The sequence below is a fragment of the Panthera uncia genome, chromosome F2, assembly GCF_023721935.1.
Source record: "Panthera uncia isolate 11264 chromosome F2, Puncia_PCG_1.0, whole genome shotgun sequence".
In the NCBI taxonomy this organism is placed as follows: domain Eukaryota; kingdom Metazoa; phylum Chordata; class Mammalia; order Carnivora; family Felidae; genus Panthera; species Panthera uncia.
In genome coordinates this window covers 72,830,170-72,902,258 of record NC_064812.1, presented here as the reverse complement: position 1 = coordinate 72,902,258, position 72,089 = coordinate 72,830,170, and positions in this window count along the sequence as shown.

The following is a 72,089-nucleotide window of genomic DNA, read 5'->3' as shown; positions in this document are numbered from 1 at the left end:
TCATCCATCTTACATCTCTTCACACTCTGAAAATTCCAGTTCTTAATGTCAAAAAGCAAATTAGCTCATGTGTTGTAAAGAACTTGGAATAATTACTCTCTGGGTGGTTATGCTCTCAACCTGATATACAGTTAAGTTGATTTGTTTCACTTTATTCCTGACTTCTAAGGGTTGCTTTTTAAAAGTTAATTTTCTCTTCTAATTATATGAAAGGTCTGCATTGTTTTAAAATGATAAAATCAAATATACAAAATAAGACATATTCCAAAAAACTTGGAATTTTTCCGTCCGTGTCCCCTCCACTCCATTTTCTCCCTCCTACTTTGGGTAACTTTTAAAATGTCCATTTATGATTTATTCCTATATTCTTAGTATAGGAATAAATATAAGAATTTAATATAAAGATACATGTGCATGTGAATATATGTGTGAATATATATTCTCTTCTTAGATTGTAATACATTATACACACATTTCTCCATCTTGCTTCTTCTCATAAAAATATACTTTACAAATTGACCTAAAGTAATATAGAAAGATATCTCTCTTTCTGTTTAAAAAAATACTTAGTATTCCATCACTTGAATATGCCATAGTTTATTCAATCAGACCCCTCTTAGGTCCAAATGAAATAGGAAAATGTTCGTGTAATTTTGCCCAACATCACCAAATTCTCTTCCATAGATATTGTACAATTTTGCAATCCTAACAGCACAGTATAAGACTGCCTGTCTCTGCACAATCTCCCAACAGATTATTTTAATCTTTGGGAGTTTTGCAATCTGATGCGTGAGAAAATGTATCCCATAGCTGTTTTAATTTGCATTTTTCCCATTATAAACAATGCTTTTCATATGGCTGAGAACCATTTGAATCTCGTTTTCTCCGACGGAGTGTCCGTCTCTGTAGCCCATTTCCTTCGTGACAGTTGTTGGCCTCCTTTCCCCTCTCTATTTTGAGAACCTTTTACGTGTTAGGAATGCTAACATTTTGTGAATATGTTGCAAATATTTTTGCAGTGTGTTATTTTTCTTTTTTACTCCACTTATGTTTTTATTGCTGTTTGGTTTTGTTTTGACGAGGGAGTGATTGACACGCAACGGGGATCTTTTAATGCGATCAAATTCATCAATCTTTTTCCTTGTTGTTTCTGAGTTTTGAGTCATACTTAAAGTTTTCCTTACTGCCCAGTTACAGAGAAATTCACCTACAATTTTGTCTGTACCTGCTTGATGGCATATTTTTATATGTAAATCTCATATATTTACAATGATACAAGGAATAAATCTTTTTTATGCCATGTTTCTTTTTCCTATTTCCCTTGTGCTACTTCAAAGTCCATCTATTACGCATTTATTTAAAATACTGCATCTGTGCTATAGCGAAATGCCATTACGCAATTAAATCTGTTACTAGATTTTCCATTTTGTTCTACTGCTCAATCTGCCTAAACCAAAATCAAACTTTGATTACAGAAGCTTTATATGGTCTTTCAATATTTAGTAGAAAACAGCCCAATCTGTTGCTCTTCGGTTTCTCCAGGGTTTTCCAACTATTCTTGCTTATTTTCCTTCAAATGAAAGCTACCTCCGAAAACTATCTGATGGCATTTTTATACAGAGTATATTAAACACATAAATCGTTTTTAGGAATAACTGGCTTCTTCAGGATATTGAATCTTGTTACTCATAAACATGGTACTCCCTTCCATTTATTCAACTCAAATGTGGTGTCTTTCAAGGTGTTTATGGTTTTCCTCATAGAGAATTATGAAATGATTTAGTAAGTTAATGCCATGGTATTTTGTCTGTTTTTCTCTCATAACCATAGTCTGTTATGCTGGCTTGCATTTGAATATGTGAATCTATGAAGCTTTTTGGTAACCTGCTACTTTACAAGTTGTTGTTTTCCTTTTTACAAAATAATCTTAGTATTAAAAGTAACTTTCCTTTTACTCCTTGTGATTTTTCAAATATAGATAATGATATCATTGAGAAGTACAGACAGTTTTACCTTTTTCTTTCTAGTTCTTAGGCTTCTAATTCCTCTATTTTTACCTAATTGCATTGAGTAATTCTCCTAACACAATGTTAAATATAAGCCCTTTTTTCCTTCACTTTAACAAGAAAGGCTGTGGGGTTTCTCCAGTAAGTAAGATGATGGTTTTGGGGATGAAATGCACACACACACACACACACACACACACACACACACACCATGCATAGTATAAATTAAAGAAGCATCCATTAATGTCTACTTACTTTATTCTTTTTCACATGGATGGGTGTTGAATTATGCCCAATGCATTTTCTGTTCTATGGAGACAATCATATTATTCTTCTCCCAAACTCTATTAATATGATGGACAATAAAAATGGATTGTCTGATATTGATCTACCCTTGCATTTCTGGAATAAAACCTACTTGGTCAGAGTTTCTTAATTGTAATGCACTGTTGGATAATACTTGCTGATAATTTATTCAAGATCTTTACATCAATACTAATAAGTGAAATTGATCTGTAATTTCCTTTTTGTTGCAATCTTCATTGAGTTTAGGGAGAAATGTTATATGCACTGTATGTAAAGGATTCGAGGGGCACCTGGATGGCTCAGTCAGTTCAGCGTCCAACTCTTGATTTGGGCTCAGGTCACGATCTCACAGTTGGTGGGATCGAGCCCGTGTCGGGCTCTGCACTGACAGTGTGGAGCCTGCTTGAGATCTTCTCTCTCTCTCTCTCTCTCTGCCCCTCCCTTGCTCACATCCTTACTCTCTTTCTGTCTCAAAATAAATAAACCTAAAACTTGAAAAGAATTTGAAAATGTCCCGTTTTTGTATATATCTTGTTTTCAATAGAATTGGGATTCTTTTCTCTTTAACAGTTTGATAGATATACCCTGAGAAGCCATAGGGGCCATTTCAGTTGGAGGAGCTCTTTAATTTCTTTGTTCTATTATAATTAGTCTGTTTAGAATCTCTCTCTAGTGAGGTCGGTTTTGGTGAGTTGTATTTTTCTTCGAAAATAATGATCAATTCCATTTATTCTTCATTCCTTTATTTCATTTGCCACTACACCTGTTTGGGGCAGTGGAGCTTTGAGTACGTGCTGCAGGCTGGGGCTTGAGAAGCACTTGTACGTTGCAGCTCACTGTCTTGCAGCAGTTGAAGTGTTGGAACCACCCTGTAGGTGAGCCTGAGCTGGCCCACGTGAGGAAGAAAGGCCATGCAGAAAGGATCCAAGAGGCCACAACCATCAGCCTACTAACAGTTGGACGTGGGAGTGAGGCCATCCTCGATCATCCAGACTCCAGAGCTCACAGAACTCAAGGGAGAGGAAGGCATCCAGTCAAACCACAGGGAGAGAAAAAAACAGTGATGATTTTAAGCTGCTTACTCTGAGGTTGTTACTCCGAGGTTGTCTGGGGCTGTTTGTTACGTAGCACGAGCTTACAGATACAGAAATCAGCCACAAAAAGAATTATAGAATCCTTCCAGTGGTCTATTCAGATAGACAGTCTCTGAAGAGGTGACCTTGCTGTGGAGATGTCAAAGGTGGGAAGAGCCAGATTTTTGAATGTGGTGAAGTTGGGGATGAGGGAGAGGGTGGAGAAGGAAGCGCGAGGCATGAGTGACATAGAGCTGAAAGACTGTGCAGAGGATTAGAAAATAACAGGCAGAGTTTGAACTACAGGGGCAATAAGAGGCCATTAAAAAAGCTCTAAGGAGGAATGTGAGGTGATCAGATTTTCAGGGTCTTTTTTTAAAGCTTACAGATGATTCTAATCTAGACGGGGGCTGAGAATCAGCCATTTCAAAATGGTAGGAAAGGCCATCAAGCAGCTCTCTGAAATAAACCACTAGTTGGTTCAAACTGCTGTTTCATTTATTTCTTCAGCCATTTGCTTAGCTTCTACCGTGCCCCAGGCCTAGTGCTTAGTGGCCTAGTGATACAAAGAGGGATGATAGATGGGCCCAGCTCAGAGGGGGAGAAAAATAAAAATAAATGGAATTGATACTAGTGAAAATTCAGTTGGACTTCCGACTGAAGCCAATGCCATGGTTTGCATGCTGAAATTATCTCACACGTTTATAATTTAAGTGGTTCGCTTGACCCGTGAATACTGACCAAGAGGAGAAAAAGGCGGAGAGAAAAGGCGCCATGGAAAAATAGACAAGAACGAAGACTCTGGGCTTAGGCATTATTGTAAAATATGCAGGCTCAACATGCCATGGGGAAGGGAAGAAAGGAAAAGAAATATGGCACCAGCATCCAGGGATCAACTCTAAAGCCAACATGTGAGTATCTAGTGGTACAGGAAAGAGTAAGCCTGGCTTGGTTCAGACAGGCCAGGCTTCAGCCTCCAAGAAAGACTGATTTTGCTGGAAGCAGCTCAAGCTTCCTAAGGCTGGGACATCCCTGGAGGTATTAGGAAAGCAGCACTCTGGGGTCTGCGCATGGTGGACTGCGTCCAGCAACATCAACTCTGGCACTGCCCTCACTGGGCTTGGCGTTTCCATCTCCAACTTACAATCTGCTCTGAGCAGGGTTGGCTTGGGAATTAGGTGGGAATCATAAACCAGGTTGTAGTCCGAAGGTATGTACTCTGCAGGGGGCGATGAACCAAATTCCAATCATGCAGTAGTCAGGCAAGTGCAGTAGGAAAATAAAGCAGGAGAGATTTTCAAGCATGGAGCATTCTAGGGGCACCTGGGTGGCTCATTTGGCTACGTGTCTGGCTATTGATTTTGGCTCTGTTCGTGGGATTGAGCCCCACGTCAGGCTCCGTGCTAACAGTGTGGAGCCTGGTTGGGATTCTCTGTCTCCCTCTCTCTCTGTCCTTCCCCTGCTCGTGCTCTCTCTCTCTCTCTCTCTCTCTCTCTCAAAAATAAATAAATGTTAAAAAAAGGAATATTTTTTTTCTCTATCTTCTTCTTCTGGGTTTCTTTAGCAAGTTGTTTCTTTCTGGCTTCTAATTCCTTCTGGTCCCCTAGTCAAATGAGCTTACTGTCCAGTGCGTCCCCATTCTAGAATTTATTGCTCCAAGACTCGTCCGATGAACTATTTTCCCAACCTCAAAATACGTCTTACGACAAATAAGCACATAAAAAGATTGCGACACCATTAGCATGCAGGGAAATGCAGATTAAAATAACAATGAGACACGACTCCCCACTCATGAGTATGGCTGTAGTAAGGAATGCTGACAATGGCTAATGTGGGCCCAGGATGCCAAAAACCGAACCACTCACATAGTTTTGGTGGGAATGTAAAACGGTACCATCACTCTGGAACACAATTTGATGGTTTCTTATAAGACTAAACACGTAATTCCTAGGCAACCTAGTGGTTTCACTTGCGGGCATTCATCCCAGAGAAATGAACGCTTACGTTCAGACCAAAACCTGCACACAAAGTTTCGTGACAGCGTTATTCGCAATATCCAAAAACTAGAAACAACTCAGATGTCCTTCGTGACATGAATAGTTAAACTAAAGCGTGCACAAACTATTGATAAGGATGAACTACTGAGCTTATGATTCGGTTTTTCTTATTAAGAGCTTTAATCCGTCTAGATTTCTTCTTTGGAAATGGCGTAACAAAGAGGTGGGGCTTTGTTTGTCCTAGTGAGTCACTGTTCCCAACACCAGCTAATGAAAAATGTGCTACTTCCCCAAGGTTTTGATGTGCCGACTTTGTTGTATGTCAAATTCCTGGAGACATATTCCCAAGCTTTCTGTTGTGTTCCCTTGGTCCATTTGCACGGTCTTCAACCTGAGCCTGTGGGTTTTTATTATCACTTGTAGTGTATATTGACAGTTGACCTGGTGAGTTTCTCCCCTTTGTTCTCCGTTTTCATCGCTATCTTGCCATTTATGGATATCGAATGTCTCCTGCACATTTTAAAATAGGCCTGTCAAGTTCTGCAACAAATCCTGCCAGAAGTCTTACTGAGATTGCATGTGTATATTTACACAAACGCTCCTGGGCTGTCTCACCCAAGAACAAACTCTATGCTTTAATTTAATCATATGTTTGCATCTTTTAATAATGTTTTAAATTTTTCCTGTAAACCTCTTATGCATCACTTGTTAGCTAAAGTCTTAGGTACTTTATTATTCTCGCTTGGTTTTGTAAATAATATCTTATTTTCCATTATACTTTTCAATATCTTGTTTTCCATTATACATTCTATTAGTCTTTGCAGCATAGCAGAATACTGCTTACTTGATACATTTCCCTCGAATATGCAAACTTGTACTTTTATTAGCTTTTTATCATTTTTCTATTAATTCCGTTGTTTTTTTGTGTGTAGATAACCATATCATCTGTCGATTATGGCACTTCATCAAATTTATCATACTACGACAGTTCCAAATCTTTCTTCGTACATGGTTTTCTTGTCATACAACATTAGCATCACTTCCCACCATGTTCATCGGTAACAGTAACACCGAGCTTCATTGTCACGTCCTAATCTTAACGGAACTGCCTCTCTAGCTTCGCCACAAAGTATGGTGCTGCTTTGGCTTGGGACATAGCCTTTGTGCCAGGTAGGAACTCATGTGCCCTCAAGTCCACTCTTGCCCCTCCCCTGTTCAGTAAGCCCTTTATTACAGACAGATGAACCCTTATGGTGGCACATCCCAGGGCCATGTCAGATCATTCCCAACTGGGTCCAGCCAAAAGCACTGGCAAGAGATTGGAGCATGGGGGAAAGAGAACCAGGGTAGCTCTCTACTTTCTCCTTGCTTCTCTCTTTGGTTCCCATCCAACAGTCCTCCTGAGATTCCCATTCTGCAGGGTGACCTCAGCCCCTGGGCTCTAGAGGCACCATCCCTGGGACCCCCCCCCCCAGTGTCAGGTTACTAATGCCATCTTCTCCCTATGACCCCCTCCCAGATTTGGGGTGCTAATGGCTTCCTGCTTGCTAGTTGGCTTTCTGTCGCACGTTCAGCATCCCACCCGTTATCCGTGAAACAAATTCCCTACATTAAATCTCCTTTGATATAAATCTGTGATGTAAATATTTGGTGTAAATATTAAAGTGGTTTGTTTTTTCTGGCTGACCTTTGGAGGGTTGGATGCAAGTTGGAGTCTTATCAGGGTGATACATCTCCATCTATGGCTAGTTTCTGAAAGTGTTATTCAAATAATAAACAAGTGCTTTGCTTCATCAAATATTTCTTCTGCACCGTTTGAAAGAATCATATATTTTTCCTCTTTTTATTTATTAATGTGAATATTATGCTGATAGTTCTTCTGCTATGGAATCATCGAACCACTTGGTGACCCACTGTTTTATTTAAAATGATTGAAATTCTCCTGCTACCATTGATGACCTAAGTTATGTGTAAGCTTGTTACGCTTCTTCACAAGCTTCCCTGGACTGTTTAGCAGCCCTTCATTATTTACCTCTACAGTCAGATCCAGCCTGGCAACAGCTTCTCCCCACATCCTTAACCTTCCTGTGTCCTACCATCGACCCCATCAATTAACAGAAATATACCCGGAAAAAACTTCCTTTTTTGTTTTGCCACCATCACGGGCTCTCCTAATGTTCATATGCATTTAGTCCTTGTAAATCATCATGGAATGATTTGTGTCCCCTCAAAATTTATATGTTGAAGTCCTAACCTCCAGTGTGTCAGAATGTGACTATGCAAGGGGTGCCTGGGTGGCTCAGTCGGTGAAGCGTCCGACTTCGGCTCCGGTCATGATCCCACAGTCCTTGGGTTCGAGCCCTGCATCGGGCTCTGCGCTAACAGCTCGGAGCCTGGCGCCTGCTTCGGATTCTGTGTCTCCCTCTCTCTCTGCCCCTCCCCTGCTGGTGCTCTCTCTCTGTCTCAAAAATAAATAAAAACATTAAAAAAAATTTAAAAAAAGAATGTGACTTTTCGAGGTAGGGTCTTTAAAGAAGTAATTAAGTTAAAATGAGGTCATGAGGATGGGTCCTAATCCAATTTGACTTGTGTCCTTATAAGAGGAGGGAATTAGGACCCAGACGTTCACAGAGAGAAGACTGTGTGAGGACGCAAGGAGAAGATGGCCAGCCATAAGCCAAGGAGAGAGGCTTCAGAAGAAACTAACCTTGACCTTGACTTTTAGCCTCCAGAAATGTGAGAAATAAATATCTCCCACCTAGTTTAAGCCACCCAGCCTGTGACCCCTTGTAACTGCAGTCCTGGCAGACCAACACAGAGGTGTGGAACATGCTCAGTACCCCTGCAGGTTAATTTATGCATTCACTTCCTTTTTCCACACATGTACAGGAAAAGTGTTTATTGAAGAAAAGGCCCTCCATATAAAAATCATTTTCGATAAGTAAAGGATCACGGGTATACACTTCTTTGGGAAACTGACATGAAGGAAATAGAAGTAATGTTACGAAGCAACAGGAATTATATTTCAAAGTATTAATAATAATAGAAACCGGTTATTAAGCATCCTGTTAGTCAAACACTGCACTGTAAGATTTGCAAACATTGTTTTATTTTTAGTCCTCAGAACCCAGTGAAATGATTCTCATGAGCCCCATTTAACAGATGGGGAGACGGAGGCTCACGGAGCAAATAACATATCTAGGCTAACTCAGTAAATGGCCAAAGCCGATATTAACCGAAGGTCTAACACCGAACTGTATTCTCTTTCCAATGCAGCCTATATGGTTTTAAAAATTATTCGCTCTTCAGTCCATTTTTATCGGGAATAAGATACGCAAACATCATTTTATTCAACACCACTGAAAAAGTTGGAAATAATTTCAAAGCTTGCTCTGAAAAGAAGGTAAACCTATAATCAGCACAAGATAAATTATCTTTATCTTTCATGGAAATAGCTATAATCAAAGCTGCTCTCATATCGCACGATGCTGACCTCCTTTTTAACGGCTTGTGCTTCAAACTTGAGCACAGGCACAAAGAGAAGGCAAAATGGAATATGAACTTATCTGCATTAGCCAGAAGAATTTTCACATGACCTCGTCTTAAGAATTTTATACTCCAAAAATATAATATTTTGCCTACATTAAAAAGCATAAGAGGGGCGCCTGGGTGGCGCAGTCGGTTAAGCGTCTGACTTCAGCCAGGTCACGATCTCGCGGTCCGTGAGTTCGAGCCCCGCGTCAGGCTCTGGGCTGATGGCTCGGAGCCTGGAGCCTGTTTCCGATTCTGTGTCTCCCTCTCTCTCTGCCCCTCCCCCGTTCATGCTCTGTCTCTCTCTGTCCCAAAAATAAATTTAAAAAAAGAAAAAAAAAAAGCATAAGAAATGTTTTAATTCAGAAATTTAAAAATATTATGCAGCTTGGGGCATCTGGGTGGCTTAGTCCGTTAAACGTCGGACTCTCGATTTTGGCTCAGGTCATGATTTCTCGGTTGTGAGATCAAGCTCTGTGTTGGGCTGAGCTGTCAGCATGGAGTCTGCTTGGGATTCTCTCTCTCCCTCTCTCTGTGTCCTTCCCCCGCTCTTGTGCATGTGCCCCCTCTCTCTCTCTCTCTCTCAAAATAAATAAACACTGAAAACAATATTGTGCAGCTTTAAGTGGGTGTAGGAACTTTAAATCTCCATAGAACTTAACATGGAAATATTTATAAATATATTCTAGTCAGAAAAAATGAAGTGTAATTTAAACACACTATTGGCATGTTTTTTCCTTGAGTTATTTTCATGCATTCTTTACTTAATTTAAGAGGATTTACTCACTTTAAAAGGATAATAAGAACCATCTTCTATTAATTTTATCTGAACAGTGTCTTGCTTTTAACCTTTTATATTTTATCCAAATTTGCCTAATGTAAGAGATCTGTGTCTCACTCTGCTGTCGTTAAGAATTGTGACTGCAATCCTTATTAAAATACCCCCACACACACACCACACACACACACACGTTTACTGTTTTCTGTGTGAGTAAAGCATTCAGCTGTAGGGAAAGTTGCATAAAGTTTACTGTAACTTAATGGACATGCATCAGAAGACAGATGGAATTAAGCATTGGGGGGGAACGATGTTGGTATCTTTTAACTACATCAGTAAAGATTTTATATTTGAACCAAGATGTGTTAATGTTTTATTAGTGAGGCCTGGTCTGGATGTCTTATCTTCCCCCTACCCCCCACCCCTCCTGCGCCTCCAAGATCACTGTTGCCTGAGATTTTATTTGGGCTGTTTGTTTGTTTTCCAGATAAATGTTAAGAGTTTAGAATCTGAAATGAAGAAGTAATTACATCATAACAGTTTTAAGGAACTCTGGACAGATTTAAAATTAAGCAAACTTTCTTCTGTTTTCTTCCAAATGCAACTTATTTGAAGGACTTTCTGGTGAATGGCTGTTTTGGATAATGCTGTCAGTCTTTCTCCGGGGGGGGGGGGGTCCACATAGAAAATATCATGGTGTGGATAAGTGTGTTCTTATTCCCACTGTGCAGGGGAGGAAGATGAAGCCCAAGTTTCTGCCTAAATCTTCTGATTTAGTGGAAGGGGGTATTAGTTAGCTACTGTTAAATAACAAACTAAACCCTAAGCTTTAGAGCAACAAAAACACATGATCTCACATTTTCTGAGAGTCAGGAATTCTAGAGCCAAGGGAATGTGACCAGAGGTCTATTATGAGGTTTCAGTCACGATAGTAGCTAGGACTATGGTCACCTATAGGCTTGACTCGGACTGAGGGAATCACTTCCAAGATGGCTCACACCTGTTGGCGAGAGGTCTCCATTTCTCTCTGGCCCAATTCTTTGCCATCCGGGCCTCTCTGTAGGGCTGACTATGGGTCCTCACAACACGGGAGCTAGCACCCCACAGACGGAGTGATCCAAGAGATTGACCAAGGAGACAACCCCAGAGTTCTTTATAGCCGGGTCTCAGAAGGGACACACCTTCATTTCTGCTGCATTCTATTTATTAGAAACAAGTCTCTAAGTACTCAAGGGGCAGGAAATTGAGATCTACCTTTTGAAAGGAGGGAACACATTAAATGTTTTGTGGACATATTTGAGACCACTGCCCAGAAAATCTGTCTTAACCTATTATTGCTGTTTTGAGTACCCATCATTTCAGGAAAGTGCACATATCTTAGGTCCACGCACAAATGGGTGAAGGGCATCAGAAATATCAAAAATATAAGCTTCCAGTTATAAAACAAGTTAGTCTTGGAGATGGAATGTACCGCATGGTGACTGTACTTAACAATACTGTATTGTATATTTGAAAGTCGCTAAGAGAGTGGATCGTAAATGTTCTCATCACAAGAGAAACATTTGTAACTGTGTGTGGTGATAGGCATCAACTACACTGATCGCAGTGATCGTTTCACAGGAGATACAAATATGGAATCATTAGATTACACACCTAAAAGTAATATGTTATATGTCAGTTGTAGTTCAATGTAAAAATAAAACAAAATAAAACCACTCTTGTAGATAAACAATGGCCTCCCAATGAGGTCTATGTCCTTACCCTCAGAACTTTGAATATGCTACCTTACAGGGTAAAAGGGACTTTATTGATGTGATTAAGTTAGGATCCAAGATGGAATGATTATCCTACATTATCTACATGAACCCAATGGAATCATAGGAATCGTTATAATAAGTAGAGAGGAAGACCAGATGAATAGAGGTGTGGCGATAGTAACAAGAAGTTGGAATGACACAACGAAGGAGTCGTAAGCCAGCCCACGTACTGAAAAAAGCAAGGAGCAGATTATCCCCTCAGAGACTCTAGAAGGAACCAGCTGCTAACATCTTGGCGTCAGCCCAGTGAGACTAATTCTGGACTTCTCCAGAACTGCAAGATAATAAATGCGATGCTTTAAGCCACTGTGTTTGTGATCATTGGTTACAACGGCCACAGGAAACGAATCCAATCATAGTGGGGTATTGTCACATACCAACCCCATTGGCAGAAACTAGTCTGATGGTACTTGTGTGGCCAAGAAGATACAGCAGTAGGAATTCTCACACACAGTGAGAGTGATCAAAGTGTGTGGGGCACCGGGGTGGCTCAGTTGGTTAAGCACCAGACTCTTGATCTCAGCTCAGGTCTCGATCACAGGATAGATAGTGAGTTCCAAGCTCCGCCTCAAGCCCCACTTTGGGCTCTGCACTGGGCGTGAAGCCTACTTTTAAAAAAAATGCAAAAGGGTACAACAGCGTTGGAAAACAATTTGCCGCCAGCCAGTAAAGTGAAAGTAGCTGTATACTCCCCAGCCCGACAGTTTTCTTTTACAGGCATGTATGGCGGAGGAAATCTGGCATAAGTATGCCAGGAACACATGGGCAACGAGCTTTGCGGCAGCACTGTTGCTAATACTCAAATTACGGAACACACTCCAAATAGCCACCGACAGTTGATTGGAAAGGAACAGTGGTGTGGGTTCATAGAGTGGGAAGCCATACAGCGAGAAAGTGGATGAATTAGGGCGATGTGTGTCACTCTAGACGCATGTGCAAAACAGTTGGCTGTGGAAGGACACAAGCGATAAGATTCCACTTAGATAAGGTTCAGAACAGACCAAGCTAAATAAATGGCGAGAGAAAAACTACGTGTTAGAGAGGAAAGGAGAGGAAAGGGGTGGGTAGGTAACACAAGCTTCGGGACCGTGGGTCTGGAACAAGCAGGGCAAGGGGGACTTCAAAGAGACAGACTGTTAGTGTTCCACTTGCTAAGCTGGGCGGCAGGTGTTCCCTGCTTTAAGTTGTTTTTCTATTTACATTTTAGTTATAAACACTCCGTTGCATAGATGACATATTTCAGAATACAAAAGACCTATTCTCTGACACCTCTCAAATAGTTTTGATAATGTTCTCAACTAGGTTCTTACACATTTTTGTCAGGTTGCTTTCCCAGGTACCTTTCTTTTTTTCTTTTTTTTTTTGTGGGGGGGGAAGGGTTCTATTGTAAATGGTAGCTTTTTAAAATCTTTGCTTTAATTTAATTGTTTTTATTTGAGTATAGTTGACACACAACATTACATTAGTTTCAGGTATATGATGTAGTGATTCAACATCTCTGTATGTTATGCTATTTATAAACTGGTTTTTAAAATTTTTTTTAATGTTTATTTATTTTTGAGACAGAGAGAGACAGAGCATGAATGGGGGGAGGGTCAGAGAGAGAGGGAGACACAGAATCTGAAGCAGGCTCCAGGCTCTGAGCTGTCAGCACAGAGCCCGAAGCAGGGCTTAAACTCACGGACCATGAGATCATGACCTGAGCCGAAGTCGGACAACCAACTGAGCCACCCAGGCGCCCCTATAAACTGTGTTTATTGCTGCCTTGTTAAAATGCAACTGACCTTTGTATGTTGCTCTTTTATCTGGGGACATTGTTAAACTCTCATACTAATGATTTGTCTGTAGATTATTTTGGGTGTTCCTGTAGGTAACGTGTCACCTGCAAACAATGACAATTTGTTTCTTTCCTTTCATCTTTACAGCTTTGTTATTTTTGTGTGTGTCTTATTACAATGAATAAAAGTTTCAGAGCAGTGTTTAAGGGACACAGTAATGGTAGCTGTCCTTGGCTTGTTCCTGATTTTAAAATCTCATTACCGAGTAAGATGTTGCTGTTGGTTTCTATAGACATTCTTCCTCAGGTTTTAGAAGTTCTCTTCCACTCTTCATTTGCAAAAAGTTGGTTAACTAAATGACTGATGAATGACAACGAAGCTTTTTCTGAACCTACTGAGTTGACCATATATTTTTTTTTGCTCCTAATAACTTGATATAGTAAATTACATTCCTAAATTAATCCCATTTGTAATAATCTCTATGGTGTCCCCAGTTATATCCCATTTTCATACCAAATAATGGTGTTATAGGCACAGACATATAGAGACCTACATAATGTATCTATGTAGGTCTCTGTATGTCTTTCTCTACAAAACAGAGCTAAAATCAGTCTGTAAGAGACAAATTTTTTTTTTAAGTTTTTTTTAACGTTTATTTCTTTTTGAGACAGAGAGCGACAGAGCATGAACAGGGGAGGGTCAGAGAGAGGGAGACACAGAATCCGAAACAGGCTCCAGGCTCTGAGCTGTCAGCACAGAGCCCGACGCGGGGCTTTAACTCATGGACTGCGAGGCCATGACCTGAGCTGAAGTCAGACGCTTAGACTGACTGAGCCACCCAGGCGCCCCTGTAAGAGACAACATTTTTAAACGAGAAGATTCATCCTCGCAGACTTATCTTGTGTCCTTCACAAAGATACAGAATCTGAGACCCTGTAAAATGTCATCAACCTCTTTCCTAGAAAACCATCGCGATGGTTATAGCAATAGTACACTACATTTGAGAACACTCTGGTATCATTAGCAATGCCAGCTAAGGGTTCAGTCCTCATCCCGAACCTATATCAAGGTCCTTCCAGGATTGCACGGAGTGCCTCTCAAGTTTGGAGGTTAAGATTGTGTATGAGGTGTTTTGACAAGCCAGGAGAAAGAACTGTGCCCTTTTTTTCTCTTGCTTTTACTCGCTGTGTCACAGGAATGAGGTTCGCACTGACCCACCTGCTAGCCGCACCTACCACCGACACTCCTACCAGCTGGCCGTATGTTCGATTCTTTCCCAAGCGCATCACAAGGAAGAGTGGTTTATGATTCCTTCCCCTGAATTTGTACTATGGGGGCATTAGAAACTGAGAAAGAAGAAAAGAAATAGATGTAGGAAAGGGAAAACCTCTCACGGTTTCGTGTGAGAAAACTCCGTTGCCAAAGCGATGGGAGGAGTTACTCGTATGTGTTGAAAGCAGGTGGGAGCAGACCCAGAGCTCAAGTCAAAGCTGGGGCTCTCGGTCCAGGGCTCTGCCGTGGACACAACTGACGATTTAATGGGAAGGTCACGGATAGGCTGCTCCTATGGTATAACCTTCATCCCTCCTGGCAGGTCAGATGTCAAATATCATTAGCCATTCAGTTGAAATCAAAATGGAGTGTATTGAAAGGGACTGCTATTTGCCAAGCTTTGCCCTAACAAAGTGTCGCCAGGGTAGGATGGACTAAAAGGCTTTTATTAAAGTGTAAATAAAAAGTGGACAGATGGCATTGAAGGTTTCCTGAGAGGTTTCAAAGTACCCTATTCTTTAAAGAACTAGGACTTCCCTTGGAGCAAGGCAATAGGATAGTAGGCTCTAGAGAGAAAAAAATAAAATGGTCTGATGTTCATTTTTCATTCTCAGTAAAATATTGATGGAGCACCACTGTCAAAATCTATTTGGCAAACGGCATAGAGTGCCTGAAATTATAACCCTTTATGTTTCCAGACACAAAGAACATCATCTTTCAAAATGTTCTGAAATAATAAGTACGGGGGAAAAAAATCATTGAATTCTGGTTTCTATGTTTAATGATAAAACCATCAATATTGTGTCTAGAGAAATATGTATATGTTCCAAAACCCAGCAAAGGTCAGTGAACTTTCCGACTGTGCTTACATACATGTACCGAAAATTTATTTTTTCTTTCCGTTTAATTTCAAAAGGATCATCTGTGTCGCCAGTTGTACAAACCATTATTAAGTGTTTTAAACATTTTATTTCTAGCATCGGTGAGCATGTGCTGTGCCAGTTTAAATCCCACGGTAATAGAAGAATAACTCAAATGTAACATGCATTTATTTACCAAATCTATAAGGAATATTCTTCTGGGCTTATAGTTGATAAAATGTTTTTTATATGCAGGGACAACATTTTTTACATCAGTCGTATAAAAACACTGGAGAAAGCATTTTGTCTTTTCATAATGTACGCTGCTTTCTTTAGCTTAGTTTCATCCAACCTTTAGTTCAATTCTTACTACTTGCAGAGAGAAAAGGCAGTCAGACAGAGCTTTCAGTAGGTAATTAAGGGTTCTCTTCTCTTTCAACTTCTTGTACTTTACCAACTACGCTAGAACAAAGCACATGAAAACAGGAAGAATACCCATCTAAGTTTAATACAACATTTGAATTACTTTTACAAGCTTTAATTAGATTTATTTTTCTATACCATTTTTATTTTTGATCATTTTTAGATTTGCAAAAAAGTTGCACTGATATTAGAGTTCCCATATACCCCACACCCAGTTTTCCCGATTATTAACAGATTAGTCTGGTACATTTGTTACAATTAATAAACCACTATTGATAAACTATTATTAACTTAAAATTCATACTTTATTCAGATTTTCTTAGTTTTTTTTGCCTAAGGTCATTTTTCTACTCCACTACCCCCTCTAGGACACCTCGTTATATTTAGCAGTTGTGTCTCAGTTTCCTTTGGGCTTTGATAATTTCTCTTACTTTGCCTGTTTTTGATGACCTTGGCAGTTTTGAGGTGTACTGGTCGGGTATTTTGTGGAATGTCCCTTAGTTTGGATTGGCCTGATGTTTTTCTCATGATTAGACTGGAGTCATATATTTTGGAGAGGAAGATCACGCAGATAAATGTCATTTTTAAAAAAAAGTCCCATTGTATAAATTATACACATGATCAACATGATTTATCACCTGATATTGAACTTGGTCATGTGGCTAAGGTAGTGTTTGTCCGGTTTATCACTGTAAAGTTACCCTAGCTTCTCCCATTTCCATAGTGTACTCTTTAGGAAAAAAAAAGTCACCAAGCACAGCCCACATGTCAAGAGTATGGGGCTATGTTCTCCTTCCTTGAGGACAAATTATCTGCATAAATTATTTTGAATTCTGCTTCATAGGAGATTTGTTTATTCTCCCCCATCTATTTATTTATTCTTTTGTTTATTCCAATATAAACTCATGGATATTTATTTTATACTTTGGGTTATAATCCAATATTAGTTCATTTCTTTTGTGGTTCAAATTGTTCTGGCTTTGACCAGCTGGAAGTCTCTCAGTTGGCTCATGTCTCTCTGATATATGTACATCATTATGTATGGTTGGAATTTTTTTGTTTTATTTTGCCTTTTTCAGCGCTCACTTTCTGACACTGTTAGCTACTCTGGGCTCATCTTGTTTATTTCCTGGCTCTGTCCTCGAATCAGCCATTTCTCCACAGGGACCAATTCCTTTCATTAGAGAATGGTAGTAGAAACCAAGTCCTGGGGACGAGGTCTGCTCATCGCTACTGGAGTATCATTTCTTTTAGTCATTCTCAGCTAACAGAACAAGGAAATATACATGTGTTTACTAATCTATGTACGTGCACATGTGTTAAATATTTCTTTTATGTAACCATCTATGTGCCCATCCCTACCAATATCAGGCTAAACATGAGTTCATACCAATGTCTCCAAGCCCTACCCATTGTACAATAGATCATTCTAGCCTTGCCTTCTTACACGGAGGAAACTCCCACTCCAATGGTGGGAGAAGCATCCATCCTCCACCTACTCAATGGCTCAGTTTACGTACACATGTGTAGAGGTATTGTCAACCCACATCTTCTTGGGAAACCGTTATCAACTAGAGTCCAGTGCTTATGGACCATTTCTGTTGCCTGAACTTTACAAACTCCACTCATTTCTGAGGTTACTTAGGTCAGCGCCTGTCTCCTCTTCAACCCTGCCTGGCTGTATTTTTCGAAGAGAAGGGAAGGAGGCGATAATCAGCCGGTGAACTTTGACACTTTGGTGTTTCCATTGACAAATTAGAAAATGGCAGGAGAAATGGAAGAATTCGCCACGCAGATCACAGTTGTAATATTTTATGTAAAGAAGAATCCTTTGGAACAAGACTTAGACAAGCAAGCTCTGGAAGGAAACTTTTTTTTTCCCCGAAGAAATTGAGAACACAGTAGTTCAGAATATTGATTTTGTTTAAGCTTAAATACCCAACTGTCACTTTGTGTCCATGGGCCAGCTGCATAAACAAAAGCAAAGCATAGGAAAAGAGATAAGAAAGTATCCTTATGCTGGAAGCATTTTGCAAGACTCCTAGACTCCCCAAGATAGACCCCAACTGCAGAACTGACCTTTTAAATTCCATATAGTCTCATATTCAAATACAGTAAAACCTTGGATTGTAACTTCTGCAAGAGTTCTGCAAGATGAGCAAACACTTCTAATAAATTTTAATTTGATAAATGAGCGATGTCTTGCAATGAGAGTAATACGTGACCCCAACCATCACGTGATCACCACTGAACCACTGGTTCTTCTCCCTCTCTTTCTCTCTCTCTCTCTCTCTCTCTCTCTCTCTTTCTCCCTCACTGCAGGATTGTGGGTGATAGTCTCCCATGCTCAGATGGTCAGTCCCAGGCTGCGGTGTTTGGCAGAAATCAGTTATTTTTCAGAACATTGGAAACTGCCCACAGCTGGCACTAGTGTATTTTTTGTCACTTCAAAGCACCTTACAGACAGTCCTTTGCTTTTCCATATAAGAATAAGCTTAGGAACGCTTTGCGTCATTCTAGCTCATTGGATGGGTTCCTTGTTAAAGTTTCACGGAAGGAAAATGATCCCATTGAGGGATCCCAATAGATAGCAGTGATTCTGTTAGTCGTAGTGAAGGTCGTCCTACACAATAACCCTGCTCTCTCTTGTCTCCCTCACACCAGCCATGAAGATTTTCAAAGTTATGAGTAGATTAATTTGTTTACTTTTCTTTTTCTTTTGCATTTTCTTTAGTATTTTATATATATTTTTTTCGGTTTGCTAATTTATTTTTTATTTTTTTTAATATGAAATTTATTGTCAAATTGGTTTCCATACAACACCCAGTGCTCATCCCAACAGGTGCCCTCCTCAATGCCCATCACCCATTTTCCCCTCTTCCCCACCCCCATCAACCCTCAGACAACCCTGGTGTATTTAAGAGTCTCTTATGGTTTGGCTCCCTCCCTCTCTAACTTTTTTTTTCCTTCCCCTCCCTCATGGTCTTCTGTTAAGTTTCTCAGGATCCACATAAGAGTGAAGACATATGGTATCTGTCTTTCTCTGTATGACTTGTTTCACTTAGCATAACACTCTCCAGTTCCATCCACGTTGCTACAAAAGGCCAGATTTCATTCTTTCTCATTGCCAAGTAGTATTCCATTGTGTATGTAAACCATAATTTCTTTATCCATTCATCAGTTGATGGACATTTAGGCTCTTTCCATAATTTGGCTATTGTTGAGAGTGCTACTATAAACATTGGGGTACAAGTTCCCCCATACATCGGCACTCCTGTATCCCTTGGGTAAATTCCTAGCAGTGCTATTGCTGGGTCAGAGGGTAGATCTATTTTTAATTTTTTGAGGAACCTCCACACTGTTTTCCAGAGAAGCTACACCAGTTTGCCTTCCCACCAACAGTGCAAGAGGGTTCCCATTTCTTCACATCCTCTCCAGCATCTGTAGTCCCCTGATTTGCTCATTTTGGCCACTCTGACTGGCACGAGGTGATATCTGAGTGTGGTTTTGATTTGTATTTCCCTGATGAGGAGCGACGTTGAGCATCTTTTCATGTGCCTGTTGGCCATCCAGATGTCTTCTTTAGAGAAGTGTCTATTCATGTCGTCTGCCCATTTCTTCACCAGATTATTTGTTTTTCAGGTGTGGAGTTTGGTGAGTTCTTTATAGATTTTGGATACTAGCCCTTTGTCCGATATGTCATTTGCAAATATCTTTTCCCATTCCGTTGGTTGCCTTTTAGTTTTGTTGATTGTTTCCTTTGCTGTGCAGAAGATTTTTATCTTCATGAGGTCCCAATAGTTCATTTTTGCTTTTAATTCCCTTGCCTTTGGGGTGTGTCAAGTAAGAAATTGCTGCGGCTGAGGTCAGAGAGGTTTTTTTCCCTGCTTTCTCCTCTAGGGTTTTGATGGTTTCCTGTCTCATATTAGGGTCCTTCATCCATTTTGAGTTTATTTTTGTGAATGGTGTAAGAAAGTGGTCTAGTTTCATGGTTCTGCATGTTGCTGTCCAGCTATCCCAGCACCATTTGTTAAAGAGACTGTCTTTTTCCGTTGGATATTCTTTCCTGCTTTGTCAAAGATTAGTTGGTCATATTAAGTATTGTAATGACTTTATATGAATATTTGGGGGTTGAGGAACAAATCATCTGAGTTTCCACTATTTCTTATGGGGAAATTCGCTTTGATATCCAAGGGCTTTGGATTACACGCATGTTTCTGGAACTAATTATGCTCGTAAACCAAGATTTACTGTATATTCTTTTAACGTGCTTTCGGTTATTCCTAATAGCCCTGTGAACTAATAGCTTAAAGAGGTTTAAAGAATCAAACTTTAAGGAATCAAACTTTAAGGAAATATTGTCTTTCTAAGTTCAACTCTCAAACTAACCTAAATATTTGAGCACAGTGCTGACTGAAAAGGAAGTTTCTTAGGACTGCAAAATAAAGACAGAAAACGGTGGACTAACTCTTAACATCTCTTTAATTACTGGGTGCCAGCCTCTGGCTCTGTGGCAATTACTTTCAGTAAGTAGCGTTTTCTCCGAATTAATTTTCCCTTCTTCCTAGTTGTATGACATCTAATGACCTAATGGCCTATTTTGAACAAAGATGAGTAAATTAGTCATTTATGGAGCTGAATGTATCTATCGTAATTATGCACGAGTGAATATATTAAATATATTAATTTATATAATGTGCATATTATCCTAGTTAAAGGTAGAATACTGACCAAGGGCAACAATAAAATCTAATTTCTAAAAGAGGCCTTGCTTTCCTTCCCGAAGGTTAGACAATCAAGAGAAAATTTTATGACCGTCTTGGAATACTTCTTTGGAATCTTAGTAAGGCTGGAGAGCTCTTTCCTTCATTTGGAACTAAGTCTGAAGATGCTACAATTGACACTAAAAAAAAAAATCTCATCTGCCTTCTTCTCTCTCTCATCTTCAAATTTCATCCACTTTTGTTTTTCCATCCAGAAGACAATTAATCACTCTTCTGCTTGTCACGCCGAACAGCGGGCTGAACTTTTTCACCGAACCGATTGATTTCTGTTGAAAGAACAAGGGCAAAACGAGGGCTTAAAAAGTGATCAATCCAGCCCGCGCCCAGAGTCACTCTGTCAGAGAGTAGATAAGTCCGTAAACGCGTCCTCTGCTGACCTCCGGCTGACGCTAGGTGCTGCTTGGGTCCTGGTGTGAACGCAGAGCCGTTTGCAAATGCAAGCTGATCAGAGAAGCGTGCTGTGGGTGACGGCCAGTGCCTGTCACCAGTGACGAAAGGAGAAAGAGTGTCAGTCCTGCACATTCACCTGTTCTCATTTATAATATTGACCGTCCCTGATGGCATTGACTCCTGCTTTAGATCTAATTACGAACATCAGTGTTACTTTACCGGAGAAGCATTTATGATATTTTTTGCTGGACGCCAAACTGATTCCAGTTCGGGGTTCTGACCATATCAATTTTTCCTACTCCTGAGAACCAAAGACCATAAAATATACTGCATAAAGCCTCCTAAGAAGTCATTTTTCGAAGTCATTGGTTCTCAACCCACATGACTGCATTATAATCTATGAAGGTAGAAATCATACCCGTTCCTCTCCCAACTTTCTGCAGTGCCCTAACCCAGAATTTAAAGTCTTGACTCTTGTCGCATGCACCTGGTTTCCCCCCGCCCCTGCCACCCCCAACTTATAAGCAAGTCCGAAGTTCTTACCGTGACCTCCCACACTCCCTACACAACCTGGCTCCGGACCACTTCCCTGCCCTTCTCCCACTCGCCCTCTCCCTCCCTGCAATCCAGCCAATCTGACCCCCGTGCAGGGCTCCTGAGAGGCTGAACCCGATCCTGCCCAAGGGTCTAAGAATTCACAGTTTCTTCTGGCTGCCACTTTCGCCCAGAGGTATCTGCATGGTCCGCTTTCTCCCTCACTGCATCTCACCTGCCCAAGTATCATCACCTCAGGGAGGACTATCCTGCCACACCGTCCCATCCCCTCTATACCCTCCGGCTTTTTCTTCCCTCCACCACTCATCCCTATCTAGTATTATATCGAATGCTTTTCTGCATTTTATCTTTCCACCACTGGAAGGTAAAGTCCAAAGGGCAGGAAATGTATCTTTCTTTATTGACTGCTAGAGTCCCATCACCTTGAACACTAGAGGACACATGTAAATGCTCAACAAATGGATTCATTCATAAATAAACACAGAAAGACATCCTCCTAGAGCCCAAATCCCAAATCCCAATCGCTGCCCAGACCCCAGAGACCTTACGATGGAGGGAAAGAGCTAAACCCCCACCCTCAAAAAGCTGAGCTGAGTGGTTTCCATTTAAACTTTGTGTGCAGGGCCACCTGGGTGATGCAGTCAGTTAAGCGGCCAACTCTTGGTTTTGGCTCAGGTCATGATCTCAAGGTTCATGAGTTTAAGCCCTGCCTTGGGCTCTGCCCTGACAATGCAGAACCTGCTTGGGATTCTCTCTCTCTCTCTCTCTCTCCCTCTCTCTCTCTCTCTCTCCGTATCTCTTCTCTCTCTCTCAAAATAAATACACTTAAAAAAATCTTTGTGTGCAGCAAAATGCCCCTTCTACACACACACACACACACACACACACACACCATATAGAATTCTAAATATATAAAGCAGGATAAGGAGAAGGCACATTAACCTGTTGGAGGATAGAGGAACCTAGGGAGTTCCTCTTCCTCCACAAAGGTTGTGGTTAAGGCACTTCACCAAGACCTTCAGGCCTCAGGGCTCCCCTGGCTTTGCCCAGCTGCTGCCTGCTGGGTCATCCCATTGTGCTCTGGACACGACTTGCTGTTCTCAGCAGGAACTTAAGGTCATTTACACTCTCTGATTCTTGGAGCCTTGATTTACAGAGCGGCCGACCTGAAGCATATTGTTAGTTTCTACGGGGACACTGTAGACAAGACTCCACAGTCTCCTGTGCATCAGGTACACAGGGTTGAATATCATTCCTTTCTCAAGCCGGCATACCGGAGTGTGTGTGCCTCTTAGTAAGAATGTCATTGTTTTCACTAAGAATGATATACGTGCTAAATCTATTTGCACTTGAGATGGGCGTTCTTTATATTTAATAATGTTGCAGGATGCAACTGATGTAGAGCACTTATAGCGGCAATGTTTAAACATTCATGAAACTATTAGGGTACCGTTTGCTACTTTTTCAGCTAAAAATAAACCATTAACAACCCATTTCCGCCTTTGGAGAATACATCAAATAAGGAGTCTGCAAAGTCACAATCTGTACGATTATTCGGAAGCTCAAGACAACCACTCTGACCGTGAATGCCCGGCAGTCGAAAACACACAGGTCTAACATGGATTAAAATCCTAGTGGTTTCACCTGAGTGAGCGAGATGGATAAAGGTGGTGTGGGAGATGGTAAGCAGGCACACGAGGGAAGTAACAGCTTCCCTTACTTTAAAATGTTTAATTGACGTAACTTCACATGCTTCTCTCTCAACCAAGGCTTTCCCACTAATTTAAAAATAACACTTCTGTTAATTCATTATTAGTGTAAAAGAATGCAACTGATTTCTGTACATTGATTTTGTATCCTGTGACTTTGCTGAATTCGTGTAGCAGTTCTAGCAGACTTTTCGGTGGAGTCTGTCGGGTTTTCCATGTGTCGTATCGTGTCTTCTGCAAAAAGTGAAAGTTGGACTTCATCTTTGCCAATTTGGATGCCTTTGATTTCCTTTTGTTGTCTGATTGCTGATGACAGAACTTCCAACACTATGCCAGATCTATTTTTAATTTTTTGAGGAACCTCCACACTGTTTCCCAGAGCGGCTGCACCAGTTTGCATTCCCACCAACAGTGCAAGAGGGTTCCCGTTTCTCCACATCCCCTCCAGCATCTATAGTCTCCTGATTTGTTCATGTTAGCCACTCTGGCGTGAGGTGATATCTCAGTGTGGTTTGGATTTGTTTTTCCCCGATGAGGAGCAACGTTGAGCATCTTTTCATGTGCCTGTTGGTCATCTGGATGTCTTCTTTGGAAAAGTATTCATGTCTTCTGCCATTTCTTGGCTGGATTATTTGTTTTCTTGGGTGTTGAGTTTGATAATCTCTTTATAGATTTTGGATACTAACCCTTTGTCCAATATGTCATTTGCAATCCCATTCTGTTGGTTGTCTTTTCATTTTGTTGATTGTTTCCTTTGCTGTGCAGAAGCTTTTTATCTTGATGAGGTCCCAATAGCTCATTTTTGCTTTTAATTCCCTTGCCTTTGGGGGTGTGTCAAGTAAGAAACTGCTGTGACTGAGGTCAGAGAGGCTTTTTCCTGCTTTCTCCTCTAGGGTTTTGATGGTTTCCTGTCTCACATTCAGGTCCTTCACCCATTTTGAGTTTATTTTTGTGAATGGTGTAAGAAAGTGGCCTACTTTCATTCTTCTGCATAACAGTGTGGCGGTTCCTCAAAAAATTAAAAATAGATCTACCCTGTGACCCAGCAATAGCACTGCTAGGAATTTACCCAAGGGATCCAGGAGTGCTGATGCATAGGGGCACCTGTACCCCAATGTTTGTAGCAGCACTTTCAACTATAGCCAAATCATGGAAAGAGCCTAAATGTCCATCAACTGACAAATGGTTTATATATAAAATGGAATACTACTTGGCAATGAGAAAGAATGAAATCTGGCCTTTTGTAGCAACGTGGATGGAACTGGAGAGTGTTACGCTAAGTGAAATAAGTCATACAGAGAAAGACAGACACCATATGTGTTCACTCTTATGTGGATCCTGAGAAACTTAACAGAAGACCATGGGGGAGGGGAAAGGGGAAAAAAAGTTAGGGAGGGAGGGAGGCAAACCATAAGAGACTCTTAAAAACTGAGACTAAACTGAGGGCTGATGGGGGGTGGGAGGGAGGGAAGGGTGGGTGAGGGGCACTGAGAGGGCACCTGTTGGGATGAGCACTGGGTGTTGTATGGAAACCAACTTGACAATAAATTTCATACTAAAAAATAAGTAAATAAAATTGTTTAATTAAAAAAATAAAATAAAATGAAATAAAAATAACACTTCACTTTCATCTCCAATTTTCAGTCGGCAATAATGAAGGAGGTTACGTGCTCGATCCAAATTGCCCAACCCTCCAAATCGTTTCCAGCTCTCATCTCCCACTTGTGATATAGAAATAAGACACCCTTTAAATGATATTGCTTATTCTCTATCCTTCGCTAATGACTTTAAAATCTTCCACATGGACAATCACCTAGTAAGGGAGCAATGGAAAATCTACCACTGGCCCAGCTCATTGGATTCTGTCATCTTCACTATACTCCTTTGTTACATGTGAAGCTCTCAGTCGAGAGATTTCTTGTGCCTGTAACTTTGCCAGCTGATGTGGAAACTGGCCTGTCCTACGGTTGCATTAGTACTTTTCCGCCCTGTGGACAGAGGCCAATTTAGGCAGAGGTTATATAGTCAATAAGCTAATGTGTTAGGGCAGTAATTTGGACCTGGAATATATCCCCTCATAGAAAGAGTGTAACATACGGTTGTTAGGTGTTAAGGCAAGCCCACAAAGACCCTCTAATCTGTAATAAATCAAAATTAGCAGACTAATGCATGGTTTTGATGATGCCGAAGCCCACTTTCAACTTTATGTCTATAAGAAAATGCACTCTGAAACCCAAACGGGACCCCCAGGAATATGTGCTTTCTGAGCAGGTGACACTGGGGAACAGGAAGTCCGTATGGAATGCAGCACAGATGATTCAGGCAACTGTATTAGAAATCTAGTAACTTCCAAGTCTCTTTCCCACTTCAGGAAGGAAGGCAGCTAAGTCAATCAGACTCCAAATGGTGTCATTCAGAAAGCAAGGGCGGTTCCTCCCGGCAAGCAGACACATCAGTGCTGGGACTCACCTGCCAGACTTTTGTGCTGGGGTTCGTTGTGGCTCAAACGATTATATATTGTACACAGATTCAAATCTGTTGTTAATGAGGCACGCTCTGCTGGTAGGCTCTTCACGTGGTTGTCAAGGCAAAAGGAGCGTGCCACGAAGGGCTCCGAATAACCCAGCTTCCGGAAACTACTTTTGCATTGGCTTGCTTCTTTCTCTGCTGTAACACCCCCACCTCCGTGTAACTCAGGGGGTCGCAACTTCCGCATCAACAGGTCTGTAACCGCAACTTCCACATTGGAGAGAAAGGGCAAGACTTTTTTTTCCCTTCTTCTCTCTGAAAACACCAGAAAACGATCAAGAGGAGAAGCAGCAAAATAGTAAATGTCCCCATTGAAGAAACAGGTAAACTGCTGTGGAAACCTCCCTTAGCTTCCTCTGACACCATGGGAAGAGCAAAGGAGGCGACATGAAAAGGGCAGAGCTGACCTTCCTTCTCTGTACCCAGGCTGTGGGGCAGCCCCACACCTGTCACTCTCGGTCACACAGGGAGAAGGAAACGCTGAAGTCCCTTGCATAGAAGACCCTACCTAGGGGCGCCTGGGTGGCGCAGTCGGTTAAGCGTCCGACTTCAGCCAGGTCACGATCTCGCGGTCCGTGAGTTCGAGGTCCGTGAGTTCGAGCCCCGCATCAGGCTCTGGGCTGATGGCTCGGAGCCTGGAGCCTGTTTCCGATTCTGTGTCTCCCTCTCTCTCTGCCCCTCCCCCGTTCATGCTCTGTCTCTCTCTGTCCCAAAAAAAAATAAATAAAAAACGTTGAAAAAAAAAATTTTAAAAAAAAAAAAAAAAAAAAGAAGACCCTACCTACATCGTGCCTGGCTTCGTGAAGAGTCAGGAGGGTTTGCCGACTGATCTAGAAAGAACACATCTCGTCGGAAATGACAATACAACAGCACGCTGGTCTCAGGCTTCTCCATAGGAGCTGGCAGCGCTTGAAGACAACAGCAGCGTGCCTGACCGCGACAGAAAGCAAGACCCAGAAAGCGCACACCTAGTCAAAGAAACAGCGGACAAACGCAACTGGAACACATCCTGCAGACTAATAGATGGCCGCTCTCCCAAAATGGAGAAAGAGGAAGTTAATGCAATAAGAGATCCTGACAAAGCTGATTTTCTGGTTTTGGGAATCGTGCTATAGTCACGCAAAATGTTTACTCAGACAACTCTAATGTTACTTTCGCAACTTCTCTGTAAGTCTCAAGTGAGTTCAAAGTTAAACAAAAAAATTTAAGTAAGGCAGCAGACAATTATATTTAAACATGCGAGAACTTAGCATAGTTCCCTTGAGTTCTTCTTAACAAACATTAGATAATGGGTTTTGGCCAGTGAGTAAGTGAGGGGAAATCACAACAAAAGAATGGTTAGCCCTGGGGGCGCCTGGGTGGCTAGGTCTGTTGAGTATCCGACTCTTAATTTCAGCTCAGGTCATGATCCCAGGATCACTGGACAGAGCCCTGCAACGTGGGCTTGCTTGGGATTCTCTCTCTCTCCCTCTCCCTCTGCCCCTCTCTCCAGCTTGTAAAATTAAGAAAAAAAAAATGGGGGCAGCTTGGTGGCTCAGTCGGTTAAGCATCTATAATGGCTGTAATAATGGCGACTATATGCTAATATAATATAATATAATATATAGCAATATTTATATATTTATATATAATAGTATATTTATATATTTACTAGTATAACCTTGCAATATAATAATTATATAATTACAATTATATTTCTATTATATATATTATTGTTATATTATAGTAAGATTATAATAATAGTTATATATTATATAACTATATAATAGAATAGTAAAAGACTGGAAGCAATCTATCAGTGGAGGGCTAGTTAAATCAATTACAGTAAATGAGAATACAATATATTTATGAAGAAGAGAAAGGCAGTAGCTCTATATATTGATACGAATGGTCTGTAAGATGTATTAAAAAGAAAAAGAAAGTTCAGTACAGTTTGTGCAGTGAAGAAAAAAAATGAACGAAAGAAAAGTCCCTGCATGAGTGTTTGTGTGCTTATAGCTTAGAAGGATACACAGGAAAGTCGTGATATGGTTTCCCCTGGAGGGAAGGAATGAATTATAGGACATGGATGAAAGGAGAACTTCCATTCTAGATGACCATTTGTGCCTTATATATTTTGTGTTTTGTAAATCTATTACCTGTTAAAAATACAGATAGATACATGATGGAGGAAACGATTCACCAGAAACAGTGTTTAGAATATAGCACAGGGAAATGCTGATTCCCGGTGTTTCCACATTACCTGCAAAACTGTGCCAGCAGGGGAGGCTTCCAGAGGTGGAAAATGTGGGCTCTTGGCGAGAGGTATAGTTCCCATGATGAGTGAGAGTGAACATAGAAGGGCTTTTGATCACATCTGGGTTCCAAGCAAGCAACTAGGAAACTGTTCCAGCAAATACAAGAGGTACCTTGGTCTTCTTACAACCATTCTTGGGGCTGATGATTTCATGACCAAGAATGGGTGCAAGGAGGAACAGGGGACAAAAGATGCCATTCAGGGTTCCAGCTTACTAGGGTGGAATGTGGCTCCATTCCCAAGCAAAAAAAAAACAGAAGACAAAGGATGGTTTTCCTGGTGGCTTTGGTGGGGGGAGATGGGAGTAGAGGAGGGGTTCTTGTTCTTGGCATTAGTAGGTCAAGTGAATGTAGGGTAAGTTAAACTTGTGCCTGGAGCACAGATATTCAAACCTAGATGCTCATTAACTAGTTGGACTTAGTCTATATCTCAGAAGAGAGAGCTGTCCAGGAGATGAGAGATTGTGTAGACATCAATGCATAGCTTTAATTTCAGCCTTGAGAAAGGATAAAAGTGATAGCAAGATATGCAGACTGAGGAGGGAAGAGCAGGTGGAAAAGGGGGAAAAAAAAAACAAAAGGAACCCCAGCTGTAAGGATGTCCATAGGAGCAAGGGCTCTGTAGGAAACTAAGAAGGAGAAGCCAGAGAACCCAAAGATTTCACAGCATCCAAGGAAAAGGAACATTTCCAATGTTTCAAAAAAAGAGAGCTGTGCCCAGGAGATGTGCAGGGCAGAAGCTGGAGGACGAAGCAGAGGCCAAAGAGAACTTTTGTAAGATAAGAGGTTTCCTGGGGCGCCTCGGTGGCTCAGTTGGTTAAGCATCCAACACCCGATTTGGACTGAGGTCATGATCTCCCAGTTAGTGGATTTGAGCCCTAGGTCAGTCTCTGTGCTCACCGGGTGGAGCCTGCTTGGGATTCTCTTTCTCTCTCCCTCTCTTTCTGCCCTCCCATGCTCTCTCTCTCTCTCTCTGTCTTTCTCTCTAAATAAGTAAATAAATAAATAAACTTAAAAAAAAAAGACAAGAGGCTTCATATATTCAAACGAGAATAGGAGAGTCCAGTGGACAAGGAGGAGCTAAAGACGAGGAAGTGAGAAAATGAGCGATGCTCCTGATGAGAGGGAGATGATGGATTCTGAAACTATGAAGAGGATAAAGCCTTGTGGAAGATGGGGACCACCTCTTCTGTCATAACCACGAGGAAGAAGGAAAGAAGGGCTACAGGTGCAAACACACTGGTCACATCGGCAGGTAAGAAGGGGAGTTCTCGCCACAAGTCTGATGACAGCTCTTTTCTCATCGAAGTAGAGAGTTGAGTCATCTACTCAAATTGAGGGGCGAAGTGGGGAGGCCAGGAGGTATTTTAAGAAGGAGTAGACGTGTTATTATTATAGCTCCTTTGCCGGAAAGAAAAACTGCCAACTAGAAAAGACTGGCGGGAGAGATAGGAATCCATAAATTTGTAGAGGCAGAAGTTGGCAGGGTCGTGTGGGCTTTGTTCTGGTTTGTTCGGTTGCTTACAGCATCACTCAGCAGATCAGATGTAGAGGCAAGGAAAGAGAGAGCCGCTGTATTGATCCAGAGTGAGTGCAGGGAAAGAGACACGGGGGAAGGGGTTGGAGGGTGTAAGGAGGTGGTTGAAATAACAGACAATGAGATAGAGATCAGACGGAAGAGAAACACAAGACAGAAGGGAGCTGATGAATGGGAGCAGAACGTTGAAGGTCTAGAAGTCTCAGTCAGGTACAGAAACACATGGATAGACAGAGGGGAGCAGACTGGAGACTGAAAACACAGATGTAAGCTGTTGATACATGACTAATAGAAAGTTCTGCATAAGTTTAAATGCAGATCAAAACATTTTTACTGGTCAGATTGGCAAAAGTAAATAAATAAGTTGGATAGTGAAGTACTAAGTCTGATGAAGATGTGAGGAAATGAAGAGCCTCCCACGCCTTAGTAAGACTGTAATTTGGCAATATGTACTCAAATTACAAGTGGCCACACTGCCTGAGTGGGCACTACCACGGCTGGGAATTTAGTCTAAGGACACATTCAGACAAGTTTTCCAAAAATGCACGTAAGGGACATTCTCTGCATCATGTACCTACTCATTCAGCAATTATTTACTGGGCACCTACAATTGTTCAGGGGAAAGATGGTCAAAATGTAATTTTCAAAAATGAAAACCACGGCACTCAAACAAACACAGACTGAATACATGTCACCAGGTTTATTCAACTCATTAATTACTGAGGCCAACAGAATCATGGTCAAGCTGGTTCAAAGGAAACTTTGAGGAAAGGGGATTTATATGTTCCTTTACAAAGAGAATGTTAGAACAAGATTGTTAGAATGTATACCATCTGGTTAAGTCTTAGAAGGAAATAAACTGTAACATTTGAAGTTATCTTTTCTACTGGACAGAAATTATTTGCTTCTTGACTAGACATAAATCGGTAAGTCAACATGTGCCTTTATGGAGCCTAAGCCCTTAGTTAAGAGTTAACATCAGTCAAACAATATATTCTCTTGGGAAAATTAATTTTGGGGTGGGCTTGTTGAATGATGTCCTAGAATGACATTGAAAGCATATGCCACACTCTTTTGCACTTATTTCCAGATGCAGATAATTTTCTTAGTATGACCTTGGGCTTGGGGCACAACAGTGAACAAGGCAAACAAGTCCCTTGCCTTCCTGGAGGAACACCCCAGCGCTGTGGGCAGTTATGTCTAGTATGTCTAATATGATGAATTCTATGTCATCTCTAAAAAGACTAAAGTTGATCTGTAACTGTTGTTGGCCAGAGGCCGAAGAAAAGTTGTTTTGTTTGAGTCTTAGAGCAAAAGAGTAGAGCATGTGGAACTTATGAGGATGAGAGAGACTCCTGGGGCCCCCAGGGTTGACATTGGTGGGAGTGACCAAGGATAATGTTGTGCGATGAGGTGATCCAACCCCATTTCTCAAAAGACTTCATCAAATTTCAGTTTCAGCTTCAAGATATAAAGAGCCTGGGCATGGTCAATAACCATCCAACAGCTTTTCACACCTAGAAAAAGCTAGACAAACCAAAAATCAGTGACTTTTTTTGGACTTATCAGGGAACTGAAGTCATTGGGCAAACCGTCACCCTGGAATCTTGAGTCAAGTGGTGTCTCTAAGGAGATACTGAAACCAAGATCTATTCCCCAGAGCAAAAGCCACAAGAGCCATCAACTGTAGGAACAGTTAAATGGTAACACTGACAAATTGATGGGATGCCAGTGTGGAATATCATGAAGGTGAGAACCTCTTAGAGGTCACAATCTTAGGGACACTCCCTCACGTCCATGGGTTTTTCTTTCCAGAAACCCAGGAAGGTGCTCATGGTGAGAATCTAAAAAGGATCCCCTGTGACTCTGGTCGAAGAGGGGGAAGAGCCTTCTCTATGTCAAATGGCTACTCTCCAGATAAAAGAAATTTGGCAGACCTTGATTCTAAAACCCTATCTCAGCTGGAGGAAGAGAATTCCTTCCAAGTCCAGTTCCCTCCAACTTTCCTGTCTCATTTAAGATGAAATGCACACACACACACACACACACACACACACACACACTTGCGAATGCACAAATGGTCAAGAGTCAGGACTTCAAGAAAATAGATCAGAAACCCTGTAGTCAAGGAAAGGAGTTGTGGTGGTGGGGGGGGGGGGCAAGGGGTAAATAAAGAAACACTTATGAAGGTCACAGACCAGAGACACAGGCCCTCAAAAAGACCAAGATTTTATTAAAAGAGTATAGAATGCTCTCTGCCCCCACACCTTGCCACCACACCAACAAGACCCAATATAATAACAGAAGATCTACCTAAAAATGCTGCCAGACACAGACTCCCTGAGGAAGAGTACTTAGGTAAGCCTAACATGAGGAGAAGAGACAAAAACAAAGACACTGGAGGCATCGGATGCTGCTGGTACCTATAGCTACACTAAATATTAACACAACCTAATATCTAATCAGATTAACATCAATCCTCACACTAAAGCTCTATTTATTTCAGTTCTTCTTACCCAATAAAACATACTTGAATTTCAGTAGAAAATTACAAGACATACTAAAAGGCAGGAACACACACACAGCAATCATCAGAACTCAACGTGGATGTGACACAGCCTTGGGGATTCTCAGGCCTGGAATTTAAGACAACAATCACTAATACACTAAAGACATTAATGGAAAAAGTAGATAATGTGCAAGAACAAATCGTTAATGTAACATAGGCAGAGAGATAAAAAAGCTAAGAAAATAGCAAAAACAACACCATAGAGATGAAGAATGACTTAGATGAGTCCATCAGTAGACTAGACATGGCTGGGGAGAGAATCTGTGAGCTTCAAGAGAAGTCCATTAGAAATTTCTCGAATAGACATGCAAAGAGAAAAAAAGAATAAGAAACCAAAACCAGAACAGAACATCCAAGAACTGAGCGATACCGGGAAGCATAAGAGACACATAATTAGAATACCCGACAGAGAAGAAAGGGAGAATGGAATGGAAGAAATATTTGAAGTAATAATGGTTGAGAACATTTCAAAATTGGTGACAGACAACAAACCAAGATACAGATCCACGAAGCCCAGAGAACACCAGGCACGTTAAGTACCTAGAAAGTCTCCTCCTAGGCAGGTCATGTTCAAAAGAATCCACTCCAGCACTCACCTGTTAACTGGGTAGTTGGTGGGGATCAAACAATCTGGAAGTATTTCTGGTGGGCACTTCAAACTTACCGCACACCTCAATCCCTCCCTCTTTTTCACCTTTTACATCAAATTGCTCACAAAATGCTGCCAGTTCTCTAAGAAATGTTTCTCGGATCCAGCACCTCCTTTAACTTCCTATTACCACTGCCTGTGCCCAGGACTCCATCATCTGTTGCTTGGAATTATCACAATTTTTTTTTAATCTGTCACCTGTTTCTTCCCTACACGCATCACCAGAGTTAATAGCCGAAAAAATCAGCTGACTCTTTGGTACCTGCAAATTGAAACCCAAAATTTTGCTGCAAACCTGACTACAGATCTATTTCCATCCTCTACCTCCGTGCATCCAAAATGAGTCCAGTCAGTACCTTTCCTTCTGGGCCTTGGCACACGGTATTCGCTATTCTAGGGTCACATTCCCCCCACTCTTCATCTGTCAACTCACTCATCTGTTCATATCTAGTTCAAATATTACCCTCTCGGTGAAACTTTCCCATATCCCCATTGTTAAATTGTTGCTCTATAATCTGAACCATAATCTTATAATCTTACACCTTAGTGGAAGTTTATTGAACGCGTGAAATCGTTACCTTATTTTAGAATTTATTTGTTGACCTGCTAATCCAGAATCCTAGACTGAGGGCTCCCCAAGAGTAGAGGCATTTGTACGTGGTAGTCATTTAATATATGTGTTGGAATAAAATGAAATGAAATGAGGAGATGAGATGATTTTTGGAATGGCGTCAATCAAGGGTATTCGTGATAAAGACAGAGGGAAATTTTCTGAATGTGAAGTAAACCTTATTTCGGCATTTGAAGCATAGCTTGGCATTTGACTTAATGATTTACAAACAAGAAGCTGTTTTTGCATTTACCCATGAAACCACGTAGCCACAGCATTCTATACTTCAAAAAAAAAGAAAAAGAAAAAAAAAGCAGATACCTAATACGTAATCTCATATCACAGATTTCTTCAATAAAGTGAAGCCTAGACACTCTCTTGGTGGTGGTGTTCCCTCTTCCCCATTGTCTTTGTCTGGGCTGCTATAACAAAACATCACACACTGGGTGGCTTATCTGCAAGAGAAATTTATTTCTCACAGTTCTGGGGGCTGGGAAATCCAAGGTCAAGGCGCCAGCAGTCTGGCGATGGCCTTCATCCTGGTTCATAGCTGTGACCGCACATGGTAAAAGGGGAAAGGTGTCTCTGTGGGGCCTATTTTATGATAGGCTCGGCCTCATGATCTCATCACCTTCCAAAGGCCCCTCTTCCTGATAACTTCACCTCTGCAGGTTAAGATTTCAACACGTAAATTTGGGAAGATACAAACATTCAGACCATAGCCCGTATGGTCTGTCCTCACTACCCGCCCTTGTCATTACTGGAAAAGCTTCACATGACATACCCCATATTCGAACTTTTCATAGCCATGAATTAGCAGAAAACTCTAAATATTAAATATTAAAATGACAAGCACTACAGTAGGGTAGCCCAGACCAGAGGCTGTGGGTCAGGATGGTAAGGCCATTGCCTAATGGCCTCACCAAACGGGTCAAGGCTCAGTCAAGAGTGAGGCAGGTGTCTCAGGAAGACCAAGGCCTTGGGCTCTCAACCACTCCCCTTCCTCACTGCAGGGGTTTTGGACTAGGTCTTACAGATGCTCCTGGGCTCTGTGGCTAGACCTGCATTTCAACATTATTGATTTCCTTTATAATTCTATAAATTTTATTTTATGGCTTAGAAACATCGTCTTGTGAAGAGGTCCATGGCATGAAAAGCCTACAAGTGCCTATAAGGTTTCTATACTAATGGATCATATTTCAGGGAGATATGGATCCCCTGAAATAGAAACACGACTTTTATGATATGTGCCTTTTTTTTCGAAGAAAGTCCAGGGTTTTCACTAGTAACAAACCAGGGTCTAGAGAGTCGAAAAGGTCCACGGTGAGATTTCCTGATTTTAGCCGGTTTTGGGGTGGCTCTCATAGGCACCCTAAAATCTCCCTCCTCCTTATTTCTAAACGCAAGCACTATTTATTGTAACGTCTTCCAAGTTTAGCGACAGACGGACTAATAAGTGACGTGCATGCTAACTGATCTTGCCTGTTACTTAAATCTACTCGGTCCCCACCAGGGCTTACATTCTCAAGCTAGCGCTTCAGGCGGCTTTATCCAGGTGACATCCCTGCATTGGCATCAGAACGAGTCCTTTGGGGTCAGGGCATCATACTATTACCAATCTTGCCACAAACGTGATGCATCTTATTTTTCGTAAGTAAGCCTGTGTAGCATAGTGTACTAGAGTAAGTACAATAGCACATTTAGTCAACCTGCCTGGGAAGAACCAGAATCCCAGTTTAGAATCCAGAAATGGTGTGATTTCAAAGTCCCAGTGTTAGCCTGACTCAGCAGGAGAGCCCCACGAGGGAGCAGGCTTTTATATCCACCCCCCGCCTACGCCCTATGTCTTCATCATTGGTCATTGGCAGCCAGCTGCCCCTGGTGATGGGATGGAAAAGGCGGACTCCCAGGCCCTTTGGGGTCTCTGGTGAACTGGGTCCAGGAGTCTGCGAACAGTTCTACGACGAAGGTCAGAGGTGCCAACCATGAGAGGCAAAAACCACACAGAAGCCACGGATGGGTGCAAAGATAACGTCAAAGGGATTCCAGGGGACCTGGATGGGACATTGGTGGTATCTGCCACAAAGAAGCTAAGCAATTTTTCCAGGCAAACCTAAAATTAAATGTGCGCGTTCCAACTTCAAAATGTCACTACTACATTGAGTCTCCCGTTGTCTAGAAACCATACTTTCTCAGAACGTTTTGGATATTCGTGCTGTGGCACGTAGCTAAGACCTAATTGCCACTCACTCGGTGCAGACTCTGTTACAGACCCACCAACGTCTCTTAATAAATCCCAAATGATAAAATAGCATGCCCCGCTGACTTCATTGCTAAAAAAAATTCAGTAACATTCTTTTGTCAGGTCACTGGTGATGACTGCGGCTTCCCTCCACCAAACACAGGCTGGGGCAGAGGCAGAGAGACCAGTGGCTGCTGAAAGAATGGCCTGAATTGAGTATCTCAAGTAAGATGAAGTCACAGGAAATGAAGCTTCATTAGCTCGGATGCCTCCATATGGAACTACTTGTTGGGTCAAGAGCTTTCCAGAAAACCATATGAAACCCTGGGAAATGTCTGTTTTGGATGCAAGAAATCTCAAGGGATTTTATGGATTCAGATCTTTGTTATGGAAAAAGGAACTTTGAGTTGAGCCTGGGAAGTTTGCTTTCTGGGAGGCATGCCAACCTCGGAGCTGATGTGATTTGCAATAACCTAGGGAATCAACCATAAAAATCAAGGCTTTATCATTTTTTAGAGATAATCACACACCGTAATTTCAAATAGGAAGTCTTACTGTGGGAAAGCCATGTGGTTTAGCTAGGGTATACATTTGCGTAAAGGACAACTAACTGTAAACATCTCAGCCAAGAGCTTGGCTTGTACGTAAATAGCCAATATACTGATGCTTTCAGATAACATTTGCCCATATTTTAAAAAGATAAAGCGACGTCAGAGGCCTTTCATGACTTAAACTTGGCTCTAGTAATTACAGGATCGTGTTTTAAATACAAGAAATGGGCTTTTACTGACAAAAGTCAGAAGCCCATTCATCACTTAGGAGTCGTGTGACGCTGAATTTTTATGTAAACAAATCGGAATTCTGAAACCCGGGGCACAAGCAGACTCATTCCTACTAACGTGACTCTACCTGGGAGTGTTATTTCTTTTAAATAATCAGAATTATTACCTACTTTTGAAAAAATATATAGACTATCTGAGATTGTAGGCTGAACTTTTATAGAGAGTCTAGAAAAGCAGTTTTGAGAGCCTGGCAGGAAGAGGGCGAAATGGAACAGAGAAGCAGATCAGAAGAAATAGTGAAGAAAGCAAATTTGCACTTTCTGTCCCCCACTTCAGGCCTCTTTCCTTTTGAAAGGGCTTTGAAGCAGCTCAAGATCCTAAGGCGAGTCCCAGCCAGCTCCGTCCCCTAGTATAATCTAGTGGAGTTTTCCAGAGGCTACAAGAGGTGTGATATCATAACAGATTGAACGCATGTTAAAAATAGCTACAATAACAACTAAATAGACATAAAGCATATGCTTTCCCAACAGGTTTTGGTTAAAAAAAAAAAAAAAGTTAAAAAAAAGTCTCAATCCAAAAAAGACAAATCAAGGAGGGGCAGGGAGGGGGGTAGGTGGGGCAGCAGGAAAGAGAAGAAACAAAAGAGTATGGAATAATAGAAAATAAACTTGAGAATTCACAATAAAAGTAAATGGATTACAACACTGAGGTAAAGGACAAAAATTAATCTAACAGACATTTTAAAAATAACTACATATTGTTTATAAGTAAGTATAAAACAGAGTTGGCAAACTACCGCCCAAAGGCCATGTTAGCATCTCCCCCCACCTATTTACATATATTCTTAGGTGAAGAATGTTTTTTATAATTGTAAGTGACTGGGAAAAAAGAAAAAAAAATATATGACAGACACCGCATGTGATTTACAAAGTTTAAGATATTTTGTATCTGGATCTTCACAGAAAAAGTTTATGAACCTCTGCTTTAAAATATAAAATGATTAAAAAAAATTTTTAAAATAAAATATGAAATGATAGGGCTGCCTGGGTGGCACAGGAGGTTAAGCGTCCAGGTTCCGTTCAAGTCATTACCTCCAGGTTTGTGAGTTCAAGCCCCACATCTGGCTCTCCGCTGTCAGCGCTGAGCGGGTTTCAGATCCTCTCTCTCCCGCTCTTTGCCCCTCCCCCACTCATGCTGTCTCTCTCAAAAATAAATAAACAAATAAACAAATAAAAGGATAAGATCCAGAGTGGAGACAGGCTGGAGACAGATTTAGAACAGTCTGGTTTCCCTCCACTCTCCAAAGAGTAGCTGGATATGCGCCTGCCTTGACACATTCATTAGCCTCCCTTGTAGTGAGGTATGGCCAATAGGAAGTGAACTGCAGTGACTAATATAACTCCCAGGTCAAGTATTTGTAAGGAATACATACGTCTCCCACTTCACTTTCCCTCCTTCCTGTGGAAGAGAGAGAAAGGAGCCAGGGATGGAGTGAGCCATCTTTGACTATGTGCATGAGGCCATCACCTGGAGACCGGAAAACGATGAGATAGGAGCCTGAGTCCTTAGACAGTTTACGAGAACAGAAGTATCCTCTGCTCCCTGTTCTCCCCACCCCCAAACCATTATAGATTAGGTGGAAATGGACTTCAATTTTACTTAAGCCATTTTTAAGTAGAGATCTTTGTTTCTGTAACTTAGCCTGTATCCCCACAGATACAGCAAGCAAAGGTCAACTAAAACAAACCTGTGTCGCTATGATATCAGACAAAATAGACCTTAGAGCAAAAAGGGATCCAAAGTGTCATAACAGGAGGGAGGGGAGGGGAGGTGATGGGCATTGAAGAGGGCATCTTTTGGGATGAGCACTGGGTGTTGTATGGAAACTAATTTACCATAAATATCATATAATAAAATAAATAAATAAAATAAAATAAAAACGTGTCATAACAGAAGGGCTTATTTTACAGGAATATTTAAAACTTCTAAACTAGAGTTTAATTCTACAGTTTTATGTAGAATCTTCACAGACCTACAGGAAATTAATGAAGCTACCGTTCTTGTGGAATATTTAACACCTCTCAGAAATCAACGGATAAAGCGTAAAATTAGCAATTAAAGATCTAGACAGAAAAATTAATATGCTTTATCCAGTGGGCACGTAGAGAATATCACACCCAACACTTGAGGAATTTTTGTTCTTTTCAAGCACATTTGAAGTGGTCTTTGAAGACCGACCACATTCTAGTCGTAAAGCTGGTGTTAACAAATTTCAACGGATTGTAGCATACAGAATGGAGTCTCTGACCGCAATGTAAATAAGTTAGAACTCAGTAACAAAATAAAGCAAGAGGAAAAAGATATTTACACATTTGATAAAATTCTAAATCACTCAGGGATCAAAGAAGAGAGAATAGTGCAAATGATCAAATATTTACAGATGAGCAGTAACTACCATAGCATGCAACAAAACTTGTGGAATGTAGCCAAAGCATTGCTTCGTGAAGAACGCATAACCATGTTAAGTCTCATTGAAAGGTAAAGTCATGGCTCCCATACAGATATAAAACCGAACACGTGTTAAAAATCTCATCCTGTTCGTTCATCAGCGAGGGAGTCAGGCGGTTGTTATAACTGCTCAAAAAAGAATCCAAAGAGTAGACACGTTTATAGATAAGGGATATTGAAAAGAATATGTGAATGGAAGTAAGACTGGTTTTTCCATAGGGGACTAGGGAAGAGGGTTGAACCTCTATACCGCATAGGACAGAATCTGCGCGTCTATAGATGAGAATTATTCTGTTGCTGTCAGTTACTTGCGGTGTTATAAAATAGCTCAAAGGCAATGACAACAGTAGAAATCAAGCAACCCACAAGACAGACAACGCATCGTGTTCACTGGGTGTACAAGTTTTTCCTTACAGTCACCCTCCTGATCAACAATACCATCATAGAAGGACTACTGATAATCACAAAGTAAGGCCGGTCTCATTAGCTTTGGAAGTCCAGCAAGAGTGGTAGCTCATGGTATAGACCTCTTTGAGTTTGTTTGTTTGCAATGAACCAAGCATATAGCTTGTGAAGTATGGGAGAGAGCGAAAAAACTACAGCAAAATAAACCCAAAGAATAAAAGATACAGCGCAGCGGGGAAATCATGAACAGCCAAGAGTTCATGTATCTGCCCCAGGAGGCAGAGAGCTAGAAGGGCCTCGCTCCCACCTTTACAACAAAATCAGCCACACTCACTTCAAATTCATAACTGTGTTTGAACCCACCGGGGAACGAGGTGGAAAAGCAACAAATGGTCTAAAATCGAAGGAGACACGGCAATGCAGGGAGAGGGGAGATGGAACACCCAGCTGAGCATGGCGGATGGAACCAGACGCCAATTAAATCATTAGCCTGGAAGAGTTCAAAAACTCCGGTGAGAGTCAAGTGTGGGCCAGCCAGAGAGTGTGAACCCCCTAGGGGTTGCAGAAATTAAATTTGCTCCCACTTGCAGACTCTTTCTGGACAAACACTGTTGTCTGCTCACAGAGAAGTCCAGAAAGAGCCCTAAGAAGCACTCCCTGTGGGGCCGCCGGGGTGGCTCAATCTGCTAAGGGTCCGACTTCGGCTCAGGTCACGATCTCGCGGTTTGTGGGTTCGAGCCCCGTGTCAGGCTCTGTGCTGACAGCTCGGAGCCTGGAGCCTGCTTTGGATTTTGTGTCTCCCTCTCTCTCTGCCCCTCCCCCACTCACTCTCTGTCTCTCTCTCTCTCTCAAAAATAAATAAACCTTAAAAAAATTAAGAAATAAAAAGAAGGGCCAACTGTGAGGGAAGGAGGAGAGGAGCAGAATTCCAGGAGAGGAGGGAAACTACTGCTGCCTTTAGGGGAACTTTAAAAACTCTTGACTGGGTGGCTGGGGGAAGGGAACAGAGGAAAACATTCCTGGAGAAGGAGCAGAATTACATTGGCCTCACAACTACAGCCAGCAGAGGGGAAGGAGTTCACACCCCCTGAACCAAGAAAAGTTACTCAAGCCTAAATGGAAAGAGAGTAATCAAAACAACAGAGACCAACACCCTCAGCCCCAAGCTACCATGCTGGAAATAATAAATGACAACAGCAGAATATTAACGGGTGGAAACTGGAGAACGAGAGCATTGAAGTGATCTTTTTGAGGCGCCATGCAAAGACCTAAAACTCAGAAATCAGCAGACAGACCCCCACGCTGAACAGAAAGCATCTCAGAGCATTTTGAAGCCTGTGGTAGAGGGACAGTTACCATAGCAACAACAAAGCTCCAACCCAGGCCATCTCATCTTGGGCCATGAAACAAGCTCAACACATCTTGCAAAATCGAAATCACATAAAATATGTTCTCAGATCATCCTGGAAAGAACTCTCAAAACTTAGCAATAGGAAAACAAGTGACGCAAAAACGGGGAGGGGAGGAAAAATCTGAGAAGATACTTTGTCAAAGAAGAAGTATATAGAGAAAACGAGCATATAAAAAGATGCTACACATCACAAATTATTCAGAAAATTCTCATCAAAACAAAAGTAAGGCACCACTACATGCCCAACGAAGATCTAAAAAAAAAAACAAAAACAAAAACTAAAAATACGAAGGGTTCACAAGGATGTGGGGCAATCGGAACTCCAATGTCCATGTAAGACGGTGCAACCATTTTAGAATCAACAAACCTAAAATTAGTCATCAGAAGCCTGTAGTGAAACAAAGATACTTCCCTTCTCACAAGGCAGAGAGAAGGCATTAAAAAAATGCAAAATGCGGGTGCCCATCCGTAATATCTTCCCTAAATTTCAATTCCTGTTTGGTAGGTTTGGGATGCTCCCCTGACCCAGACGCCAGTCAGTAGTCTTTCAAAGATCTCCAAGTGTTTCTAGGAACCACGAAGAACACTCTTATTTTGAGCCCCACCTCTGCACTTCATCTCAGTATCTCCAGTTCCCATTTTAGGTTACCTCTTGCCTTTCTCCTCTTTGGTCCCTCCCATCAAAGTCCCATTAGGTGAACAGCCAGGTTGAACTCAGCCCATCTATGACTTCTAGGCTATTCTCTTCCACACAATGCCCTTAACTCTATGGGGTTATGTGAGAAGAAGCCATCAAAGCCTTTGGGATTCCCCAATCTCTGGGTTCACAGGATGGGCCCAAAGGTCAGTGACGGCAACGTTCTGTTTCGGCACTAGGAAAAGGTATGAAATCAGAAAGTGAAAAGGTGGCTGATCTTTAATCAGACTTTGCTGAAGCATAGATTCTAGATCCTGGGGTGAAACGGACCTAACATTGTCCAGATACTCTGCTGTACGCGTTTCACGTTCTCACAATAATCCCCAAAAGAAAGCAGATTTTATCCCTTTTTACATATGAGAATACTTTTCACTCAGCAAGTGTACGTAAACTACTCACAGTCATACAGCTACTACTTGGCAAACAAAGGGTTGAAGCCAGATTTTTTTCTAACACGTAGGCCCTCGATAACTCTACTGTAAACATATGTCAGCTAATATACTTCATTTAAATTTCCAGTCAGGTGAGTGAAGTGATTTTTACTTGTTTTACTAGCTCTCAAACCGGCTTCACATTCTTTATTTCTCCATGATGAGCCTTTATCTTTAAAATGAAATAATGTGGGCCGCCTGGGTGGCTCAGTCGGTTAAGCGGTTAAGCGTCCGACTTCGACTCAGGTCACGATCTGGCGGTTCGTGGGTTCATGGGTTCGAGCCCCACTCGGAGCCTGCAGCCCGCTTCAGATTCTGTGTCTCCCTCTCTCTCTGCCTGTCCCCTGCTCATGCTGTCTCTCTCTCTGTCAAAAATAAACATTAAAAATAAAATAAAATAAAATAAAACTAAAGAATGAACCCCAGCTTCCCATAAAACGCTCATCCCCCAAAAGATATTTTCATACATCCCACTTTGATCAACTCATCCTATGGATGTTGCGTGAGACAAGAGCCTTTCCACATCTGTATAAAACTAGCCCTGTTCAGTGTTACTGAGCACGGGCCTTACCGGCAACTCTTTCTTTTCAAAGTGGTGGCGTACCTTGAATTTGTTTGGCATAGCAAAGCATTCCAGTCTGAGCCTTGCTGCTGAATTATGTCCCCAATGGGATTTTTTTTTTCCTAAGTAATGTTGAATTAGATTTAATCTGAGAACTTCTCCAGCCGGCTTATTTTCTTATAGTAACTATTGAACTGAATCTCTCTTCTGACTCCCTTGGTTCTTTTCAGATGAGAATAACCCAGCGAATCAGTCCTACATCATTCTTGGATTTGAATAAAACCTGCAAAGCCTGTGGGACTTAACATAGTAATAACTACCTCAAATGCAGGTAAAAGATGCAAAGGTAGAATATGCTGCCAGCGCTAAAGGAAAAGAGGGAATGAGCGGGCAGGTATTCTTGTGGGTAATTGCAAGTCTGACAAGAGAGGATCGCTTCCTGGTATGTATCTTCCCTATATTTTACATATCATATGCAACATATATTATATTAGTGACTCAAGTCATTTTTCCTTCCTGGCTTCCCTCTCCCTGGCAATGGCCATTCCATGTAGAACTTGGACTCATCTATAATTTTATGTCTTCTTTCAGTAGAAGTATAGGGTGGAGGGAATGGTTTTGGAGTCAGGTAAATCTGGGTTCGAATCCTGATTCTACCCTTTATTGGTCATGTGCCATTGACCCAGTCATTGTAACAAATCTGAGCCTCAATTTACACGTCAGAATATAGGGATCATAAAGTCAGCCTTACAGTATTATTGTGAGTATTAAATGAGATAAAGTATACAGAACGTCAAGCACAGAGCCTGCTGTATGTTAAAAGTTCATAGCACTTACATTATTGCTTATTGTAATATAAGCAATGTATCCTTACATTGTAATGTATCCTTACATGTAATGTATCCTTATTGTTAAAAATAGAGATAAAGCAGTCGTGAAAAAAATGCCTGCTTTTTACCCAAGCCATGGAGTTAGTAAGTCCATTTGAAATTGCACAATAATTTGCCACAAAACAAGAGAAACTGTTTCAATGAAACGACTCAATGGAAACACTCAATAAGAAGAAAATATCTTGGTTTATAACCACCACGTTAAGGTCAACCAGGCTGAGAGAAGAATTGACATTATCCAGCGCAGAATTCTCACAGTAGGACATGTGGTGGCAACGAGCCAGTTGTGAAGGGCCAACTGGTAAGTGATGGAAGGTTCTAGAAGTGCAGTCTTTGGCTCTCAGGGGAGTGCAGTGTCCACTTCCACAGTATTTCTAATTTCACATTTGACTAAAGGCTAAGTATTAGTAACCTACTCTGTAAGTTATTAAAGGTTAATATTAATTGATATTTATAGATAAGTGCATTTACTTATTTAATAGTGACTTTAATTCAGTATTCAACTAAACTACTAAACAGTGCCACACTAAGTTAGCAAACCGTAAACTTCATATTTTGCACACTCGCAGAGGTAATATGCCTACCATTTTCAAGAAAGCTGCTTTGAATTTGATGTACAACCTCCATTTTTTTTTTGCCAGATACTTATGTAAAGGCCATTTCTTGTACATAATACCTCCCACATAGCAAGTGCTAATAAGTGGTAATTATTAGCGTTACTTAATTCCCCACAACCATTTACTTGCCGAGTCCTAGATACTCTTCCTCTGAAAAGCTTCCCTTCCCCATTTCTTCCACAACCATCTTAACTCAAGATGGGATCACCACACAGCCAGATAATTTAAGACTTTCCAGTATCCCTGACCTTTCTGCTAAACCAGCCTGCAGCTACATCAAACTTCCTTTTTTTTCTTAATTTTATTTTGGAGAGAGAGAGGTAGCACGAAAGCAGGGGAGAAGAGCAGGGGGAGAGAAGAGAGAGAATCTCACACACACAGTGCAGAGCCAGAGGTGGGGCTAGATCCTGTGACCTTGGGATCATGACCTGAGCCAAAATCGAAAGTTGGCCACTCAACTAAAACTGAGCCACCCAGGCATCCCTAAAGCAAACTTCTTTAAAAAGCATCCATTGCCTTCCCCTTTCTTAAGATACCTAAACTGGGGGCACCTGGGTGGCTAGTCAGTTGAGTGACCGACTCCTGATTTGGGTTCAGATCATGATCCCAGGGTTATGGGATCAAGCCCCTGCATCAGGCTCCACACTGATCATGGAGCCTGCTTGAGATTCTCTCTCCTTCTCTCTCCCTCTCTCTCTCTCTCTCTCTCAAATTAAAAAAAAAAAAAAAAACAAACAAACCTAAATCAAAATGCACATATGTGTCTGATTTTTAACGCCACCCTCCATAATCTGTTTTACCTGTCCAGCCGTCCTTGATTCCCACAGTCTTCCAATAAAAATTGTCCATTCTCCATTGCTTACAAATGAGCTCTTCACAGATTGACAGGGACGGTGGGGAACTTAAAAGTGATATTCTGGGGCGCCTGGGTGGCTCAGTTGGTTAAGCATCCAACTTTGGCTCAGGTCATGGTTCATGAGTTCAAGCCCGGCATCCAGCTCTGTGCTGACAGGTCGGAGCCCGGAGCCTGCTTCGGATTCCGTGTCTCCCTCTCTCTCTGCCCCTCCCCCACCTGTGCTCTTTCTCGGTCTCAAAAATAAATAAAAATATTAAACAGTGATATTCTGAGTAAGATATAGGTGGAGATTTAACAGTAGGTGGGTGGAGCTTTTTGCTACACCTATCCCAAACTTGACAGTCATCAAGATCCACACTGACTCCTCTTTCGAAAATTCTTTCCAACCCACTCAAACCATATTAATTTCCCCTCTACCGAACCTCTGAGCACTTAAACACTGTGCCACCCAAACCAACACTTAATTATGCATTGTCTCACTAAGTTCTTTAACCACTCCATGTACACTTCCTATATATTATCCTTTCCTGTCCAACAGGCAATTTCCCCAAGGATAGAAACGATGTTTTATTCATCTCTTACATTTTAAAATAGTGATGGGCATGTAAAATACGTTGTCGCATAGTGTTCGATTATTACTCTCAGGCAAATCACGAGGCATTTTAGCTGAATTATTTAATTTAATATACACAGCAATCCTATCAGGTAGGTATTTCTTGTTCTCCATTATAAAAGTGAGTCTTCTGAGATTTGAAAACAAAGTTATTTGCCCAAGGTCAGAGAGCTATTACACGCCAAAACCACAGGTCGATTCCAGGAATGGCTGATCCCTAAGTCTTAACTATAGCAGGTATTCGACACAGAATTGATTGCCGATAGGTGTTTAATACCCGCTTGCTCCGATACAACGTCAGTAACTTTCATGCCACTAAATACAGAGTGCAGGTTCTCAAGTCTCAATAAACATCTGTTGATTGATTGACTGTAGGCAAACGTCATGCAATTAGCCAAATAAGCTTAGTATTGCAGAGGATAATATAGCACACGGCCCCGTCTTCCGAGATGACCGAGAATTCTTTCAGCTGGTTTTCAAACACTTCGAATTCTACTACATATTTTCCGTTTGGGGAAATAAACAAAGACTACCCTAATGAGAACTGAGGCTGTTCACTCAGATCTTGTTACGGCGTGGGAGTCAACCGCTATCACTTGCATTTGGCAGAGGCTCAAGGCACCCAAGGGAGTGGGAAAGCTTTATGGTGGACAAAAGGAAAGCCTTTAGGAAGGCCCTGATTAGAGGTTGTTGGTCTGGGGTAGCTGGAGGCGGGCTCACCAGAGCAGGATGTATTATGTGATTGGTTTGGGCAGCTTGCTTTTCTCGGGTTGGTTCTTGAGTTGAAATGGGGTGGGAGTGGCAAAAACAGGGAAGCTGACAGTCACTGACCAAGTCGTGGCCTTTCTGGGCCAGTTGCTACAGAGGCTGTGGGTCGGAGTTCAGTTGTCCTATATGGCCTGGCCATTGTCCACTGGTATACTCGTTCTCCCACACTTAACTGGAACCCACCTCTTCTACTAATTTACATTTTGCAGGCATTGGGAATGCTGCTTCTATCTTTTTGTTGTTGTTATAAGGAAATCAAACAATTTATTTTCAAAGACTTAAGTTTAGCGGGTTAATAAATTGCTTTCGTAAGAAATGCAATTTTCTAAAGCGGCTGCCCATTTCTTAACAACCAAGCACTTCCTAAAGACAAAAATGGGGTGCCTGGGTGGTTCAGTCCGTTAAGCATCCGACTTCAGCTCAGGCATGATCTCACGGCTCGTGAGTTGGAGCCCCACGTCGGGCTCTGGGCTGATGGCTCAGAGCCTGGAGCCTGCTTCGGGTTCTGTGTCTCCCTCTCTCTCTGCATGCCCCCTGCTCATGCTCTGTCTCTCTCTCTCTCAAAAATAAATAAACATTAAAAAAAATAAAAAGATGAAGCAATTAAATCAAAAGATAACTACAAGTGTCACTTGCTGTACATAAAAACAGTGACATTGTAAAGCTGCTGAAGAATGCTATTTCAGAAACCACAGATTATATATGAAGACATTGCCCTGGTTTCCATGTATACGAAAATGAACCCTCTCCCATAGCCACACTCCATACTATCTTCAATCTCTGAAGGTTTTGACACGTGTAAAGTCACTGGGTTTCTCCCTCCATTTTTACCAAGTTCTGCCTAGCTTATTTCTGGAAGTACCCAAAATACAAAAAGGAAAAACCCTATAAGGTAGTGCAGGAAGAGGACAGGGGAAAATCTTGGTACCTTTCTCTCAATTTTACTGTGACTCTAAAACTGCTTTAAAACTTAAGTCATGGGGCGCCTGGGTGGCTCAGTCGGTTAAGCGGCCGACTTCGGCTCAGGTCATGATCTCGCGGTCCGTGAGTTCGAGCCCCACGTCAGACTCTGTGCTGACAGCTCGGAGCCTGGAGCCTGTTTCGGATTCTGTGTCTCCCTCTCTCTGACCCTCCCCCATTCATGCTCTGTCTCTCTCTGTCTCAAAAATGAATAAACGTTAAAAAAATTAAAAAAAAAAACTTAAGTCATTATATATATATATATACATATATATATGTATATACATACAACTCTATAACCAACTCACTTAAATTTTTGCCTACCAGTTTTGTCAAATCTAGGGATTTAGGGACTTTAATCTCTGAAATACTTAACGTTTGTAGATGCTCATTTTCTTCAATCACCAAGCCAACTTCCCCTCCTTGCTCTAAATTAAAAGTACTACAATGGTCCTTACGGTGCTTACATCAAGTTGGAAATCATAACTGGTTTTATTCGAAGCTTTAGTTCTGGGTCCAGGAGAATACAATACTCCATTATTTAGAAGTGTCAGTTATCTCTTACCTGGAAATAAGGGAAAGTCAGCTTAATCTTATCAAAACAATAAACAATGTTCTCAAGAATAAAAAGTAAAATAAGAACCTTATTAAAAATCAGCATCCTGAATTCAAAACAGATCTACCCTATGACCCAGCAATAGCACTGCTAGAAATTTGCCCAAGGGATCCGGGAGTGCTGATGCATAGGGGCACTTGTACCCCGATGTTTATAGCAGCACTTTCAACAACCGCCAAATTATGGAAAGAGCCTAAATGTCCATCAACTGACGAATGGATAAAGAAGATGTGGTTATATATACAATGGAAAACTACTTGGCAATGAGAAAGAATGAAATCTGGCCTTTTGTAGCAATGTGGATAGAACTGGAGAGTGTTATGCTAAGTGAAATAAGTCAGGCAGAGAAAGACAGATACCGTATGTTTTCACTCCTATGTGGGTCTTGAGAAACTCAACAGAAAGGGGGGGGGGAGTTACAGAGAGGGAAAGAGGCAAACCATAAGAGACTCTTAAATACTGAGAACAAACTGAGGGTTGATGGGGGGTAGAGGGGAGGGAAAAGTGGGTGATGGGCATTGAGGAGGGCACCTGTTGGGATGAGCACTGGGTATTGTACGGAAACGATTCTGACAATCAATTTCATATAAAAAAAAATCAGGATCCTTCAAAAGGAGAATTAGCATACAATGCTTGGTGCTAGTGAGTAGGCCAAAGGCAATGGAAGCTGACCTGGTTTTTAAGAAATTCTGATCCAGCCAAGCATTACCCACCTAAGCACCAAAACCACAAGCCTAGGCCATGAATAGGAAGAAGGAAGGGCAAAATATTGGAAAGAGGCATAGAATGCGTGCCTGTTGGGGTTGGAAGGGGAGTACTAACGATTAGGGCTTCCTGGAGGAGGTCAGCCTTCAGCCAATTCTTGAAACATTTATGATAATAATATACACTGTAGGGTATTTTATATTCTACGCATCATGGTCACCCACCTGACCGCTTCGACTGAGCTTGACTTCAACTTCCACGCTGTCATTTCTGCCACTATCAAACTATGAGCCCAATTCAGTCCCTAAATGGGGTAACATGAGGGATGTTTCTTCAGAATTCAGCATGACGTCAGCCCAGCTGCTAGTTAGAATATTACACCTAAGGAAATAATCGGCTATACTGTCTCCCAAACGTGTCTCCAGAACAGTTTTCCCTCCTTCTTTTCTTCTGCCACCATAAAAAATAAAAATAAGAAATTCCTACGTGCAAGGTGTCAGAAGGGCAAGCGTCAATGAAGCCCTGTGCACCCACATACACATCTTAACTCCCGCAAAAGGGTTCCCTTTTTAATCCAGTTGAGTGAGAAAGCGGTCCGGTCCAGGTATAATTTGTAATTCTAGCTCAGTCTGCTTCTTCTGGTTATTACTATCCACTGAGTCATACGCATTGAAGGTCAGCCCTGGGGGAGAGGGAGAAGCTTTGTTCGTGGCCCTGGGCTACTCTTCCCAGGAAAGGAGAAACGCTTTCTCACTGCAGTCCTGCTGCAGTTATATCTTTAGGTAAAATTTATGTTTATGAACGCCTGCCTTCCTCACACTAGACTGAATTTCTCCAGGGTGGGGGCCCAATTCCCCACAGGGAAACAAAAGGATGACTATCTCAGGGGGCCAAGATTCCCGCCCTGCCTATCTGCCCACCTGCATCCCTTTCTTCTTGTCAGCAAAGTCGTCCTTCAGCTTCAGCACTGTTGGATTTGGGTTTCCCGGAAGCCATGGGGGGATTACTTCCGGTTTGGTAACTGCTTCTTCTGCTTCACCCTGAAACCTGCAAAGTGGCTCTAACAGTCTCCTGTGCGCTTGGTGGTGTCCTTTCTGAGCCCCCACGCAGTTCGCTTGGGGTCTTTCAATAGCACCAAGTCTGACATTTCCAGTTTACAAGCATTTTGGGGGGAGTAGAGAAGCACTCTTGACGACTGCATTTGAGCTGGGTTTGGATGAAAGGGACTTGAGGGAGCCCTCCTGTGGGGCAGAGCGTGTGGTGTGGGCACATCTGCCTAAGGCTATGAACACCTGATCATGAGTGACCAGACTGAAGTCATGCCCTGATAACAAGACTGCTTGCAACAGCAAATACCAGCTTTTAAAACATATCAGAGGTAAATGTTATCTCCTTGAATGCCTGCCCCGGGAGGGCAGTTAGGAGCTGGTTTACATTTTTCCAATTAAAGTGATTCATTTTTGGTTGCATTAGTGGCAAAAAAAAAGAAGGAACGCTTTGGCGAGAAGACCACATCACTAGGGCAAAGGTGTTTTCAATAGAAACAAATGGTTTTAGGAGCCATGATAAATATTTAACCACTTTCTCTTTAGCTTCAATACCAACGATCACAACGATCATGAAACGCAGTTCAAGAAAAGAGGGAAGAAAGGAAGGTCCGAAGGAAGGGAGGGAGGACGATAGGGAGAGGGAAGGGAAAGAAGGAAGGAACTTTTGATTTTTTTCGGGTTTATCCTCCAGTTTTGTTCTTGCTAACACTACAGCTGTACTATTAAAAGTACAGAACGAAAACCTACATGAATTAACACGCGCTCATTATACCCACCGCAACCCAGATTAACACCAATTAATTCTGTCACAGAAATAGAACGGGAATTAGAAATCCGGGTTCGTATGGTGATAAATTATGTCTTTATCAGGCCTAGAAACTAAAAGGAAAAAACCCAAAATCAACCAAACCAGTCACCGATGGAGATGTCTTTTAACAACGCAATAATGAATTTAAGCTTCCAGCACACAATTTTCCTGGTAACTCTGTTTTTCTCCAACATTTCCAAAAGCTGTGGCTTTGAGCCTGACCCCATGCTGTCAGTCCACTTTAGCACATTTGGATGAAGGGAAAACAGAAAACATTGTTCTCGAAACTGCACCACAGTAATTTCTAGCAGTGCCTGAATGTGAGCTTAGTATCTCCGTGTTCACACTTGATTTAGAAAACACTTTGAAGCTTTGGATTAGAGTCATCAATATAATAATTTGACAGCATTAATTCCACTTGGTAATAAAAAGTGCTTCTTTCTTGGAATCTCTTAGCATTATAAAGAAAAAAAGGATTTCAAATCTCTCCAACACAGAAACTCTAGTTCGAGGGTACTTCTGTGCCAATATATACACCTAGTACATATTTTTGTTTAAAAATATTAATATCCATTAGCCTCTTACAAGTCTCGCCATTGTAATTTCATTTATCTTTATCATTAATCTCATGTGAATACCAAAGATGAAGGAATTGAAGTATAATTCACTTTGAGACATTCTGTGTCAACAGAATCTCAGCTAAACCTGGTTAAATATGATTGTAGTTTTCTGAAGAAGGCATGGAGTGTGAGAAAGAAACGAGTCAGTAAGACATCGAAGATGCCAGGGTGAGGGAAAATGCTCCAATCAAAAGGTCCCAATAAATTAGGAATTACATAATGACACCCAGTCTGTGGCACAATGTTGAGATGAACAAGTGACTGGCAACTGTGACCTCCCCCTCCCCCCCCCCACCGACCGCCAGATCCATACCTACCCCCCCAGATCCACCTACCCCCACCCCCTCTCCCCCCTCACCCTGCCCCGATCCATTACACTGAGCTGGAAAAGTAGGAGAGGATCGCTTCTCGGCCTTTTGGCTAAGATCAAGTGTGGAAAAGTAGGAGAGGAAATAATACATGCAAGGCATTAATAACAATATTCCCACACACATTTTCAAGATAGCTTCTATGGTACAGAAGACAGCAGAATTTTCTGTTTGCCTCTTAAATGATGCATTGTGAAAATTTTACTTGCAGTTGAGTGAATTTAGCAACTCAAAAAGGAAATCTGATCGTTGAAACAGGTTCAAACAAATTCCCTGGAATCATGGAATTAGCCCCGTGTGAAAACCACTGAACGTGTTCAACGATTTCTTAAAGCGGTAATATTGTCAATGAATAATAATAACACCATAAGAGTCAAAATGAGGACTGGTAGCCCTATGTGAGGTTATTGAGAAAGCATGCTTTGTTGTTACCCGCATGCTCAAAGTTAATGAAATCAGAATTTGTGGGCTCCCGGCCAGATTCTAGGGGGCCAAGAGGTCTGTCTGTGTTATGCTGATGGACTGCCCTTCTCACCCAACCCTCCCATTTCTCTTAGAGAATCCTGCCTATGGGAAAGTCCAGTTAAAATGCCACTTCCCAGGAAGGCTTCCCTGAGCTTTCCCTACTCTGAAAGATTCTTTTTCCTATACATGGTAGCACACATCACAGCAGCCTTGTCCATACAGAACAAAGACCGACTCCTTACCTTTGAGTTCCCACCCCTTTAAGAAGTTAAAAATAACAGTACAGCTGGTGCACCGTGCTTACTACGTGCCAGGGACTGTTCTGGACACCGTGTATCTATTGACTCACGTCTTTCTGATAATACGCCCCAGTCTAGGTGGTACTTGGACCCCCATGTTTCAAGTGAGTAAAACTAAAACACAGGCAGTAGGTGAGTTGCCCCAGGTCACGGAGTTGGCACATGCTAAGATACCTCATTTGTCACGCACTGGACAATTGACTGCCATGAACACGCCTCGATTCCATATTTGACCAACCAACCAAAATTAGCCATAAAGCGTTTACTTGCAGTCTGTGCACCCTTAAGAATAGATTCTCCCAGGATGTGTGTGTGTGTGCGTGTATGTGTGTGTGTGCGTGCGCGCGTGTGTGTGCGAAATCTAAACCTACTTGGCCTCATAAATTGCAAAATTGCTTCCAAAGTCTTAAGACTTAGCACCCTACTAATTGAGTTCTGGCATAGTGTCCCGCAGCCTGGAAAAGAAGCGTGGGGTGGCCTGGGTCGTGCCTAGAAGTACAGTACTGACTGCCCCAAAGCACTGGTTGACTCCAGTCCTAACAGAAAAGTTGCCACACACCGTGGCTCTGTACATGTACTCTCAGGAAAAAAAAAAAAAAAGTAACATTCTTTTTTTCAATGTCTATTTATTTTTGAGAGAGAGAAAGACAGAGTGCAAGCAGGGGAGGTGCAGAGAGAGGGGGAGACACAGAATCTGAATCAGCTCCAGGCTCTAAGCTGTCAGCACAGGGCCCGGCACGGGGCTCGAACTCACGGACCGCGAGATCATGACCTGAGTTGAAGTCAGACGCTCAACGGACTGAGCCACCCAAGAGCCCCAAAAAGTAACATTCTCAGTTCTTTGTCTTTTTCCTCATTTTTTTTCCTCTTAGTATATTGGTTCTTTCTGTTGACGCCTTAGCAATCTGTTATATTTTTGTACATTCAGTATTCGTTCTCTATTGCTGTAGAAACAAATCACTACCAGCTTAAAAACAAAATTATTATCTCCCGGTTGGTAGATCCGAAATCCATGCGGGCTCAGCTGGTTTCTCTGCTTCAGGTTTCACAAAGATGAAACTATGTTACGGTTGGGAGGTTCTAGGAATGAATCTGCTTCCAGGCTCATTCGGGTGTTGGCTGAAGGCGGTTCCTTGAGGCTGCAGCACTGAGGTCCTTGGTTGCTCGCTGGCTGTCCAGGCTTCTGGAAGCTTCCACACGCTCCCTTAGCTCATGGCATCTTCTACCATCTGAAAGCCGGCAACCAGCAATGGCAGAGGCAGGGAGGAATCTCTCTCTCTCCCCCCTCGGAATCCATCTGACCTCCCCTTGCCCTCACCACCCCTCACCCTCTCCTGCCTTCCTTTTTGTCATTTAAGGTCTCGTGGGATTATACTGGACCCGTTCTGATAATCCAGGATAATCTCCCTTTTTAAAGTGGGCTGATTAGTAACTGAATTCCGTCTCAAAAATCCCGTCACAGCAGTATCTAGATTAGCTTTGGATCCGATAACCAGAGGACAGGAATCCCCGGGGCATCCTCAGAATCCTTCCAGCCACACATGCTGACTCTCAAAATGTAAACATGAAAATGTTTTCTTAGCCAGGAGTTAAGAACTTTGGTGCCTTTTAATTTTGTTACTCCCCATTCTGTATTTTCCAATTTAATAGCTCCTTTACCTATTAAAAACAAATACAATGAAAATGGAATTTAGATAGATGCAGTACTAACAAAGACTGTTAACAAATGAGTGTATCGCTTTATATAACATTTCTTTATGAGTTGTAAGTGTACAAATGAATTAAATGATATGAAATGCACGAATGCATTAGCTGCTGGTTTTTTTAGCTATCAATAAAACGGTCTATAAAATAATTTCAACATCATGATTAAATTTCGCTTCATATTTTACACGCGGCATCATGACGCAAGCTTGCGCAAATAGTAAGCTAGGCAGGATAAAAATATATTTCCCAGAGATAAGGTAAATTAAGTAAAATAGACAATCGGTTACAGTTACATCATACTAATAGATAATTCAAGGATTTGTGAGAATTTTATGCATTCTGAAGAGGAAATCAATTGTCTTCAACATCAGTTTTGACCATGTGGGGCACATAGTGGGACCCAGTTATGCCCACTATGAATGAATGAATGAGATTTGGAGTGGTGGGGGGAAGTTTACTAACTTGCTCTATGAAATGTTCAATGAAATGATGCAAGAATTAAGCTTAGTTTTCTCATCCATGGAAGAAGGTTACAATTATCTAATACCCCCCTAGCTTCATATCCTATCATCACGATTTACAATAATTTTCATTCTGAGTTCTCACTGTTTAGTCCATTTAAGATATTCACAAATATTCAAACATAGACAAAAATGTAAGTATGAATTTTTCCTAAAGAAAATTTAGAAAGCAATTAAAATGGGAGTGCCATAGGATTTTGTCAAGTGCATGAGAGGTGCGATTTGCTTTCAGTGACAGTTGTCTGTACCAAAGCTGTGGATTCTCAAGATATTAGACGATGGCCATAACTGGGGAGACAGAAGCAATATGATGAGAAAAAAAAAGATATGGCTTTTCTTTTCTTTTTTCTTTTCTTTCTTTCTTTCTTTCTTTCTTGCAGTAAATTGAGGGTGGGACTTTAGGCAAAGCACTCTACTTTTCGGGACTCCACTTTCTTAACTGGTTAGAGAAACAGGGTTTGCTTAACAAAGGGATATTCCATCTAAATAATCACTCTCGCTCTTACTGGGGGTATGAGGCTATTTCTAGTGACTGGAGTCTTATGGAAAGTGGAGCCACAGCCCACAGGAAGTTGTTTGGAATGGCAATGAGCATTGACTCTTAATATAATTGTTTACAGAAATTTTCGCAAGTTGATGGGTACATCGCCTCACCACGTTGAATGGCTTTGTGTGCCTAGATCATTCGAGAAAGACACATGTCAATCTTTTAAAAATCTCCAGCGATTATTCCACTGTGTCAGACCCCCACTGTTCATGTTTCCTCTCCTCTGACATTTCCACTGCTGCAACCAAAGGCCATTTCCTTTTGGTCTGTCGACAGTGGAAATTGAAAACAGCTGCTCACCAATCCCTTGGATAATAGGTTCTCTGCACACATCATGTTATCAGATTTTGAAAGTCACCTCCAATATTGGAAGAAGACACAGAGAAGAAGAATTCTGAAGATGAAAAGAGCCTTAGTAAACATCTAATCCAATTTCTACCCCAGGCAGGAGTTCCATTTGTATCTTTGGTCTTTGAGCCATCCATTGGCCGCTGCACCCAAGCTTCCAGCAACAGGGGATTCATGACCCCCAAAGCAGCATATTTCCTGTTCAGATGACTTGAATTGTTAGAAACGTTATTCCTATACTGAAGTGGAATCAGACTAGTTTCTACAGAAACTTATTCTGTTATCCAGAATCAGACAGTATGAGTTCATGCACTGTCTTCATATGGTAATTCACCTATAAGAAAAAAACTCTCCTGTTCTCCCAAATGGTTTATTCCAGTTTCAGCTTTATGGGAAATGGTTTACATTCATCTTATTACCCTTTTTATTAATTTCTGTATGTTCCTTATTTGGTCTGTCTTTGAAAAAGTTACTCAAGTAATCAAATACACTACAGTTCAGTAAAAATAAATGATCTACAGTCATAGGCAAATATATGGTTGAAACTCACAAACAGAATATTTAATAGAATGAGCAGGACACAAAGGAATACAGTATATTTCATTCATGTAAATTCAAATCTAACAAGACTGCATGTATAGATACTATAACTATAACGAAAAGCCAGTTAATGATTACTATGAAAGTCATGATAACACTTACCTCTGGACAAAGAATGAAGGTGAGATTAGAGAAGGACATGTGTCTGGGTTTAGGGGATATTTTAGAGCATTAGTAGTGTTTCATTTCTTAATTATTGTTTTGTTTTGTTTTGTTTTGTTTTGTTGAGAGACAGAGACAGAGAGCATGCATGCATGAGCAGGGGAGGGGCAGAGAGAGAGAGAGAGAGAGCATCCCAAGCAGATGCCACATTCAGCACAGAGCCCAATGTGGGGCTTGATCCCACAACAGTGACATCCTGAACAGTCGCTCAACCAACTGAGCCACCAGGAGCCCCGGTAGTGTTTTAATTCTTGACCTGAATGGTGATTTCATGATATTCACCTTACAATTTCATCAATTTACATATATTTTATGTGTAAATCTACTTTTCTAAATACAGATTCTGAAATTGTGCCTGTTTAGCATTTTATTCTAAAAATTTGCGTGCATTCATTTGGACTACATAACTCAGCTTCTAGAAAATTGTCCCAAGTTAAATGAAGGATATACACAAAATTTTTAGCTCAAGGTATGTTTAATGCAACAATGATTATAATAGAAAGGGGAAAAAAAGCCCAAGGTAAGTTAAAAATCCAAAGTTAGATTGAGTTGTTTGTGACACGGGTATGTCTTAATATAAAGGTATGTTTATGATTTTTTTCTGAGTAAAAAAATAAAATAAGATGCAAATCTGTATGATTACATTTTTTTAAAAAAATCTGAAAGGGATTTCAATGAAATATTAATAAGTATTTCTCAGAGGCTTACTAAGGTTTATTTTTATTTTCCTTCCTCTTTTCAACTCTGCATTTATTTTATTTTATTTTATTTTATTTTTAATTTTAGAGAGAGAGAGGTAACACAAGTGGGGGAGAGGGGCAGAGGGAGAGACAGAGAGAGAGAGAGAGAGAAAGAGAGAGAGGGAGAGAGAGAGAATCCCAAGCAGACTCCATACTCAGCACAGAGCCTGATGTGGGGCTTGATCCCATGATCCTGGGATCAGGACCTAAGCCGAAATCAAAAGAGTCTGACACTTACTTGACTGAGCCACCCAGCCACCCTCATCTCTGCTTTTAGATTATTCTATAATGATATGTGCACTGTACTGTTTTATAATAGAAGTATTATTAAAATAAAAATAAAATATAATGGACTTGGTGGGCACAATACTCTAAATGAGTCATGGATCATGGTCACTTGTGTGTAGAGTCTATTTTTCAGTGCAGTGAAACTTTGCAAATACTTTGTAGAAGCAACTATAGGACACTGTGAGGAAAGAAATGGGACTGGTCAAGTGCATATAAGATCAACTGAATTCAACCCATATCTTTTTAAATGTAGTTTCTTTTAAAATGAAGTTATTCAATAGCATAACATCACATAGTCTGTCCAAGCCTTGTTAGAAAAAAAGCAACATATCATGACCCCCTTTCCCAATTTCCTACTCCCAGACAATTGCAACTCTTTCCCCTTATTCTTTCAGTGTATGTCTATTTTAAACATGTTTACGTTGCTCTCCCTCTCAAAATGAAATAAACATTAAAAAAAATGTTTACATTGCTTCATTTTGTAGCTTTAAGCATTATCCGTTGACTTCCCACGGCAGAAGATAATGATTTATTTCTTTTTCACTACACTACTCACATGCTTATTCTTGTCCTCACAACCTCCCAATATCACAACTTGTATTATACGTATTTAGAGTTACATCAACATGACAGAAATTCAATACTCATGGCTAAGTCAAGAGCTATCCCTTGCTGAAAATCTCATTTTCCCTGGAGTTCGTAATTATTTTTGTTTGTTCATTTGCTTGGGTTTCATTGTGTTTATTTTCCACAGTCGTATAGCCCCCAAACTCATTCTCAGTTGTAACCTCCTCTCAGTTCACCCACTACATCTTGTATTTTTCAGGTTAACACATTTTTAAAAGAAATCTTTCCCAGAGCTTCTGACTGTCTCTAATGCGACCTGGACGCTCACTCAAGACCCCTTTTATCTTCGCAGTTAACTCTTTCACCTCTCTTTTTTTGTTGACTTTGTGTTTCCTGGATCCCATGACTTTCTTCTTGGTGTACGCCCATATTTTGAGAAGATGCATTGTTTTGTAGTTTCCTAAAAAGAGGTGTGTGGAAAATAATTTTTTGAAGTTTTTGAGTGCCCCAAAGTGTCTTCATTCTACCTTCTTAATTTATGTTTTAAGAATTTACCTTCTTAATTAAATTTTCAACTAGAGAATTCTAAGCTGGAATTATTCTCTCAAAATTCCCTCAGAATCTTGAGAGCATTGCTTGATTGTCTTCCAGTTCCCAATGTTGCTATTGATAAGCCTGAGCTCAATTCTTGAACTTGCATGAGTAGTCTTATCAACTTCTCTCTAAAAAATCTTGGCTTCATCTCTTTGTTACATTTCGTCCCTTTCACTCTGTGTCTGGATACTTTGTGAAAAATTGAGTCCTTCAGTTCTGGGACCTTGTCTTGAATTCCTTCTTTAACATTAATTCACCTCTGTTTCTTTAGCCCACCCCCACCCACCAAAAGAGACAAAAAAAAAAAGCCCAACAACAACAAAAACAACTCTACCCGACCACATTCACAGAACATTAATCCACCTCTGTTTCTTCATCTATTGTTCAGATGTTGAAATTTCTGAAATAGCCTTGATTTTCTTATCTTTTCTCTCCATTTTCCAAACTTTGTTTTCTGTTCCGCTTTCAGAGAGTATCTCGTCAAATAGTCTCTACTGGGTTCTGAGACTGTTTCCATGGACTGGAATCCCTGAAAACTATATCTCCCGATCCTTCTATTGGGGTTTCCGTTTTTGCCATTATCCTTTCAATTATCAAGGGTGGCTTATTCTAATCTGTGAATGCCTTTTTTTTCTTTTGTAGCACCCTATTCTTATCTCGTCAATGGAATAGCTTCCCTTATCTCTCTGATAATAGTTTTCATTTTAATTTTTTAAGTTATCTTATTCCTGTATTGTCTCTGTTGCCTCCAAATTGCTTTGGTTTCCCTCCTCTTGTTTTGGTCTCTTTCATATTCTGTGATTCTTGACTGGGCACAAAAAAAAAAAAAAAAAAAAAAAAAACTGCTTAGGAGCTCTACAAAAGAGAATAGGGCTTGTCAATTACGGGTGTCACCGTGGCGTCCTCTGGCTGAGCCCATTAGTTGGGGAACTTCCAACGTTCATATCTTTAGATCTTTTTCCGGGGTTATTCGGCTGACAGAGAGTTTTCTAATGTCTTCCTGGAGTGAAGAAGCCAGCATTCTCAGTCAAGCTTGGGGGAGAAGATTGCAAGTGGCGGTAAGGAGGTCTCAGTGTTGAATACATGTGGACTCGCACAGACTCGCCCGTTCTCACTGGGGAACACCAGCTTTCAGTTCCACCAGGAGCCCTCCAGTTCAGCAGAGATCCGCTGTTTTATCCTCCCCAGAGTCCTACATCCTGACAGAGCAAGATGGGAATCTGGGAGCTTCCAGCTTCTTCAACATGTTTTCATGAAGTCTTCCAGGCCCCAACCCCACTTTTGGGCCTCCTCCAGGGGTACTTGACTTTGCCAATCCCTAGCTTTGAGGGGTTTGGTGTGAATCAGATGCTTCTCAGCCTTCCCGGAGCCAACTGAGATTCAACGCTCTTAAGTGTGCAAAACCAGCGATCATTCCTTCATCCGCTTTCTAGCTTTCCAGTTATCTTCTCTAGCTGTCTCTTTGCTCTTGTGGGTATATCTATTTTTCTATTGTTTTCTAAATAATCCAATTTATTAGGGATTTGGCAAGATGCACAGGTAAACATGTGCATCTTCATTGAAACTACCCATACATTTTGTCCCATGAGCTTCTCTTATGACAAGTTTTTCCATAGTTTATATGTTTTCATCTAGTTCTTGGGGGACAAAATGTAGGCCTGTGTAGTTTTAAATTTTAATCTTGTGCATCTCACCCATATTTCACCCTCTTAAGGTAATTTGGAAGCTCAATCCTGTGCCAAGAATGACAGTAATAATAAAGAGATCTACTATTTTACGTGTCTCTGACACTATACTAGATCAAAGTCATATGTATCCCTCATAGTTCTGTGTTATCTGCACATCTGATAACCACATTCTTCCTCTTCCTGTAAGTCATGGGTTGGCAAGCTACAGCCCATGATCCGAACTTGGCCTGCGGCCTGATTTGGTAAATAGATTTATTGGATCTCAGCCATCATCATTTGTCCACATGTTGTCTATGGCAACCTTCGTGCTGCGGTGCCAGAACGAAGTAGATACAACAGAGACCATATGACCTGCAAAGCCTAAAATATTTACTCTTTCATCCTTTACGAGTAGTTTGCCAACCCGTGCTTTAAGTTACTGATAAAACATATTATATATGAGAAAGCTAGACCTGATTCCATTGGTATGTCACCAAACCTTCCCGATGGCTAGCATCGATTCATTGACCAGTACAATTAGACAACTAGCAACAAACCTGTTTAACTCCTTGTCTTTCAGACTATACAGATCAAATTTCACGAAAGGTAAAAACGGACAAAAGCTAGTGCTGACTTTATATTGAATGAATTGTCTTAGAAGAAGTCCCCTATCAGTTTGTGCTTAAGCAGTGATGACATTCAAACGCAAAAGAGCCTCTGTGGACGATATTCATGTCCGGGAGTCTCACATCCTATGCCTGGGATTCTGGGAAAGCAGGGAATTCTGGGGGATTGTAAGAATTCACAAAATGGGTTGCAAAAAATGTTAGACCTGTGGATGGGAGAAAGGGTTAAAGCTACTTCATGTTAGGGAAATACTGATGCTTACATTCTCCCTCTTAGAGATTTGCCATATATTAGCACATGAAAGAGCTAGAGAATTCCTGCAAAGCAGTAATATGAACACCTTTGTTTGTACAAATGTTACCTATCGAAAATTATCTCTTCCAATTCCACAACTGTGATTGCATCGTATCTGCATTTATAACATTGGAAACATTGTCAAATGTTTTGCTGACATCATTGGTCCTAACCAAAATGAATAATGGTATTTTGCACGGTTTTCAGAAACCCTGACAACTTTATGGTTCTCTGGCATAGCAGCATTTTACCTGGAAGCTGTTTTAAAAGAAGCTGACAGTTAACTAAGACAGTCAGAGCACTAAGAGAAACGATGTTTATCATTCATTGCTTCCCTCTTCCTTATTCTGAGCCCACCAGAAGGGAATGAGGGGAAGGTAAAAGCGATAACTATTGAGGTAGGGACACATGGGATCACTTGCCCCTGCCGGCAGCAACTGGAATGCAGGGTAACCAACAAGCAAGACAGCCCCTCCACAGATCTATTCTGGAGTTTGTCCAGTTTGGACAGCACTGACCACTGCTTTTATGCTCTGCTGGTATATATCTGGTGAGGGTCACTGATAGACGGCAGTTCTGTCATCACCCTGTCCCTGACATCCTCTCTACTGTGCTAGCATTTTCATTAGTCTTCTCTACTTATCAGAGGGGAGTCCAGTCATTAATAAAAGTGATCTATTTGAGCACTGTCTTAGACCTCAGCGTACGTAGTAATGACAAAATATAAACCTAGAGCTTTGCTCACTACGCATCAGGTACGCATGTTGCAAAAGCCATCCTTCCAGGTTGTTTCTTTTCACACAAAGCGTAAAATGGAAAGGGTCCCAAAGGAATGAGGATTTTCTCCACTTCCATGGCTTACGATGATTTATTTCCTGATACGTTATCTCATTCAAGGATCCAGTTGTATTATCATTCCTGTTTTGCAAATAAATAAACCAAAGCTCAGAATGATTAAATAACTTGCCGCAGGTCTCAGAACAGAGCCCGAATCAAACTTAGATCTTCTATCTCCAAATTCCAAGCTCTTTCTAACAAGCCATACTGCCTATCCAAATACTGTTTTTCTCAATCTCCAACTCCATCTATCAGTCTAGTAATTCTATTTAAAAAGCAAAGACCACACCCAAAACCACAACCAAAATGACATGCGATTCACATCACATTTCTGTTGGACAGCACTGACCTAAGATTTGATGCAATCCCAATAAAAATCCCAGGAGGCCTTGTTGTAGAAATTGACAAGCTCATTCTAAAATATAAATGGAAGTACAAAGAAATAGGAAATGGCTAAACAAACTTGAAAAAGAACAAAGTTGTAGAACACACACCCTTTGCTTTCAAGAGTTACTAAAAAGTTGTAGTAATTAAGACAGTGTGGTGTGGGCATAATGATGAGCTTAGAAATTAATAAGGAAGCGTAAGAGTACAGAAGTAGATCTACACTATGCAGAATAGACTTTGAATAAGTGTCAAGGTAATTCAGTGGGGAAAGGATAGTATTTTCATTTTTCTTTAATGTTTTATTTGTTTTTGAGACAGAGACAGAGCGTGAGCAGGGGAGGAGCAGAGAGAGAGCGAGACACAGAATCCGAAGCAGGCTCCAGGCTCCCAGCTGTCAGCCCAGAGCCCGATGCGGGGCTCGAACTCACAAACGGTGAGATCATGACCCGAGCCCAAGTCGGACGCTTAACCGACTGAGCCACCCAGTCGCCCCAGGATAGTATTTTCAATAAATGATGCTGGAACAATAGTATATTTGTATGCAAAAATAAAAATAAAATAAACATGAACTTTGACCCTTACCTCGCACTAAATGTAAACATTACCTTGAAATGAGTTACAGACCAAAGTTAAAAATAAACTTTTAAACTTCCAGAAGAAAAGCATGGTAAGATATATTCATAAAGTTGGGGTAAAAAAAATAATTCCTAGATAGAACACAAAAACGTATGAATCATTACATTGATAAATCGGACTTTATCAAAATAAAACAGCATCATTCTTTGAAAATACTGTGAAGAAAATGAAAAGGCAAGACACAGGCTAGAACATAGCCACCATACGTAAGTCTCACTGAACAACCTGAATTTGGAATGTATAAGGAACTCTTATAATTCAATAATAAGAAAACAAGAACACTTAACAAATAATAAGCCAAAGATCTGAATAGTTCCATTACAAAAATATACATATAATGGTGTGCCAACGAGCTCATGAAAAAAATGGATGCTCCGGGTCATCCAAAGTGAAGCCACAAAGAAATATCACTATGCACCCGCTAAAATAGCTGAAATTAAAAAGATTGACTCTATTAAGTGTTGACAAAGACTTGGAGCCACTGGGACTGCTATACATTTCTGTTAGGACTACAAAAAATGCCACAGACACTTTGGAAAACAGTTTGAAAGCTCCTTATAAAACGTAACATACACTCACCATGACCGGGCAATTGAATTCCCAGGCATTTACCCCAAGAGATGAGAATGTATGTTCCCATAAAGATTTGTACTTGAACGTTCAGCACCTTATTCATAATAGCTAAGAACTCTTCGAGAATAGCCGAGTGGATAAACAGATTGTGGTATATTTCCATAATAGGATGCCATGTGCCAATGGAAAAAAAAAAAATGAACTGTGATACCTCTAACACCCTGGTCGAAGCTAAAATAATTATCTGAGCAAAAGCAGTCAGGCAGGAAAGGGTGAATGGTGTATAATCTCATTTTATGAAATTCTAGAACAGAAAAAACAGGGTATGGTAACAGAAAGTGGGTCAGGGCATGGCCCAGGTTTGCCGTACAGGTGGCGGGGAGATTGACTTCACACGGACAAGAGGGAATGTTTTGCGGTAATGCTCCGTATCTCAACGCTGGTAGAAATTGCATGGTTGTATGTTTGTGTCAAAGCTCATCACAATGCACATTTAAAATGGGTGTGCTTTGCACACCTGAAACTAATAGAACACTGTATGTTACCTGCATTGGAATTTCAATAACTAAATACATAAATATGCTCTATTGTATGTAAGTTACACCTCAATGAGTTTAACATAGTTCAAGTGTACGTGCAGAAATAGAAAAAAATTCCAGGTGCACATATACCAGTGTTATAACGCCCAGGCAGCAGAGTTGTGGCTGATTTTTACTTCCTTGATCTTGTTCTTCTGTGTAATCTAGCATTTCCATTAGTATACATAATGTTAGTGATAAAGAAGATTAAAAGTAAAAGTAATATCCATTCATTTAAAAAGAAAAAAAGCCATGGATATAGCTTTTTCATCCCCTGTAGTAATTTTCTTATTTAATCATGAGATTCTGGTTAGGCTGATGCATCACTTAAGCAGCTACCGAGCCCAGGTCCCCAGTAGGAGCAAATTGAACGGAAATGTTGCATTCACTTTGGTCATCACCAGGACCTACACTGCCTGATCTGCTGCCTCTTGAGGATCATTCAGAACGTTCTCCATCAAGCCTCTTTTTCTGGGCCCTATCTACCAGGCTCTACCTAGTTTTAGAGCTCTGCAAGGCCTGTCAAGGAAAAATCCAGAGACGGACAGTAGTTCCAGAGGCAAAAACAGATTCTATCCAAGAACCATCGCAACAGGGGAAACCAAATCTCAGTATAGACCTAGGCTCAGCTCCACATACAGCAAGGAAAATTGGGCGTTTGTGGCCAAGGAGCAGCGTAAAAATTACTAAGAGGTGACGTGGGGATGGGGGAAAGGGGTTTCTGGCTAAACCAATTTGGCAGGATGCTTGCAGAAGGCAGGCAGGGTGAGCAGATAGCATGTGGGGTGGGGGGCTGGAGGGTGAGGAATGTGATCAGATATCAAGGGTGGTCAGATACTGAGGGCAGGGTAGTCTCACTAAACTGACTTCGCAGGATTCTTGCTCTTGAGATCAAGGCCCAAGGACGGGGCCCAGTCCAAAGAGGGCTTAAAGGAGCCTGATGAAAGTTAACTCTTTGTCGAGTGTCTTTTTTCGTCCCACTTCAAATTGCGTGCCCTGTGTTGGCAGGTTCTCTTTCCCATACGACCCGAGTGGGTAACAACTCCTGGCAGGGCAGGGCCACAGCCCTTTCCAGGGCCCTGTGTGTGCCCCTTGCTGGTGAGAGAGCTCCTCTCTCCTCACATGGTGCTGATACTTGCTTCCTGGGAAGAGGCCCAAATCTGGGGGGATCCCTTTGTGCAGTTTTCCCTCCTGTTCCATTCACTCCTTGAACTCTTTCTTTCCTTTTTGGCTAGCTTCTGCTCTCGTCTTACGATCGGAGGAGGCATTCCTTCCCTCACCCAGAAAGACAGAGGATACAGAAGCCTTACTTAATCCTTGTCACTTCCTGATTCCTCTGGCATCCCAGGCCTTTGGGGTGTGCCTCCTCCAAGAAAGATAAAGAAAACATCTAGTCTCTCTTGTACAGCACAGGAGACTCCTCCGGGCCAGGGTGACAGGCCTGACAAATGGAATCGAGGACAATGGGTGGATTCCCAGACAGAGAAAGGAAACTTATTACACCCCGGGAAGCCAGCCAGACAGAAGGCAGCGAGCGGGCAAAGGGTTCCCTATACGTCTTCCCGTCTTGCCCTCCGGGGTCTCTTCCGATGCCATTTTCCTCAGTCTTCTAACCACCATGTCAACAAACCCTAAGGAATTGCTGAGATGGTGCATTTTCAGAGAGTGTAGACAGGAGACTTGCACCACCTGCTTCACTGGTGCTTCTGCTCCCACGATGGGGCAGGGGGTCACCGCATAGGAGATCAAGTCCTGGTGGCACTGAGGCCAGACTGGCATCCGTGACAAGTTCCGGGCTGTGGAAACTCGGCCCCAGGTGCCTGCGAAGTCTCCCAGACACGTGTTTACCTGGAGGGGCGTCGTTACATCGATTCCCTGTCTCCCCCAGTATAACGCACTGCCTTCTTGACTCTGAGTATGTGCTTGTGGGTAGAAGGAAGACGGGGGGACACCGTCATCTCGATAGGACTCCTATGGTTAGAGATCCGTCGCTAAATGATAGTCAATTTCTTTAGTTCTCATAGAAAAGAATAAACCTGAATTTAGTGCTAATGGGAATTTAGAAAGGCTGCAAGCCCAGCAAGGTCACTGTCATATTCAGTATTTGAGAAGAGGGTCTGTAAATGATGGCACAGGCCTTTGAATGGTGGGGAAATACACCCTCTGGTCCCGCACTAGGTATTTTCCACGAGCGAGGGCTCCTTGCTGAACAGGGGGTTTAATGGCAGAGAGACACAGCGCAATGCAAATATTATGCCAAATTCACATCCAAGGGATTGGGAAATGCAAGCTTCTCCTCTTTCCCTTTGCCTTTCCCTGTTAATTTAAAGGGGGAGCTTCACAACATGCCCTGTCTGTGATCAGTAGCTCACGCAAGACAGGGAGCATTCCCCTTTAACAGTTTAACTTGAACTCTGAGAACCTATGCGGAGCTCTCGCCCTTTCAGCTCAATGCTCTTTCGTCTGCAGGAAAGAAAGGCACAGGCACCTTAATTAAGTGTGATCAATGAGCTTACCCCGTGTAAGTTCTTAACGAGGTAGAAGATGGAAGAATATGTTAATCCATAATGAAAGCTGCCATTTTGTCTGCCATATATGGCTTTAGTCATTGAACAAAATGTGTTTGAGTCATGATCTTCAGTCACCCGAGAACAGGAAACTCATTTACTCTAAATAGGACAGAAAGGTAGAATCGTCCAGTTTAAAATTCAAAAGAGATCCTCAAATGCATTTTTCGCTGACAGAAAGTTTGCTTAGCATTTCAGCAAAGCCGACGCACAATGGAAGTTGGGTCTCAGGATGATAGGAACGTTGCTACACGAAAGTGAAATCAGAATCGAACTATATGTATAACTTACCAACTTTCTTATTTTGGTCTCAAGCTATTTCCTTGGGAGGGAGTGTAAAATACAGGGAGGTGTCCTTTGGCAGTCTTTCTAAGAAACAAAAACAAATTGGGCTTTTGAAACATTATTATTCATGTGTTTCTGAAAATACTGAAGAATATTCGAATTTGTTCATTAAAATAATGAGATAAATAGGTTTGATATGTTGACAACTTAAACGTGCAATTTTCATTTTCATCAAATTTATGTCTTCATTCTGAGTGTAATAAGGAGCTATTCTGGGATTGATTGGCACTTATTATTAGGAAGGGGAAGGTAAGGTAGAGTTAAGGAGTCTTGGGACTATGACAATCTGTTATGTATGCTCAGGAAAAAAAAGCTGTCATCATTGGTCTAAGCCTTAAATAATAGCACTCTGCACAGATTTTTTTTCTGGAGGGATCTATCCAACTCTACGATTCTGTAATTTTATAAACCGATTAAACTATACTCATTGGGGGAACAGCACAGTTACTCCGAATGTTCTGTGTTACTCTCTACAGTTCATACTCTTTTGCCTATTGGGATTTTAAAGATGGTACAATAGTCAGCATCACTGTGACCTCTACCAAGTTCTAAACATTTGAGAAATAAAATAATGGAATAAGGCAGGTGAAGACTAAGCCATGACTGGAGAATGTGGCTCAGACAAATGTATTCCTTCATAGTGAACCTAAAATCTCATCCGGGGCAGCTTGGGACAAAGAATAATGTGGGACCAGGACAGTCCCGCCCCTCACCTCTCCCCTATGTTTCTCTCCCCCACAGAGCTTTCCTCTGGGGGGGTAGTCAAGGAGAACGCTTATTCTTTATAGACAACAAATTCCAAATGAAAGTGGCTAGCTAACGTGCTCAGATTCTCCTTCCAAGATCATCACATGGGTCACTCCATCTCTCTAGGAATGGAATGATTAAGACCCATAGAGGTACACTGATGTTTTTCTATCTGGAAGGGCACATCTGGATGGAATCATCTTCTGATACTGTCTCTAGTAAGACTATGGCCAGGTTTGTTCTGTGTCAAGGGTTGGGACAGTGAGATCATGACCTGAGCTGAAGTCAGACACTTAACCGAATGAGCCACCCAGGTGCCCCCATGGATGCCATTTTTAACAAAAAGGGGAAAGTAAACCACTGTTGATTCAGGTTCTCTACCTACTTTGGAACAAAAATTCCCAGAGTGGCCGTTCACTGGGCTCCTTTTTCCAAACATCTCAAAGCTTGGTCTGTAAAAGCAGTAACTAAGTTACAGGAGGAAGCTTAAATCTGTCCTTTTCTTCTCCAAAGTTTCTTAAGATTTCCTATTTTCTTCCAAGATAGAAGGATTTCTGGAAGAACTCTTACTATGATGTTTTCCACTTTGTATACAATCTTAACTTGAAAATGGAAGAGTGTTGTTTGTGGAAAGTCACAAACAAAGGAAGACAAAACAAAAACCCACTTTCTTAGCTCTCCAGCTGGTGAAGACTAGACCTTGGCAACTTTCTTTGATCTACCATTTTAAAAAGTACTTAATTCTGGAAAAAGTCATAAAGAAAAAATGTTTCATTCCATTTGAATTTAAGAGAAATGTTGGTAAAAAGTGAGAAGGGTACATGAATTTGAAAGTTGATTCAAATTGTTCTCCCAGATTCTCTCCTTCCTCTTACCTTTTTTTTTTAAATGTTAATTTATCTTTGAGAGACAGAGATAGAGAGACAGAGCATGAGCAGGGAAGGGGCAGAGAGAGAGGGAGACACAGAATCCGAATCAGGTTCCAGGCTCCGAGCTGTCAGCACAGAGCCCCACGCGGGGCTGGAACTCAGGAACCGTGAGATCATGACCCGAGCGGAAGTCAGAAGCTCAACCGACTGAGCCACCCAGGCTCTCCATCTCCTTCCTCTTACTTTCTTACTTGAAGTGAGAGCTTTATTTCTTTTCATTGAGAGCCGAATCTTAGTTTATAAGAGGCGTATGCTGAAATGCTCATTCATGGTTGTTTCCTCCATTTCTCTCTTCTATCTTTTCCTCCTTTTTGCCCTTTGGTTCCCCTCTGACCAGCTCCATCCAAGTCTAAATTATATAGTTCCTAAATTATTTAGTCATTATCATTTTCCCTCAGTGCCTAGGAGTCTTACAAGTACTCTACAGGTGCTCACCAAGCTTCCTCCAGCCTCAGCCAGGAGAGAAGGACAGTGGATTTTTCTCTCTTCCACCTCATGGACAGGGAAAGCATTGTTCCCATCCAGTCTCCGGAAGAGCGAGGCTACCTCTATGCTCATGCTCATTCTGAGAAAGGTGCAAGGAACTTACTCTAGTTAAAGGTGGGAGAGACAAACTCAGTCTTGTCACCAAGAAGAACTGGTAGTTTCTGTGGAGGTTTCTCTGCACTCAGAACCATGCTCCCTCTACACACACACACACACACACATCCCTGGCCCAAACCTCAGCCCCACTCGGACTCATGATTTAGGACTTGGAAGGTTCTGAGGGAGTATTGTCAACCCTACATCCTCAGGAATGCATCTAGTAATAACTTCCCTGCCCCCAAGGAAGCAAGTCAGGCACAGTTGAACTTGGAAAGTTTTCAAATCAACATGAAGTTTTACCCACAGACGTGACAGATTCTCTGGTCTCAAATCATGCCATTTAAAAAAAAAATTTTGGATTTCTTAATTAGGTAGGGTATGTCATAAATTAATTTGCTTGTTTACAAACGTTATATCAGTTTGCTTAACTATGCTAAAAGATGCTATTCACTAGAAATATCAGTAGGGTAAAGAAACTCTTCTCTTCTGTTTTCATTTTAATGGTTTGGTAGGAAAAGAAAAACCAGTGGCGAGATCTTGAATTACACTCAAACAACAGAAAAAAAAAACTGTTTTCAAGGGAATTCTTAGTAGAAAATGTTGACGTACTGGTTCTCGGTTAAGAAGAATCCACTTATGAAAATATTTTTAATGGTCTATGGAACATCGTTAAACTCAAAAGAATACTCTTGGGTGAAATCAAAGTATCAGATTGCAATGCCTGGCTTCATTTATATGGTTGTCACTGAACTGATCTTCAAATCAATATTTCTACCCAGACAGGAAAGAAGTTACCCTGAGTCATAATACGTTCTTAGGACTTAGTCTCTATTTTCTTATCCAGATGCCATTTCCAAACCTGCTTAGCATAGATAATGACAAAGTCCCTTAGTCACGAGACTTCCTATTACAAACTATGTATTTGTGGTGACATGCCAGTTTTAAATCCCTCTTCCAGACTCACTTTGCACTAATTTTGAACTTGAGGCATTTAAAGATGATGCAATTTTGACCACCAATATGGTCTCCACTATACTCAGAACTCAGACACAGTTGTAGAGAGTTTTCCAAGTAGATTATTATAGATCCACCTCCCTGAAGATCCAATATGCTAGGTTAAATCAAAGAATAACAATAGGTAAAAGCATGCATTTTTGCATATATATATATATATACATATATATATATATATTCTTTTCATTTACAAACTGAAACAAAAAGTAACTTGGTTTTGTAGGTCTTTATTGTCTGATGTCTATTCTTTCTCAGTGGTTCCTTCACACTTTGATAAAGTTGTTACAGTTAATGGCAAGATTGTGTAGGCACATATGTATGCTATGGAAATCTGTAGAAGTTTCCCTGGCTGATAAGCTTCAAGGGTAGCATATGGACTAGATAAACAAACTGTACACTGAGATAGATTGGAATGCTGAGCCCCCACTTAAATCTGGGAGCAATGAAATTCTTTTTCTTCTCTCCTAGAGCCAGTCGTAACTTTTCTGCTCCTATTACAACTAGTGGAAACCCTATTCATTTACCCAACATGATATATGTAAGATCAACTGATATATACTGGTGAGAATTTTTCCAAATGCAGGTCTTTCTTGCCGAGCAGGTGTAATAAATTCAGTTTTGTCTTACAGTTGCTTTCACATCCTTATTAACACTTGTTCTGTGAACTGTATTTGTCTGGTCAGACTATGATGTGCTTGTATTTGCCACGCAGACAAAGAGAAAGACATCTTGATTCTGGTTTGCTCTTAAGCCAGTCTCTGAAACCTGTCTGAACCATTGCTCAAGTAGAAATAAATTTTTGTATTTATTTATAAGGTTAATATTCACACGATTGTTGTTATGACTAAATGGATAAAAAGCAGTGCAGAAACACTTTGTAAATTAAAACGTATTTACGAATGCTATGATGATAATAATAGGTAGATGCATTTCTTATATTTTTCCTTAGATCCTGTTATAAAGACAAAGAAAAATTAACATTGCAGTAAAAGACTTGGTGAGAATAATGATAAATTTAAAAGTCTTACTTATCACTTTTGAAGTCGATGCTGTTTTTTAAGACCCTGAAATTCATTAACTTGAAAAAAGGATGTGCCAAAACAAAAACAAGCAAACAAAAAAAACATAACCTTTGAAAACTATCAATTTAAAATATCGTATTTTTCACTATCTATATTACCAGTCCACGTAATACTAGACATTGGGGTCAATATATAAAAATGCATATAGGACAGCTCCTAATCTCAAATAATATACAATTGACTTAAGCAGATAAAACCAATGCACACAAAACAGAGAATAATGTAATACTAAACGCCATGATTCAAGCTAAAATGCAATGTGAGTTTTAATAAACTATTATTAGTAAAGTAATTAGCATTCTTTGGCACTATTTTAAAACAGGAGAATCTCCGGGCGCCTGGGTGGCTCAGTGGTCTAAGCATCTGACGCTTGGTTTCAGCGCAGGTTGTGACCTCACAGTTTGTGAATTCAAGCCCCGCATCGGGCTCTGGACTGGCAGTGTGGAGCCTGCTTGGGATTCTCTCTCTCCCTCTCTCTCTGCCCCTTCCACTCTCTGTCTCTCTCTTTCAAAATAAATAGATAAACTTTAAAAAATGAAATGAAATGAAATGAAATGAAATGAAATGAAACAGGAGAACCTCAGTAAGAATGAAAGCAATCCATCATACTAAAAGAAATACATCATGAATCAGCCTGAAGGTATTATGAGCCTGAAAGTGTTATCAGTTACATACCATAGGAAATTAGACTCTCACAGTTTACGTTATAACTACGTTTGTCTTTTAAAAAATCTTTAAAAGAGTTCATAAAGTACTCTTTGAGGGAAAAAAATTGATTTCTTGAACAAAAGAGGCTGATTAAACGAGAAAAAAATATTGAGGATAACAGTATTACATAATCACCTTCCAGTGGATTACCATAGTCTTGTTTCTTGTTTCTTTTTTTTGTAATTTTTTTAATGTTTATTTATTTTTGAGAGAGAGAGACAGAACATGAGTGGGGAAGGGGCAGAGAGAGAGGGAGACACAGAATCCAAAGCAGGCTCCAGGCTCTAGCTGTCAGCACA